Here is a 72,089-nt window from a genome sequence, read left to right on the forward strand (position 1 = left end):
CTCCGTTGGATATCTTATATCCGAACCTCTACTCATCGCAATGCCTATCATATGTGTGTAACCCTCTAGGCCCAATATCGAGCTGGCCGTGAGTCATACCTGTCAGAACTCCTTCTAACTCAGTAAATTATTATCTATGTAATAATTCACTTGACTCATCGACTACGGACGTACTAGGCCACTATGCCGTAGTCCTCAAACGATACAGGGGAATCCAATCCATTGGACATGTCTGTCCTCAGTTACCGTGTACCTATAGTCTCTGATCCATCTAATATCCTAGAGACCGTATATCAAGCATGGTGCTGTCAGACCCATACAGTTTCTACTCGAGTCTCGCTCTAATCGGATTCTCCCGGAGAACTCTTTTTCTCTCAACCCGAATGACCCTGGCTAGGGATTTGTCTGAGCAAGAACACATGGGATATTTCTCTCATGACGCCGAGAGTGGATGATCCTCTATCGATACTCAATAGCCCTCGTAAGGTCGACTATCACTCCCAATGACCAGCTGTACTAGATCTGGGACAGCCAAACCTATAAGTCTGGTATCAAAGAGTGGAGCACTTATACAGGACATCCTTGGTGTCTCAAGTCTAAGGACCAGATATACCACTAGGACTACAGAATCGCTGTCTGACAATAAGGCATCATCAACCATCCAGCATTCCGTAAGCGGATCAATTAGTGAACTCATTCTCCAATGAGCACCTATACTGTATCCCTAGTGTCCCTACACGAGCAGCTATGAGACTAGCTGCATCCATTATATGGACGAGTACACAGCACACCAGTCTATCCGGTTATCACAATGTCCCTCTTGAGTAACCTATGACCGAGATTATTTAGAATATGTGTTTAAAGGTGAATTGATCTCATTATCGTGATCTCATCACGATCTGATTCTCATTGCACAAATCCAAGGACATCATAATATATATATATATATATGCATATATGCAATAGTTATAAAGTGATATACGCCAAAATATAATAAGCAAAAAGATTCTGTATCAAGTCACACATGCCATCACTCATGTGATTAGCTTGTTGGGCACCTATGACTAGGAATCTCCCACTTGACCTAAAGCCAATCACCTATGTGTCTGATCCCCATCAGACCCCTGTGATGCTCAAAGATAATCTGATACAATAGCTTTGTCAGGGGACCTGCAATGTTATCTTCGGATGGAACACTTTTCACTACTACATCTCCTCGGGTTACGATCTCTTTGATAAGCTGGAACCTCCTCAGAACAGTTCTGATGAGACCTAGGTTTCCTTATTTGAGTAATCGCCCCATAGTTGTCGCAATATAAGGAGATCGACTCCTCGCTACCCGGCACGACTCCCAAATCTGTGATGAACTTCTTCACCCAGACTCCCTCCTTTGCTGCATCTGATGCAGCAATGTACTCCGCCTCTGTGGTCTAGTCAGCAGTAGTATCTTGCTTGGAACTCTTCTAGCACATTGCTCCTCCATTCAAGGTATACATACACGCTGAATTTGCCTTGCTATCATCGACATCAAACTGAAAACTTGAGTCTGTGTAGCCTTCAACCTTAAGACTACTACCTCCATATACTAGTAAAAGATCCTTAGTCCTTCTCAAGTACTTAAGGATACACTTTACTACTTTCCAGTGCTCCAAGCTTGGATCCGCCTGATACCTGCTCGTGACACTCAGAGCATGTGCTATATCAGGCCTAGTACATAGCATGGTATACATGATAGACCCTATTGCTGAGGCATAAGGTATCATATCAATGTTCGCCCTTTCTTCTGGAGTCTTTGGGGACATATTCGTAGAAAACGATATCCCATGTCTCATCGGTATGAGACATCTCTTGGAATTTTCCATGCCAAACCTTTTGACAATGGTTTCTATGTACTTAGACTGGGACAAGCCAAGCATCCTCTTAGATCTATCTCTATAGATTTGAATCCCCAAAATATAGGATGCTTCCCCTAAGTCCTTCATGGAGAAGTGTCTAGATAACCAAGCCTTTACTGTGGATAGCATTCCTACGTCATTCCAATGATCAGGATGTCATCCACATATAATACCAAAAAGGTGATAGCGCTCCCACTTACCTTCCTGTACACACAAGGCTCATCTTCGTTCTTAACGAAGTCATAAGATCTGATTGCCTCATCAAATCTTATGTTCCAACTTCGGGAAGCTTGCTTTAGTCCATAAATGGATCTAAACATCCTACACACCTTATCTGGGCAGTTCTTGGACATGAATCCCTCAGGTTACATCATATACACCTCCTCCTCGAGGTTCCCATTAAGGAATGCGATTTTCACATCCATCTGCCAGATCTCATAATCATAGTGTGCTGCAATAGCCAATAGAATTCTAATGGAATTTAGCTACAGGTGAGAAGGTTTCATCGTAGTCAACACCTTGCCTTTGACGATACCCCTTAGCCACTAGTCTTGCTTTATAGGTCTCTACCTTTCCATCTACTCTGATATTTTTCTTAAAGATCCACTTGCAACCGATGGGTACAATACCTTCGGGCGTATCAACTAAGTTCCAAACCTTGTTGGAGTATATAGAATCCATCTCAGAATTCATGGCTTCTTGTCACTTCCCGGAGTCTATACTCATAATAGTCTCCTCGTAGGTCTGAGGATCAATATCATCAACATCCTCTCCTCTAATATGTGTCACATATCTCTCAGGAGAATGGGATACTCTATCAGACCTACGTAAAGTTGAAACTTGTGTATTAGGTACCTGAACAGACTCGGGCTATAGAGTGGTGCTTGAGATTGGTTCTTCAACCTCGCTCAACTCTATCATTCTCCCACTATCTCCGCCAAGAATGTGTTCCTTCTCAAGGAACACTACTCTCTTAGCAATAAAGACATTTTGGTCCTCGAGATGATAGAAATAATACCCACAAATTTTCTTGGGGTATCCCACAAATTTGCATCGCTCTGTCCTTGATTCTAACTTATCGGGGTTGTGTCTTTTAACGTGGGTAGGGCAGCCCCAAATCTTAACAACCTTAATATCATGCTTCTTCCCTTTCCATATCTCATATGGTGTAGACACTACCGACTTAGTTGGAACTCTGTTCAGAAGGTAAGCTGCGGTCTCTAGGGCATATCCCTAGAATAAGATGGGTAGGTCAGCGAAACTCATCATGGACCGTATCATATCTATTAGCGTACGATTCCTCCTTCCAAAGACACCATTGAGCTAATGTGTATAAGGAGGTATCTATTGGGATAATATCCCATGGTCCTTGAGGAACTGAGTAAACTCTGTACTTAAGTACTCACCTCCTTGATTTGATCGAAGAGTTTTAATACTCTTTCCAGTCTGGTTCTCTACCTCATTCTTATACTCTTTGAATTTCTCAAAAACCTCGGACTTGTACTTCATTAAGTATACATATCCATACCTTGAGAAATCATCAGCAAAGGTAATGAAGTAGGAGTAACCACCAATGGCATGAGTTGGCATGGGTCCATATACATCACTATGTATGAGTTCCAACAGCTCAGTGGTTCTCTCTCCAGTTCCACTAAATGGAGAGTTGGTCAGTTTTCCACGAAGGCAAGGCTCGCAAGTTGCATATGACACATAGTCGAATGGATCTAGATATCCATCATTTAGCAACTTTTGAATCCTTCTTTCATGGATGTGACGTAGCCTACAATGCCATAGGTATGCACCGTTCACCTAATCTCGTTTCCTCTTAGACACACTTACATTCATGATATGTGAAGTAGTGTCTAGCACAAACAAACCTTTATGCAATATTCCTCTCACCAATCTCCCATCAACTTTGCTAGAATTTACAATAAATTATAGATGTGATAAGCAATACTGGTATCCAATACCAATGCACTATCACAAAAATCTGACAATTGGAAATTGATCATGAATGTACGTGAAGCTTTTCCAAGCTTCTATTTCGCCCTTTCTGTAAGGTACTCTTTGCAGTTCCTCTTCCAGTGCCCATCTTTACCATAGTGGAAGCAATGACCTTTGTCCCTTGCTTTACCTGGTCTGCCCTTGCCCTTTCCCTTCTTAAGAGACCTTTTTGCTTTCCTTTTCTTTCTGGTCTCACCAATGTAGAGAACTGGCTTCTCTTTCTTAATAGTACTCTCTACCTCCCTCAACATATTGAGGAGCTTTGGGAGAGTCACCTCAAGCTTGTTCATATTAAAATTCATTATGAACTGTGAAATGAAATCTGGTAGGGATTGGAGCATAATGTCCACACACAAGTTATCCTCTAGGACCATTCCTAGACCTGTGAGTTTCTCTATCCACTCAATCATCTTTAGGACATGGTTCTGAACTGGTGTCCCCTCAATCATCCTAACGCGGAAGAGGCTCTTGGATATCTCATATCGTTGAGTCCTTCCCTGTTCCTCAAATAATTTGCGGACATGTAGGAGAATGGATCTGACATCCATCTTTTCATGTTGTCTCTATAACTCAGGAGTCATAGAGCCCAACATATAGCATTGAGCAAGAGTGGAGTCATCAATGTACTTCACGTAGCGAGTTATCTCATCCTTGCTTGCCCCTTCTTCGTGGGTAGGCATCACTATATCAAGGACGTACACGATTTTCTCCGCCGTGAGAACAATTCTTAAGTTACGGAGCTAATCCGTATAATTTGGACTAGTGAGGCGGTTGACATCAAATATGCCACGTAAGGGATTTAAAAGCGATATTTTTCAAAAAATAAAGATGTAGCAGAAATGAATAACATGCAGATTTTGTAAAAAATAAACTATCAAGATATGGACTTCTATCTTAATATGCTCCCACTATTTTACTAACGAGTCACATGACACCCTCAGCACATGAAACGGAAGTCTCCGGCAGACTTCTAGTGGGGATCAGGATCCAATCAGCGTCTTAGTGTAACCTCGAGGGACTCGACCAATCACACTAAGCCTAAAAGGTAGGCAACTCTTGCCGATCACAACTCCTTGTGATTCCCATCCTATTCGGCCTCCTAATCACCATGGCCTCAAGAGACTCGACCAACCATGATGCTCGGTTAAGTCAATACCTTTGTTACAAGATGAGTTTGATTTGATGATATACCCTCGAGGGACTCGACCAAGCATACCATGCCCTCAGGTCATCGGTGACATCTCTATGTCGTAAGCAAGATAGCGAATCGCGATATAGGTGAGTCTCGAGGGACTCGACCAACTCAACCTACACCGGGAATCGGTTCCTACTTATAACGATGGAAGGCCACGTGGGTCAATCTAATTGCCTCACGTTTACCGACTTAATATTATCGAGAGAGATGTTTCTATGATTTAGTCTCCTAATATGACATGTCACACATATACATATTTAATATATATCTACATCGCATGCAAATATATATACATATCTAGTATGTGTATAAGCAATCACACCAGATGATCATGGACCACAACCTAATGTGATTAGGCCCGAGCCAGTAGGCATAATCACTCACATCAAGATCTATATATGCAACGGTGCATCTCCATGCCCTGTGATCGTCCATCTCGTCCTCGTTGGTTTCGTCGACATCTTGATGCATCTTCATGCATCGCGATTATCCATCTCGTGGGTCTCGCTATCGCATCCACGCTCCCGCTGTGCCTCCTCATGTGATTACAACTTAATCATAGGCACACAGGCCCGACAATAAACGAGAAATATAACGGAGACTCGTAGACTTCAATAATAATAATAATCACAAGTACACACATCACACGGTCCATGATCATTCGTCCACACATCATACATCACATGTATAAATAATCATCATCATGTAGGACTACTAGATAATGATAAAAAATAATAATCAACTAAACCAATTAATTAATTAGTATTTTATGAAATCAGGGACATATAGGGAATTTTTGAATTCATAGGGGTATTTTCATAATTTGAACAAAAGACAAAAATTAGAATTTCTTAAATTCCAAGGGGCAAAATTATCTTTTGCCCAAAAATCCCTAATGCCCTACTCCCCTTTGCTGCTATTGCTGCCGTCGCCGCCACCCTATTGGCGGCGGCCTGTGCGGTGGGACGAGGGCGCTACCCTCGCTTGCAGGCGGCACGCTCGCTAGCGGCGCTGCCGCTGCAGGTGTGCGCCCCCGCGGGCGGTTCTGCCGGCGGGGCAATGCCCGCAAGCGGTGCTGCCCCTGCAGGTTGGTGCCTTTACGGGCGCCGCTACCTCCGCGGGTGGTTCTGCCCGCGGTGCTGTCCCGCCGGGCGGCCGCCCCTGTGGGGGGTTTCGCCCGTAGGAGCCGCGGGAGAAGCGGTCGCATACGCCTCTGCTCTCGGGCTGCCAGCCCCGACGGACGCAAGCCTGCTTCAAACAGGCCGCCGGTCGGCTGCTATAGACGCAGCCCCTTTGCTGCCTGTTTGCGGCTGCGTTGCACGCACGCATATCAAGGGCAGCAACTATTGCTGCCCTTTCTCACTTTTGCGTCAACAATTTTAACGTTAAAAGCTTTTCCTAAACACAACACATGCAATTCAAAACCAATCATTCGCACGAACAACCTGGCTCTGATACCACTGTTGGGAAATCTTGGGGGCGACATCACATGCGCAGCGGAAGAACAAGAAAACAAAATCCCCGATTCCCAAAGAGATGTTCGTCGTCTTGCGAAGATTGGTGTGCAAAATCCGCGAAACTTAAAACTGCATATAGAGTAGATTGTGTTAACTAGGGAGATCGTATATCCATGTTTCCTCGCAGATCTTTAGGAGAGGGTGAAGGAGGTCAAGTGTCCTCCTCTCTAGCGGTGATCCACACAGCAGGGATGCGACGACGCTCCTCAAAACTAGAGAATAGGAGAGGCAAGCAAAGGCTCTAGCCTAAGGCTCTGAACCCCTCCTATTTATAGAGGTCCCCTGTCAAACCCTAATGGATCCTCACCTAGTAGGTATTGGATCTACATCCAATAACCCAAGCCTTTTAGATTAGTGGATCTCTATCCAATAATCTCTCATGGGCTCTTATTGGATCTCGTCCATGGGATCCAATAATTCAGGGGCTTATTGGATATCCAATAAGACAAGGGCTCCGTTGGATATCTCATATCCAAACCTCTACTCATCGCAATGCCTATCATATGTGTGTGACCCTCTAGGCCCAATATCGAGCTGGCCGTGAGTCATACCTGTCAGAACTCCTTCTAACTCAGTAAATTATTATCTTTATAATAATTCACTTGACTCATCGACTACGGACGTATTATGCCACTACGCCGTAGTCCCCAGACGATACATGGGAATCCAATCCATTGGACTTGTCTGTCCTTAGTTACCGTGTACCTATAGTCTCTCATCCATCTAATATCCTAGAGACCGTATATCGAGCATGGTGTTGTTAGACCCATACAGTTTCTACTCGAGTTTCGCTCTAATCGGATTCTCCCAAAGAACTCTTTTTCTCTCAACCCGAATAACCTTGGCCAGGGATTTGTCTGAGCAAGAGCACATGTGATATTCCTCTCATGACGCCGAGAGTGGATGATCCTCTATCGACACTCAATAGCCCTCGTAAGGTCGACTACCACTCTCAATGACTAGTTGTACTAGATCTGGGACAGCCAAACCTATAAGTCTTGTATCAAAGAGTAGAGCACTCATACAGGACATCCTTGGTGTCTCAAGTCTAAAGACCAGATATACCACTAGGACTACGGAATCGCTGTCTAACAATAAGGCATCATCAACCATCCAGCATTCCGTAAGCGGATCAATCAGTGAACTCATTCTCCAATTAGCACATGTACTGTATCCCTAGTGTCCCTACATGAGCAGCTATGAGACCAGCTGCATCCATCATATGGACGGGTATACAGCACACCAGTTTGTCCGGTTATCACGATGTCCCTCTCGAGTAACCTATGACCGAGATTATTTAGGATATGTGTTTAAATGTGAATCGATCTCATTATCATGATATCATCACGATCTGATTCTCATTGCACAAATCCAAGGACATCACAATATATATATGCATATATGCAATAGTTATAAAGTGATATACGCCAAAATATAATAAACAAAAAGATTCTATATCAAGTTACACGTGTCATCACTCACGTGATTAGCTTGTTGAGCACCTATGACTAACACCTCTTGCACTAGAGATGAGGCAGTCAGTTGGAGAAAGAAGGGGCGAGGAGATGAGGAGGTTAGCGGCAATAGAGGTCTAGCCTATGATCCTTTGAGCCCCACTCTTATTTATAGAGAACCCTTCTTGCTAATCCTAATAGATCCTTCTAAGTGGTTATTAGATCCCCATCCAATAATCATTGGCTTAATGGATATTGGATCTTCATCCAATAACTACTATAAGCTTTATTAGGTTTTACTCAATAGATCCATTAATATAGGGGCTTATTGGATATCTCATATCCAATCATCTATTTATTGCATCATCCACTATATGTGTGTGACCTCTAGGCTCAATATCGAGCTGGTCGTGAGTTGAACCTATCAGAATCTCGTTTGACTCGAATCCCTTCTAACTCAGTGAATTATTATTCTCATAATAATTTACTCAATTCATCGGCTATGAACGTACTAGGCCATTATGTCATAGTCCCTAGATGGTACGGGGGGGATCTAACCCATTGGACTTATTTGCCCTCAATTATCGTGTATCTATAGTTCCTCATCCATCTAATATTCCAAAGATTGTATATTATGTATGGTGCTGTTAGGCCCATGCGGAATCCATCCGAGTCTCACACTTATTAGATTCTCTCAGAGAACTCATTCTCTTTTAATCCAAGTGACCCTCGCCAAGGATTTGCCTAAGTGAGAACACACGAGATATTCCTCTCATGACATCGAGAGTGAATGATCCTTTATTCACACATAATTATCTTCGTAAGGTTGGTTGTTATTCCCAATGATCCCTTATACTATATTTAAAACTTTGAGACCTATAAGTCTAGTATCAAAGAACGGAGTACTCAAACAATGCATCCTTGGTGTCTCAAGTCTAAGAATTAAATACATAATTGAGATCACGGAATTGTTGCCTAATGATGAGGTATTATTAACCATCTAGCGTTCTGTAAGCGGATTATTTAGTGAACTCATCCTCCAATGAGCACCTGCACTATATCCTAGTGTCCCTACATAAGCAATTATATGACCAACTACCGCTATCATATAGACGGGTATATAGTATACCGGTCTATCTAATTATCTCGATATCCTTCTTGAGTAACATATGACCAAAAATATTTAGGATATGTGTTTAAAGACAAATTGGTTTTATTATTATGATCTCATCGTGATCTAATTCCCATTGCACAAATTCAAGAACATTACAATATATTCATCATATAATATAAAATGAGAAATATCATTATTAATAATAACCAAAAGAGATTGTGTAGTGTCTCACACATATCATCACTCACGTGATTGGCTTGTAGAGCACCTGTAACTAGTAAATTTTACCCTGGTTTTAAGCAAGTCTTCAATAGTTGTGGTCGCATTTAGGATTATACAATATTCCCCATCATTTTTATCGCTTATTGCTAATAATAGGTGCCCTGCAAACCAATCACATGAGCGATGACATGTATGACTTGACACATAATCTTTTTATTTATTATTATATTTTAGTATTTTATCAATTTATATTGACTATTGGTTGAATATATTGTGATGTTCATGGGTTTGTGCAATTAGAATCAGATCATGATGAGATCATGATAATGAGATTGATTTGTCTTTAAATACATATTTTAAATAATCTCAATCATAGATTACTCGAGAGGGACATCGAGATAACCAGATAAATTGGTGTGCTATATACCCATTCATATGATGGATGTAGTTGGTCTTATAGCTGCTCGTGTGGGGACACTAGGGATACAATACAGGTGCTCATTGGAGAATAAGTTCATTGATTGATTCGCTTACGGAATATTGGATGGTTGATGATGCCATATTATCAGACAACAATTTCGTAGTCCCAATGGTGTATCTGATCCTTAGACTTGAGACACCAAGAATGTCATATATGAGTACTCCACTCTTTGATATCAGACTTAGAGGTCTGGAGGTTCCAAATCTAGCATAGCCGGTCATCGAGAGTGGTAGCCAATCTTACGAGGACTATTGAGTGTCGATAGAGGATCATCTACTCTCGGTGTCATGAGAGGAATATCATATATATTCTTGCTCAAATAAATCCCTGGTCAAGGTCATTCGGATTGAGAGATAAAGAGTTCTCCAAGAGAATTTGTTTAGAGCGAGACTCGATTAAAAACTGTATGGGTCTGACAGCACCATGCTCGGTATACAGTTTATGGGATATTAGATGGATAAAGGATTATAGGTACACGATAACTGAGGACAAACAGGTCCAATAGATTGGATTCTCTTATATCGTCTAGGGACTGCGGCGTAGTGGCCTAGTACGTTCGCAGTTGATGAGTCGAGTGAATTATTATGAAGATAATAATTCACTGAGCCAGAAGGAGTTCTAACAAGTATAAATCATAGCCAGTTCGATATTGGGCCTAGAAGGTCATACACATATAGTAGACATTGCGATGAATAGAGGTTCAGATATGAGATATCCGTTGGAACTCATATCTTATTGAATATCCAATAAACCCCTAAATTATTGGATCCTATGGATGAGATCCAATAAAAACTAATGAGAGATTATTGAATAGAGATTCACTAATCTAAGAGGGCATGATCCATTAAGGTTAAGTTGATAAGAGACCTCTATAAATATGAGGGAACTAGTGGTTCATAGGCTAGAGCCTTTTTGGTTTGTCTCTCCTATTCTCCTCCCCTTCTCCACCTCAGATAGCAGACCTGGAGATTTGAGGAGTATCATCGTAGGCCTACTGTGTGGATCATCACTAGAGAGGAGGGCGTTTGACCTCCTTCACTCTTTCCTAGAGATCTATAGGGATTCAGGGATATACAATCTCCCTACGTAACATAATCTATTTTATATACGTAGTTTTAAGTTTCACGGATTTTTCACACCAATCTTCGAACGATGATGAATATATCTTTGGAAAATTAGGGATTTTATTTTCTATTCTTCCATTATGCATGTGATGTCGTCTCTAAGATTTCCCAACACTTACTCCTCTAAGTATAAAGGGTATAACATCGTATATTTTCTATTTTGTTCTATGATCTAACACTCTTGTATTAACCTAAAATCTTTCACTTTCGACTATCTTATTGAGAAGCCCATCGACACCGATCTTATAAAATTCCTAGCCTCTGTCCTTCGACCTTATCTCTATACTTGGAGTTTGCCTTTGTATTCTTTACCTCCTCAGCCCTTTTCCTAACTATGTGCTCTCCCTCCATGAGAGCAAATGATCGATAATTCTATGGAAGTCCTGCCTCTATAGTACCATGGTGTTGTCATGCTCAACCTTATTATTTGTTGCTTCGCTTCTACATTCATTTCTTTACGATCGATAGGTCCACATCTACGATATTATGGCACTCATTTGAGTCCACCTTCATCATAATCGATGCTTAGTTTTGGGTAGCTAAGTCTCTTTGGACTCATCGTCGCTTCCTTACCCCTTTTGACCACATGTTTTAACGCTTTTGTGTTCTCCAAGTAATTTTCCTTGGTCGATGGAAAGACATACTACAACTCTCACGATGGCTTTCGCCATCATGTTATGGGGCTCATGTTAATTCTATCCTCCTTTATATTCTTAGTAGTAACGATCACTTGATCTTATCTTTTGGCTTGTCGAGCTCTCTTAAGCGAATATGAGTTATAGAGCAGTCTAACACTCCAATTACTTCGATCATACCTCTATATGATCAAGTCCTCCTACGAGACTCAATGGTACTTGTACTCAAAATTCTCTTTCGATGGTACACAACCCTTATATGCTGATAACCAAGGCTTTCATCCGATGCAAAATTCGATGTACGTACAGAAGACCTACCTTTGTGGTGTGATGACATTTACTTCTTGAATTCATATCTTTTGTCATTACGTTGTTCACCAAAGTGAAGCTCCCAATATCTTGAACTATTCCACTATGATTCATTGCACCATGTCGCCTCCCGGTGATATCTTCATTGTATTCTAATCTTTGTGGGATGAACTTGGACTATGATCTCTCCACATGTGACTTTTGCTAGCATGTAGCAAGGCTTTCGCCACTTTCGATTATATTCACTCATTTGATAATCGACCTTTGTTTACGCGATCTCGGGTCACATTTGGATGAAGCACATCTCTAGTATAGTCTGTCACCTAACAACTCTTAAAGTCCACCGACTTTGCTGAAATTGATGTACCATTATCGGGATCCTAGGCCCTACCTCCCGCATAATCTCTATTACGTATTGCTTCATTTGTGGTAACTCGAATGGTAGCACTATGATATATTCTTGAAAAGTACCTACCCTCGCGTAGTCTTGCCATGTGCTAAGGTCTTGATCTCGTAATGCATTCACCAACACATCACCTCGTGTAAGATTATGTGACAACTCATCATCGCTTTCTTAGTTCGCTGAGCTTTATAGAGCTATTATCTTGAGGTATCCCTCTCAATATATGTAGTTTGTTGCACATGATTCTCTCTTTATAGAACTAGGACTTATCCCTCCTAGATATTTGTTTTGTTAGAACAATCTTTTTCTTTGTATTATTCCCTCTAGAAGTTTTGGATAACACTATCCTTTTGGACTACTTTACCTATTTGAACAACCTGTGCATCATTCCACCACCATGAATGTACTTGCTAGATTGTGTCTCTTTACTAATACAAGCCTCGTTACGCTCCTTTCTCATGTCGAAGAGAAAGTTTCAATACTCTATAACTCCAAGTTTCGGTAGCCTTTGGATGGCCATAAACAATCCATCGTCTGCATACAAGCCCTTACATGAATATAAAATTCTTTAAATTAGTAACTCCCTCATCTCTATGAGCTTTGTATGACTTTTTCAATCATCAAATAATTCACCATTCTTTATATGGTCTCATCTTTTTACCAAACACCTCGTTTATTTTGAGCATCATCAAATTTAATTACCAATATCAAGCTATGACTCGAATTCAGTCATCTCAATCTTTATATGTTATATATTCTTCTCCATTGATTATCCTCTTGTCATGCTAAATGTTACTTTTCTGACGCCTAATCGGACTTACCGAAAAATTTGAATGTTGGACCAAAAATGACACTAAATTCTAGACGTAACAAAAATAGCATCGTAATTGATATTGCATGCATATTAAAAGACTTATTTGCAGGGGTGATCGGTTAGTGACGTGGAGGAATCACCCGGTCATCGCCCCCTAAGATGCATGTGGTATTCCCTCCGACTCCCATGTCGACCAACTACTACCCCTAAGTCAGCAACACGTAGATGCGGATGAACTACGACTCCATCCCTGCTTACCTCTTCTATGAATAAATAATGACCATGTCATCGGCTAAACCACTTAGTTTACGTGTGGGCGCTGGCAACACAAGTATCCGTAAATCCCGGAGAGAAGGTCAATCCCATGCTTCCATTAGCTATGAAATCTGAGAACGACATGACGAGGCAAACATGATGCCCGCCTGCTGGTCTCCAATGAAATCTGACGACGATATGACGAGGCAAACATGATGCCTGCTTCCATTTATCACCACCCTGTAACGACAGCCAGCGTCCTCATCATCCTCCAGATCAACTAATTATATTTATTATCCGATTAGCTATCATGATCGCCATGAATTAATTCATTCATCTTGACTCGTTCTATGCATTTTGAGCCTGTCGGTGCCTCGTCACCGCCAATATGCCTATTAGGCCGCGACGTCGTCAATAAATTACGTGTGTCCTCGACGACTTCTTGGCGGGCGCACGTGCCCGAGCCGAGCCCTCCTTATGGACTACGAAAGAAGTGACGAGATAAGTAAGCAACTTGGGAAAGAAAAAGCCTGTCACTTTCCAGGATTTATGAATATCCATACACGATTTGGTACGCGAACCGGCTCCAGTCTGTCACGGGGTTCTTGTCCACGAGGAGACCACGAGCCTTCCCGTCCGATCCATCACCCACCGTCAACTGCCTCTTCAACGGTAGTAGTATCGAGTTGTCTGCCTCCTTCTTGGGGCACGCTCCGTGACCTCTAAAAGGACGGCCACCTCCCCTCTGTATTCCACCTCTTCTTCGGGCTTCTTCATCTGCATCCAGGTGAACGATCTGTCTTCTTTATGCTCGGTCGACTAAGCTTAGCACAAGCAAAGTGATGCCATCTCTCTCTCTCTCTTGATCTCCGTTTCGTTTTCGTATCAAGGCAGGCCTAAAGAGCAAGTAGCACAGCGATGGAGGGGGGGAAGGCAGAGTTCAGCTTCGCCAATGGGGGTGTGCCGGCGGTGGTGTCGCCGCGCGGAAGGCTGCCACCGATCCAGACAAGCCGCAGCATCAGCTTCAAGAAGACCAAGGACGGGGAGGATCGGGACGGCAACGACGGCATCTGCCACGACGACAGCACCCCGCCGGTGAAGGCGCAGACCATCGACGAGCTCCACTCCCTCCAGAAGAAGCGCTCCGCCCCCACCACCCCCGTCAAGGATGGCCAGGGCGCCCCCTTTGCCACCATCTCCGACGAGGAGCGCCAGAGGCTGCAGCTCCAGTCCATCAGGTGAACCCCCGTCTGCCCGCCTTCCACCAGTTTGCTGGCTCTAACCCCAAATCCTGGCTCGCTGATGACGACGCGTGCAGTGCGTCGCTGGCATCGCTGACTCGAGAGACAGGACCCAAGTTGGTGAAGGGCGATCCGGCGAGGAAGGCGGACACCCCCAAGATCAGCACTGTTCACCACCATTACTTCACCCCGACCATCAGCGTCAGCGACAGCGCCCTCAAGTTCACCCATGTCCTCTACAACCTCTCACCTGCAGGTTACATGCTCTTCCCCTCTCTGCCCATGGATGTTTGTTTGGGTTAGAAGCCTGGAAGCATTTCACCGACTAAGCCAAGGTTGCTCAATCTCACTGTCAACATCATTCATCAGTGGTCAATATGCCCACACGATGTTTCCATATGCACCTAGTATGCAATGCACGATCTTTCTCTCATAACTCCTCTTTTCCCCCTTTCTTCTTTGTTTTTTATCCCATTCATTACTTCTTCATCCTGAAGAGTGAAGAGGTTCATGCATTTGTCAACCTCTCGCCTGCAGGTAAACATTCACTTCACCAACTTGCCAAGGTTGCCCAAGGTCACTGTCAAACATCAGCCGATCATTCATTAGTTGTAAATATGCCCAAGTGTCCATTGATGTTGCCATATGCAATGCATAATCTTGCTTCCATAACTCCTTTTCCCCCCCTTTCTTCTTTGTTCTTTATCCCACTCACTGGTAGTTCTCCTCTTCATCCTGAAGAGGTTCATGCATTTAGTTTATATCCTTGTGGAGATCATGCTCAGCTGTTTGACCTGTGTAATTCTCATGACTTGTACTCATCTGAAACTTTCATCTCTGAGCATGCATGAGTACAAATCCTCATACATGACACTCAACTTGTACATTGCTTTTATTGATCAAGTAACCTTTGTCGTTCCAGAACTGTATGAACAAGCCATAAAATATGAGAAGGGATCGTTTATCACATCGACTGGAGCTTTGGCCACCTTGTCTGGTGCAAAGACCGGCCGTGCTCCCCGGGACAAGCGAGTTGTCTTCGATGAAACCACTGCAGAAGAGCTGTGGTGGGGGAAGTGAGTTCCACAATTCCTCTGTCATTCTGTATTCTACTTGTTTTTGGCACATGTCACTACCTATTGATCTGCTCCCTTCATTAATCTTTTTTTGTCCATGTAGGGGATCGCCTAATATTGAAATGGATGAACACACATTCCTAGTGAACAGGGAGAGAGCTGTTGATTACCTGAATTCTCTGGACAAGGTATTGCAACTACTAAAATTTTTGCTAAAATTATTGCAACTACTAACATGTAAGAGCTATGATAAACCAAATCCTGAGATTTGCTGATGATAAGAAATTGAAAATTCTTTTTGCTAGTCTCTGATCTTCCTCATATATCAGCTATCACACTTTCCCTACACATCTGACAATTTATGCGAAGAAAAACCCTTCTGTCGAGTAGTTGACAGATTAACACATATTTCTTATCACTGAACCAAGAAGACAGAGAAGCATGCTAAGAAAGATTTTCAATCATTCTATTTATTAATGCTCATCCTCTCTTGACTAGAGAATACCCTGCACCGTCTGAAATTACCAGTTTTACCAAAGAAATGAATTCTTACTTATACACTGTTTTAAGCTTCAGCCCTTATTCTCATTGTTAACCTGTCAGGTGCTTCTATCTATCCTTTGCTGTGATTGGTCTTACTTATGTACTATGTAAATTTATTTGAATCGATTGATTCAGTATTTACATGCATGCTTCTTTGGAATCTAATTATGTTATCACCACAGGTGTTTGTGAATGATCAATTCCTGAACTGGGATCCTGTGCATCAGATCAAAGTGAGAATTGTTTCAGCAAGAGCCTACCATTCCCTATTCATGCATAATATGTGAGTACAAACATGGAAAACAACCAGTAGAGAAGTGTATTTTCGTAGAATAGGTCATGCATAAAAGATACCTTGGCTGCTGCAGGTGCATCCGTCCCACACCAGAAGAATTGGAAAATTTTGGTACTCCAGATTTCACGATCTACAATGCAGGGCAGTTCCCGTGCAACCGTTACACGCACTACATGACTTCCTCAACCAGTGTAGACCTGAATCTTGCTAGAAAGGAAATGGTTATCCTTGGTACTCAATATGCTGGAGAGATGAAGAAGGGTCTGTTCAGTTTGATGCACTATCTGATGCCTAAGAGACAAATTCTTTCTTTACATTCTGGGTGCAACATGGGCAAAGATGGGAATGTTGCCCTCTTCTTTGGATTATCAGGTAAGGTTAGGCGAAGTAGGATAAGGAGCCATCCTTCTATCTCTCATTTCATTAATCATGTGTCTTTTATCTACCTGAAACCACTCTACCTTTGTATGCATTTGTTTTTCAGGCACTGGGAAGACAACTTTGTCTACTGATCATAACAGGCTACTTATCGGTGACGATGAACATTGTTGGAGTGACAATGGTGTTTCAAATATTGAAGGTGGGTGCTACGCCAAGTGCATAGACCTATCAAAGGAGAAGGAACCTGATATCTGGAATGCCATCAAGTTTGGAACTGGTAAAATCCACAGTGTGCTTTTGTATTGTATATAAAATGGATTCGTTTCTTTAAAATGTAAAATGAAAGGTGTGAGAACCTTGCAGTGTTGGAAAATGTTGTATTAGAAGAGCACACTCGTGAAGTGGACTATTCGGATAAGTCGGTCACAGGTACTTCCCTTGTGCTCTTCTCTCACCAATGCAAAATCAGATTGATGTAGTTGTGATAACTGATAACATCACCATTGATGATTTTGCAGAGAACACTCGCGCTGCCTATCCGATCGAGTTCATCCCCAATGCGAAGATACCATGTGTCGGACCGCACCCGAGGAATGTTATCCTACTGGCCTGTGATGCCTTTGGCGTCCTCCCACCAGTGAGCAAGCTGAGCCTGAGCCAAACCATGTACCATTTCATATGTGGCTACACTGCTCTGGTACCATATTTTTCATCCTTGAACCGCAGATAACTATAAAATCATAGTGGTTTTCTGTATTCATGTGCCATTACTGGAGTACAGGTTGCCGGCACTGAGGAAGGTGTAAAAGAGCCACAGGCCACGTTCTCTGCTTGCTTCGGTGCGGCCTTCATAATGCTCCACCCCACTAGGTACGCTGCAATGCTGGCCGAGAAAATGCAGAGGTATGGGGCCACTGGGTGGCTAGTCAACACCGGTTGGTCTGGTGGAAGGTAGGTGAAACGTCATGGACCCATGCAAGACGTTAAGAGGAGAGCCCTCGTCCTTGTCTAGCTGCTTCACACATTTCTATCCCCTTCAGGTATGGCGTGGGCAGCCGCATCAAGCTGGCCTACACTCGGAAGATCATCGACGCCATACACTCTGGGAGCCTACTGACTGCCAATTACAAGAAGACGGAGGTGTTTGGGCTGGATATTCCAACTGAGATCGAGGGTGTGCCATCAGAGATTCTGGATCCGATGAACACTGTAAGTTTTTTCTTTCTCATTGTTCCTTCACTGTATCAAGCAATTGGAGATTAGAATGAACGTGATGCTGATCGCACTGTGTAATGGGGACAGTGGCAGGACAAGGCAGCCTACAGGGAAACACTGCTGAAGCTGGCTGGCCTGTTCAGGAAGAACTTTGAGGTGTTTGCAAATTACAAGATCGGCAAGGAAGGGAATCTGACGGAGGAGATTCTCGCTGCTGGCCCCAACTTCTGAGACTTCCGTGTCCTAGCAAGCTTGATAATAATAATAATGAAGTTATTCGAAAGAGACTGGTTCTGAGCAGAAATAGTGAAAGCCGGATGCTGTTTTATGTCTCATATTATATTAATACATGTGGAGTTGTAATGTAAGTATGCACCACAATAAACACATCATTTCCGGGCTTTCTGGGTGTCCTGTGACAAAACTCTGATGTGAAAGGTGTTTATAGCTCTTTCATGTCCCCAAACGCCTACATTCCTTGGATCTATCTATGGGTAGCTGGAGTCCACTATTAACAGTTAAGGATCTGTAATCAAAGAAGAAAAAAAAATGCATGTTTCTCTTTCTTCTTGTTGCAGGCATCGTGCTTGTGCTTTGTTTCGCACCTTCTTGTCTCTGCCGTCTGACTCTTTCCTGATGGGTTCATCGGAGCAAGGGAGGATTGACATGCCTCTCACCTTCTTGTCACGGGTCCTAATGTCAGTATCCAACAGGCAATGTTGTTCGACATGATCATTAGATAGTTGATCATCGACATCACTTGGTGCACTTGTACAGGATAATCTTATGAATAAGACCGCTAGATTTCAGACAACAATGACTGTGCGTCATTTATTGTCCTTTAGGTATCCACACCAATAAAGCTGTCCAACCACTTGACAAGGTATACACGTCATCCTCCATGGTGTTGCCCATCGAGTGAATCAGCAAGAAAACAATCGGCAACAAGTCCACGTCAAATTAGTAGCATGTCCAACAAGAAAGCAGCAGACCCTACTTAAGGAGCCACAATGAACACAACATGCAGTGACCATCTCTCTCCTTTCATCATCAAATAATGTCAAAATTACGAATTATAATCCTCCAATGTCGATGATCCCCAAGCAATCAATTGTAGAGGGAAATAAGAAGATGCACAAAGTACAAACCAAAAAAAAGGAAGAGAGAACGATGGACATTAAAGTTTCCAACACGAGAGGATGACAGGTTTGAGATCGCATGCAAAAAGGCAGGAAGTGTGTCTAACAAACCCACAAACCCGAATGATGGCAGAAACAGGACGAACCAGAAAGAAAATAAGAGGGCACCAAGATTTAAAGATCGATGAGAACGAATCGATGCAACAACAGGAATACGAGGTGGATGCTTGAATGTTTACTTTCAACAACAGGAACGAATCGATGCAACAACGACATCTCCAAATGAGGTTGTCTTTTCACAACCTCACACATACTTTTCTGCTTGAACAAAAACAATATTGACCAAATGAGAAAAGACAAATAGCTCAAGAACTCATTTGGAGATGTCGCAGATGATCAAAATTTCAGTATGGCCTCGCAGTCGAAAACCTGCTTCCATCAATGCTTTGTGGTACATTAACATGGCATCTCAATCTGCTAGTTAGTTTGAGATATTGCTTTTACGATCCATCCACAGCCAACCAGCCTGGTCCGCATCACAAACCTCAACTTCAATCGGTTAAAAATGGCGATCCTAACTTGTCCTAGTGGATCCTCACCTTGGTTCCGAGCTAAACACACCCCTCATCGTGAACGCTCTCCATTGATGATGGCTCAAGTAAGTCAACCCTGATCATGTTAGCAAATTTATGTCAAAGCCAACTTTCTCCGCTTGTCCATACACTATGAAGATGAATTTTAATTGAAACACATGAAAACGAATACTGAAAAGATGTGTTCGAGGAACAAGAAATTAAAAGATGTTAAAGAAGAATCACCACCAGCAGCAGAGAAAAGGACGAGGGAGAAGAAATTTAGGGTCACCCACCATGGCAGTGTGGCTAGGCCCGAAGGTCCCATAGATAGAGCCAACCGAAGACGAAGGTCTGTTCAGATCAAGTCAATGGAGGACCTAATCAACTAGCTTTAATTTAAGCCTGTACCTAGCACAACTGAAGACTAGTTCAAGAAAACTTTTACGTGAGAATAGAGTCACGAAGAATGAATCCGATCAACTGTGATGACTACAGATTCATCTACAAGATTCGAAGTCCATTCAAGTCATCTCCGGCTTCCTAAAGCATGTTACACGTGAGGAACGATCCAGTGGCGCTCCACTCCACAGCGTGCACTTGAAACTCAAATCTCGTTCACTGGTTTTTCTTTTTTTTTTTCCTCCTATTCTAACCAAAACTAAAAGTCAGCTCTAGTGCCATTTGTCACGACCCCGACTTGATGGCATAACTGATCCATTGACTTGTGGAGTTTGAACCACTGATTTAAGATGCCTAGACCCAAGACTCTAGCACTATAAGTTCAAGTCTTCTTCCACTTCAAATGCAGGTTTAAACAGGGTATTATAGAATCCATCTGGTCCAGTTTTGTTGAATTTTGTAATAATGTCTCTAAATATTTACTGAAAGATACTTCCAGTGATTACAATATATCTCTGGTTGGGCTATCAAGGTTTAATTCTACACATGGTGATTACAATATATGGCTTTCATGTGGACTTTCTCATTTCATCTCTAAATCCCTCTATATTTCTCGAAAGTAAAGTTAAAGAAAAAAAGGAGTGACTGTTTGGCTCATTAGGCAACGATGTTCACAGTTCACCCAAAAAAAAAAATTTCGATGGTCCACAACTAGATCGACATCGAAGTTCTTTTGCGAGGTGTGAAACATTACGAGCGTGATGAATACTTTGGTAGTAACAGTGGTAGAATATTACCTTTCATCAATATTACTTATGCATCAGACATGATTAATGTATAAACAACATGTGACCCGTTCTACAGGATCTTCCCCAAATAGACCGAAACAAGTTTATATCGCTAAAATTCATCGGAGACTTCACCAAAACGATAGCAAAAATTGGTCAGAATAATATGTTTAAGAAGCTCTAAGTTGCTATATGGTACGATTGATTACCATGAGAGGCCTCGTCATCTTTGTGCTTGAGAACGCCCCAAATCCCCAAGAATCGGCGGCACCTCGGCGGCGAGCCACGGTGCAAGGCCCAGGCAAAAGGGCGTGCGCGATTCCAAACCTAGGGCTGTCGATAAACAAATGGACAGACAATTAACGAAGAAGAAGTACCAGTTGTTGAAGTGGACGGTGAGGCAGATCTCGTCGAGTTGGGGGGAGCTCGATCTGGAGGGCGGTGGCGGGGAATGTCGAACTGGAGTTGGAACCGTTTCTATTCGCCTCATCTCTACGACTCTCCATCTGTCGATCTCGATCCTTCCCCGCTCTCGCGCCCACGGCCGGCCGGAGCCAACGGCATGCACTAATTATTGGCGCGACAGCAGATTCAAAATCTGACCCGGTTAGAACAGGCTCGGATATGTCGCGAGGTAGCGGAGGAGGACGGAGCCAACGAACTCGAGATCCGACCCGGTTAGAACAGCAAATTATATGAATGGCTGTTGTTGTTGAACTTGGCAATCCACTAATAGCTTATTTAATTTTAATCTGTCATCTTATGATGTGATTCATTCATTCGTAGCCTTCATCTTGGAATAATGAGAAATCAGTCTTAATAATGTATTGCCATAACGGCCTGCGCAAGCATGCTGGAATGTGTAACGTGCCAGTGAGCCGCACTGGGTGCTGTGCCCATACCCCCATAGGGAATGACATCATTATGCAACCACACACATGACCAGCATGGCACGACATGTTGGCACATGCCGTGCCATGTGCCATCCTGGTGGATACTAGATCACCCAGGCCATGGCTAGTGTAAAAAATCATTGGCTACCGATATCAAATTGTTTGTTTCTACTACAAGAAAAGAAAGGATACATAGAGAAGACTTTTTTTTTTAATTTGCCTACCGGATAAGTCGTTGCAAAAAAAAAAAAAAAAGATTCTCAAGTGAAAACAAATTCACAACCCCTGAAAAAGGCAAAACAAAGATTTATGTTACTTTCATCAATTCACCCCGGCATGAGCCATATGCTTATTTGCATAACAACAGAAGATCCATCAGCTACAAGCAAAAATAGAGGTATAATTAACATTTAAAAAAGCATAGAACTAAGACGACCAACATGATAACTACCAACGACAATGAAAAATAGGTACCCAGAAGATACATTGAGAGATCAAAAGAATATAACAAAACTTCCAAAATGGTCACAATTAATGAAAAAGATCTTCAATTTTTATTCTACAAGTTAGCAAGGACCGTAGCTAATAGTAGTCAGCATATGAGTCGGCTCCTCTTAGAAAGTCATCCTTGATCGAACATGTTCCTAACAAAATTTTTTAACAAATCAATGAAAGATAATTGAATGAAATCTCAAACCCAATTAATTGCAATTCCAGCTGTAGACCACAGTCGTTCAAAATTAATGGTTACTATTCTCATGAAACCTTCTATCGATACATTGACCAATCCTCTAGCTCGACGTACAATCTTCTGACATGTTTCATTTCGGCTCAACATGATTATTCTTGTCTTAATTGTCTCTCCCTGATCGAAGCTTCCTGCGTCACTCAAAACGCAGATCAAATCATAAACACTATCAACTGATTTCATCATCAAAATTTGAGATTCAACAACCTCGAGTATGTATTCACACACCTGGATAAGCATTCAAACTCCATATGTGTCCACATCTATTGGACCCTATTTTTAGAAGATTTTTAAGACCATTATCTAGTGCTAGGGAACCAAATCATTCTTAAAAAAGCTATTTGATGCTAGTTAAGCGGCATTCATGAGAACGATACTTCAAACTCGATCAAGTACATTATTATTGCAATTTTAAGACAAACCAGCACGTAAAAGAAACATAACCTGCAGGCAAATTTAAAATTAAGAAGAAATGAACACCTGAAATCAGTTGATGGATTTGGCCCTTGCCATCCCATGTCCTTCCATTGCTTTGATTTGAGTCCTGTAAGTTTTACTTCAGGAAAGGATGCGTGCCGAAGAGCTCTGAGGGCTTCCTGGTGGCAAAAGTGTAGGAGTGCACAAAATGTAAGATAGGACATCAAGTTCAAACATTTTTTTTTCAAACTGTTCCTAACAAATTGTGATTGCAGCAAACCAATTTCAGGAGCCAGATCTGTGAAATGGACGATTGGTGAAATATATGCTTATAGCCCAACAGAGATGTATGTAGATTTTCTGCTTTTTCAAGTTATTCTTGCAAGTTTCATCTATTTTTCTCAGTATCCAAAAGGAGAGCCAGCAACACATTTTGTAAATAGCTTAATTCTGCACAAATCTTAAAGAAGATGAATGACTCTTGATAAATAAGTAACCCGCTTTCACAATGTGTAAGAACAATTCATTTTTATTTTACAAGTGGAAAATAAAGTCAAAGAATATGATACCTGATGATCTGCGTGACACTCATCAAATGGTACATTCAAGCATTCCTTAAGCTTTTGTAATCTTGTTTCCTGCAAAAAAAATATATGAACAAGCAGACATTAAGAACTGTGGACTACATCGACAGACTTAGAAAACAAGTAAAACCAAATTGATCTTCAAGGGGTAATAATTCACTGAAATGATTTGCTACCTCCACTCATGCATCAAGAATGACAGAATAGGAAAGCCTCACCCACAAGTCTGTCATTCTATTAACGTATCAATAAAAAGAGAACCTAAGCCATATCAGAAAAGGCTGGTGATTGATATAAATTATATTTTATATCAGTGAAATTATAAATGCATGAAGGTAGCTGGTCTTTTTTTTAATGATGATTTATTTCACAAAATCATATTCTGAAAAATAGTTTTTTAACATAAAATGCACCATTAAATAGATATGCTCGATGATCCTGTTCTTCTTATTCAGATGCCAGGACTCCATCATTGGAACGATATGTCAGACCTAGCTGGTGAAATAGTTCAGTTCTAGTGGCTCCATGTCTAGTGGTTTGCTGAAATATTGACTTCAGGTCTAGTAGTTTGGTGAAATAGTTAGACATAGCTGCTGCCTGGTGATAAAAGATACAGCAAAATCTTCTAGCATAGTATATTTTCATGGAAAAATCCTATGTCTGCTCTCTAATCAAAATATATCTTACATTAAGCTAATGGCAATCATGCCTATGACAGTTAAAAGAGTACATCATTAGAAGTGTGACTTGTGCTTGTGCTAGTGCTTATGGTAGCCATAACTTGAGCTTATAAAAACCCAAAATCCCATAGCCAAGATGTGAATCATCCTGTAATGAACTTATTGTAAAGAAAGATTGGTCACTTCTCACTTTGGGTGATCAAGAAACTCCATAATTTCTCCTATATGCTGTCAACAGTAGTCAATTAAAAGTATGAAGTGATTTAATATGTTGAGAAATCAGAACTTTACATCAAGAGAACATGGTAGTAGTATCAGCCGATGCCTGCTGTTCAACATGAAATGTTCTATTTTCTTCAGCTGAAAATTGACAACATGTCCTCTTGTCATTTGTCAAGTTATACATGTTGACAAGAAGTAAATTCCATCTTTGAGGACACCAATCCTACAAATACTTCAGCAACCATTACTTCATTAATCCACTAAGCATTCCTATACTTCTTGATACAGAATATTTTTAAGAATCACATCATGAAACTTGATTTGGTAACACAAATTACCAATTCAAGCAATACATCATGATCATGTATAATCTATGGCAGATGGGGAAAATCATGTCAACAATAAATCAACTATTTGATTGTGAAAACAAATTACTTGACGAGGGGTCAAAGTATAATCAAGCGTCTTTTCATCACTACCTTGCCGTTTATTACCAATGCAGTAAAGAAATCCTCCAAACCATGATCGAGTTCCAACCAAAACATCACCTGTAACCACAAAGATATTAGTGTGGATGAAAGATTGCTGTATCCGAAAAGCTACAATTTGGATAAATATTCTTTTGGTATCATGAAATATCATGTTATTATGGACTTCTTGAATTCTGTTGAAGGACTTCAAAGAAACATAATCTATTAGGTACTCAAATTGAAAGAAACTAAACAACAAAGAGATAGATTCAGGGTATTAGTAAATGTATTATATGAAACTTTTTTTGCATTCAACTTAGGACTCGGGAGAGTTCTCATTCTCAAGAGAGTTAATTTTAACTCCATTGGACAAGAAGCAAAAACCTTTGACTTAATGTGAACGTAATGAAATATATTTAGAAAATCAAATGTAATCTAGCATGCATCACCATAGTTCATCAGATAGCATTTTCTTGTGACTCGAGTGCTGGTTCATTTCAGTTTCCTATGATGTGTTAAATGTGAAGGCCAGTTCAAAGAAGGATCTCTTTTTCTGGTGCCTATCTTTCCTTCCTAACTTATTTGTACGACATCACAGTACTCAGAAAATTATTAATTGCAATGTAGGTAACCATAGTGGAAGGTGATATCCATAAAACGTAGAAGATCATCCCAAATCAATAATCATCTCAACAACCAGATCTCTAAATATTCAAGTTATAGCCAAATTGATAAATGAAAACTGGGCTAAGTAAGAGTGTCACCTATAGGTAATGACTTCAACAGCTTAAATATTCGAAGTTAGTCACTTTGGAGAGCATCGATCGGAAGACTCGACAAAAGCATAACGAAGGATACAGAGAAAAAGAATGACAATCAAATATGGAGTGGAGTCAGTAAATCAACCATTTAATGCGACACAATCTCAAATTGTTTTCTCCTCAAAGGCAATAAATCCTGTTCCCAAAGAGTATTTCAATAAATACTGTTCATAGAGGTTAAAAGTGGATTCTTTCTTCGGTGCGCACAAGAGAACGTCGTTGATGTCGAACCTGCAGCACACCAAGTGGACGCTGGCTGCCTCTGCTTCGACTTCAACAAAACAAGGGGAATTGCAGATCCCGACGTTCGCATAAGTTTCAACCGTCCGATTCCCCAGGCCAAGCTTTCATCGGTGTTCTCTTCTTAACAAACGGAAAAGGAGCCCGTGCGGGCACCTTCCCATCAGGGTGAGAGAGTTGGATATCACCTCCTTTTATTCCCCTTTCGATGGATAATGCAATTCGACGAGGCGCCAGAAGGAGGAAGAGGAGGGTGAACCGATCGTGCTATCGCGCTAGAACAACGAGGCCTTCCGCCCTTCAAAAAGGGTCCCCAGTCACAGTCTCCTCCCGGCGATCGCTGTGACGGTGCCTGGTTCCGGGAAACGTCGCAGGAATTTGCTTTTCATCTCTCATCTCTTTTTCCCCCTCCTCTTCCGCCTAAACACAATCTGCTCCCCGCTGCCTAATCGCGAAAAGCATCGCAAGAAGCCTATTTTTTGTTTACTTTCAAGAAACGCATTCGAATCTCCGCCTAATCTCCTCTCCTCCTCTCCCTACCTTAGAGCCGCGCATTGCCCCCGCCAAAAAAGAGTCCGCTCATTGACCGGCAGGTTGCCAATCTTACCATAGTTCTCCTCCGCCATGGTGTTCGACGTATCAAAAGGGAAATGTCGGCACTTGTCACAAGTTGCAAGAAGAGGTTTCGTTGTCGGTTGGGATATATTTCAACAAGCAAACTACTAAGTTAGGTATGACATCTCGAATTAACATTTGTAAACCTAGGCATCATCGGTTGTCATGCTAATGACGTTTGCTCACTCTGTAATTTTTGCTTAAAATTAAATCTACAACTTAATTAAAAAGTGTTCTTAGGATGAACGACGATTGAAAAATACAAGTTTCGATCACTCTAAAAATAAATAAATAAAAGTAAATAAATGCTTCCTTTTTATTACGGAAGACCGTATTTGCTTGTAAGTGAGTACATACGGATACGGCGTATATTTCATTCATTATATACAAATTAATTAATTCCTTGGTACGTGCAGGTGTAGCTTCCGAGCACACGTGAGAAGACGGCCATCTCGTTCAAGCGTGCCAGTGCGGCCTCCACGACGGGGTCCGACACGCTGCCTTCGACGTCCAACACGAAGACGTAGTCCAGGTACGTCACGTTCCTCATCCCGTCGTCGCCCCGGTCAACCACCCGGAGCGGCTTCGCACGGTTGGGCCGGTGGTCGACGCGCGTCACCCTCAGGTCTCGACTCTCGAAGATCCACATCGCCCGGAACAGGTCTGACGCCCCTCCGTCCAGAGTGAAGACCACGGTGGTCTTGTGCGCTGCCCCTCCTCCGATGGAAGAAGAGGCCTGGGCGTGCCCTGAAGATAGGCCGAGCTGGAGGAAGCGGGTGAGGTTGCCACCGAGGTGGTGGTCCTGGAAGTTGGGCTTCAGGACCCGCAGGCCGAACTCCCGGGCGGCCATCCGGCTTCCGATGACCGCGGTGTCCGCCACCCGATTCTCCGCCACGAACCGGGCGGCATCGGTGGCACTAGAGACCTCGTCGACCTCGAGGCCGAGGGCCTCCAGGCTCCGGCGGCAGTGGGACAGGGCCTGCGGGTGACTGATGACCCGGCGGAGGCCGGACCTGAGCACGCCCGGGAGGGAGAGCAGGCAGTGGTTGACCGGGAGGACGAGCTCGCCCAGGATGCGGATTCCCGGGTGGCGGAGGAGGAGGTCGAGGTTGCGGTCGATGGGCCCGTCGAGGGAGTTCTCCGCGGGCACCACGGCGCGGTCGGCGGAGTGGTCCTCGAGGACGTCGAAGGCTTCTTCCATGTGGGCGCAGGGGAAGGCCTCGCAGGCCGAGGAGGGGAAGGCCGTGGCGGCGGCCTCCTGGCAGTAGGAGCCGCGGGAACCCTGGTAGGCCACGCGGACGGGGCGACCGAAGGGTTCCCCAGACGCAGGCGGGCGGACTCCCGTGGCGGCCTGCTGCCAGAATAGGCGCTCGAGGTTGGCAACGGCGATCTCGTAGCCCAAGCGCGAGGCCACCTCGTCGGAGGCTCCCAAAGGAGAGGAGGGGCGAGAGGTGCGGGTATCTTTCCTCCGGCCCTGCTCGACTTGTCGTTCTTGCCGCTGCTGCTTATTTTGTTCGAAGTTGGCAGCAGCTCTGACACCGATACTGAGAGAAACCGATCCGCTCTTCCTGCTGATAACGTTAGCAGGAGGAAGAGGAGGAGGATGTACTGTGATCGCCATACGATAAACCTCGGCAGATAGAGGAAGAGGCCAAAGGAGAAGATGTGGAAGGGAGGTTTCGTTCTGCTACCTCTGCCTCTTCCTCTCGACTACTCCTCCACCTATCCGGTGGGTCGGCTTCAGGTAGGAATCAAACGGGAATCACGACGCAACCAAAGAGGAAGGAGGAGGATTTGCTGCGACCCGTCGAGGCGCAGAGATCGTATTCGATCCCTGGCTAGCGCTCCGGCCGGCTAGCTCACCATTTATAAACTCTCTCTCTCTCTCTCTCGCCTCGTTCGGGTGGTAGGTCGAGAGAGAGAGAGAGAGAGATGGCGAGGGGTAGGTGGAGAGCGCGTGACGTTCTCTTGACGCACGCGACGGACGACTCTTTCCCCCGCTCGCCCTTCTTCGTTCTCCACAGCTTTTCTTTGTTTGCTTGCTTGCTTCTCTCTTTAATTTCTCGGTCGAGTTGGGTAAAACTTCACCATCTTCATCTTCAGCTTCAACAAATAGCTGCTTTCGGGCGCTGCCATCTACCGGCGACTTTCGCACCTCACGCCTCCTTCACAGCACCTAGCAGTCACCAGACGAGACGACGTCTCCTTGCATCTGCATGCACCAATAAACTATCACACGTTACCACCTCCCCACACCTTAAAAGATATATAAAACTTATAAAATATAATAAGAATTTTATAAAATAATTCAGAGGATATCAAAACAAAACATTTTTTAATTAAAATCATATATATATATATATATATATATATATATATATATATCAATAAGCTTTAAAAGATTTAGAAATATATACATGTAGTGGTTGGGTTTTGGTCCCGTGGTTGGTGCCCATTTTTAATTACTTGCTGAATCATAGATTCGCATCCATAATAGGATCGACATGCTTAGATTATGTCTGTTTCAATGATTATTCAACTTGTATATTTTTCCATAAGTAGTCTCGTGCGCATTTCGATTCAGTATGATATAATTGTCATCGATTTAAACTGTAAAAATTAATATAATGGGTCAATAATCCATGCGATGTGATTATTATGACAAGTACAAATTCGTACTTAGGTTTAAAGTCGTCGTCAAATCAAAAAATTACATGTTCATTAGCAGGATACATGATTTATTATTTATTGACGAGGATATCACGTCTTAGATTTGAGTTGATAGAGAAACGTCATGTCCGGCAATGAATGAAACGTCCCACAGCTCAATTGCATGAATTGGATTTGGAAGTCGATGTCAAGTCGTTGATATCGATGTTTAACTAATCACAGGAAAGATATTACATTCAGCACATGTCAGCTACATGACATGTAGGTTAGGTGTTGTATGTATAAGATATCAAATTAATATTGATAAAGACAGTTGAAGATTATCTCATCAAAAAATATTTTATATAATATATTTTTATTATTTTATTATTAGATATAAAAATTTATTTTTAACACAATCAAAAAATTATTTTTTACCCACGACTATATTGATTGTCGGAAGGATGAGAAATCACTTTCAATTTAAATCTTCATAATAGATGACACTTCGGAAGATCTCGTCGGGAGATTGATGTTTTCACATCAAAGTCACATCAAAATAATCATCTTAGTAGTTCGATATTTTTATCTTGAAAATACCTCAAATAATCTTATATACATGAATATGAAATACGTGACTCAAATGTCAATAATATCTTTCTCTAACAATTAAACTAATGATGGAGTCTTTTTAATCATTTATTTTGGATTCGATGTTAATTTAATATTGATGCCAAGATCCCTTTTGGAGTGAGGCGTGAAGTTCTTTCATAGTCGTGAAAACATTATGGCATCATACTCTTTTGTACGAAACAAAATTAATCACCCTTTAATATTTTTGATAAATGAGAATGATTTATCTAAAAAATATATTTTTATTGATTAATAGATTAAAATTGATGATGATGTTTCAATCCCTTGCATCATCAACAAAGCGATCGAGCAAAGGAAGAGGACGGGTCCGTTTGACAAAGTACGAAACACTCATTCAAACAAGCCTAATTAATTTGCAACCTTGATCTTGTTTTCTTCTCTATAAATAAATACGTGTGATTTTATGGTCATCGAGAAAAGTCAAACACAACGAAATACATATTTAAATTCGACAAAAAAAGACTATTTGGACATGTTGAAATTGGACGAAGGCGGTCCGATGGTATCGGTGACGACCTCAGCTAAAAGCTTGATGTCTGTTCAAATTGGCCATGAAGACGACGTCAAAGGAATGCTCACTTAGGCTTGACTTCATGTGGAATTAGTAGAGACGATAGTTTATAAGATGATGATGCCGTGTGATTCGCGTGTTATGACGACAAGTGCTGATCCTGTAACACTATGCCTAGTAGAAGACGAAGAAACATCGACTCCTTCCTTTTTCTCTAATCAACTTTGTTCTCCCCAACAAATCCCTCCTTTGAAACCTAATCCCATAGCGTGATCCATGTTTAGGGGGTTGATTAGGCATTTATCATATTACTTAATATATTTCTTTAATAATTCAGTAGTCAAAGAAAAAGAAAAGATTTTGAATAAGATGAAATTTGAAAGAGGTTTAAAAAAAAAAAATCAATATATGTGCCCCTTTACATGATCAATCGAGGGTTATATTACCTTATGTAATTAGTTAATTTGAGCACATCGATCTTTATATTTTTAAAAGTTATAAAAATAAAATATTTAATCTTATTTTTTCTTATACCATTGATTTTACTGATGGAAATATTATAGGGCTTATCACCGAGTGCTTATTATTTTTGTCTCACTTTGATTTACCACTACGCACGTATGATATTTTAATTAACATAATCGATGACATAAGGAGAAACGAGATTAAATGTTTCACTTTCATAAATACAGATATCTTAATATAACTATTAAAAATATAAAAATTAAGATACTAAAAATAATTAATTATAGAAATAATATGTAATTACGCTCCTAATCACTCAAATCTTATACAATCATATCTTAAATTCTAAGAGTTAGTCGGTCATTAATAGCTCGAACTAATAACACATTAACGTAAAACACTAAAGTAGTGGAGTCTAACATAAATAAGATGGAGAGTTGACTCTTTGACTTTTTCTCCAGTTAATTACTAATAATATTTCAGCTTATTATAAGCAACCAAATACATTAATTTTTTTTTCCAACTTATTAAAATATGTCAAGAATAACGGTGTCTAAATTTTCATCCAAGAAATACAAAACATAAAGCGATGTTTCATTTAAATGCTAAAAATAGATTATGCAAAAAAAAAAAACAATTTACTAAATGATCAACTAATCAAGTCAAAGAGCTTCGTAGAGGTGCCTTCAAATTGGGCCCATTTACATTCGGTCTGTTATCTTAGCATCAGGCCGACACGGCCCAGTTTACAACTGAGCCGCGTGAGTTTGAGTCGGGTCGTGTTTCGGGCTCGTTCGCTGCCCGCCCCCCTCTCCGATGGGGAGAAGCGAGAAGCTTATTTGAACCGTCGGATCTGGAATTAGCGACTCGGATCATCGGGGAGACTCGACGCGGATGCCCTACGAAGCGCCCTCTCCGCCACCTCTTTCTCGTTCTTTTTATCTTCCGCAGCAGCTCCGCCTCGGCGTCCGTTATCGCCGTCCCCTCCGCCTCTCTTGCTCTCCTCGGCTCCGATACCCTCGCGATCTTTCAAGATCTTAGGGTTTCTGCTCGACCGTGCGCTGATCCTTTCGCCGATCCAGCTTTCAAGGTATCTTTCTCTTGTTCAGGGTAAATGTATTCTTGTTGCCCGTGCTTCTTTTAGATGTATTACGGCCGGATGGGCGTGTTCTTGATTGTTTCCAAATTTTGATCATGTTTTCGTGCTTTTGTTGTTGGTTCGTTTTGCCCGTTCGACGACTCATACTATCTTCATATTCTTTCTTTCTTTCTGAGGATCCCACTCTTAAACTCCCGAAAGGCCGACGTCGGGGAATTTGTCGTGCTCATACGACTGTGATATCTTTATCGAAAGATAGTGGCGTAGTAAAACCCTGGAGATTCTTGATTGAGGGAGTGCTGCCTCTTTATCTCCGTGCGGCTCGGACGCTTCCGCTCACCAGCGGCCGCCGCCGTTGGGGTGCCATCGTCTTATCAATCTACTTTCTTGGCACATCTGGTGTGGGAATCACGTCTGGCAGATGGGCTTTGGGCAAGAGGACTCTGATTTTGTTAAAAGATTAATGCAGTCGAACAAGAAAAAGAAGGGCGAGTATTAAGGTTATATTTGGCCAGCTAGTTAGGCTCGAGGAATGGCGTACGCCACAGAAAGGTGCCTCCTCGAATTGTTAAACCGTAGGGCAGACCTTTGCATAAGCTGTAAAATTGTTATCAGTTTGGTATAAACAAATATATGTTAAAGGAGTTCGATGTATCCAAACTATCGTACTGGTCCAGTGACTTACATTTAACTGGTTTCACCATGTGGTCCTCATTTCTTGAACCTTATATATTACTTGTTCACAAAGTGCACACCTTCTTCATGTCCCTATAAGGACCATCAGCCTCTTGCATTGTCACTTGTTGCTACACAGCGTCCGATTACATATTTTGTTTCTGGAAAATTCATAAACATCCATGAAATTTTTGTACCTGATTGCCCCCCGAATCTCCCCTCCTTATAGGCTATTTCTATCAAGCAGAAGGAGACTAAGGTTGCACTTTATGTATATCCTGGATCAGGACATCTATGTGATGCAGAAAGATATTGGAGTACCAGTTTTGAAGATTTCAATCGTTTTATTAGCTTCACCTCAGTAGAATATGTATCTTTGCTTCCTTTCAGGACTCAACTGAGGTATATCGTCTACATAAAAAATGTCTCGTAAAGGATTAATGGAGCAAGACTTGAGTAAACTTGATGTGACAAAACTTCACCCACTGTCGCCAGAAGTTATCTCACGTCAGGCTACCATTAACATTGGTAAGAACTATTGCTTGCACAGGAATTCATTAAGACTAGATGCACCAGATTTGCTTGTTGGCAGAACTTATTCTTTGCAAAATTTTCTGTCCCTTATTTAACTGTATTTTCTTTTGTTTTAAGTTCACTGGAAAGTCAACTATATTTTTATTTCTTAAAAATAGCTTGTTTCTGTTAGCATTATTGTGAAACTTCCAAAGTACTCTAATCCTGTTCTAACCAATATTCCTTCGAGTGGATGCTGGATTGTAGACATTGTCATACTTAGTTAAATTAGTGGTACTTGTTAACTAACAATGAGTTCAATAATATAATGCATTCCATGGATTGTGGAACCGCCAAAATTGTTAATTATTTGAGATAAAGGTTATAGGTTTGTGCAAACATCATTCAGTTCCAAGATTATTTCCCAACTGAAAAACATAATAAGAAGAAATTAATTAATGTTGTCATGGGTAATTCAATTTTTATTTAGTTTTATAAAAATTATTCTATAAATGTTTTTCTTATGATTTGCCCTTTAGATAATAAGGAGAAACATATCATTGATGGATTTTTCAAACCTCAAAGCCTCAAACCAGGAACTGAGAGTTGTTTGCTTTTCAACTTCTCAAACTGGACCAATCAATAATAAAACGTGAACAAATTTTAAACAGACACACCCATTTTGTTTGGTTTTGTTTCTCGGTTTGAACTCTTCATTTCCACACCCCTGCTAACCATGTGTGCATCATGGAATAAGTTTCTTCTGTTCATCTTAGTGGGTCAAGGTGTTCCTGTGGTTTGGAGAGTTCACAAGCTTCTTCATCGTATTGAAGTGTGGTAACTTTTTTTACCAGTTCTTTTCTTGTATTCTTACTCTTGGTCTTTGATTTTCCTTGTAAATTTATTCCTCTTCTTCGTTAAGAGTATGCTACATATTCATATCTCATTTTACCCTCGTCCATTTGCATCCTTTTATCTGTTTTATTTTTTGTGTTAAGTATAATGATCTATATTTAATTTTAGGTACCATTGGTCATGTGGCTCATGGAAAGTCAACTGTTGTAAAAGCAATATCCGGTGTACAGGTACTACTGTTAGTCTTTTTAATTCGAACCAATTGATGTCTTTCCAAGATATTTACTTAAACGTCTACAGTTTTAGATCAGTTGTTGTTGCCCCAAGATATTTATGTGAAGGTCTATGGTTTTTAATAATGTTGTGTGCATTTGCTTTAAACACTAGAGAGGTTCATCAAGTGATCACTTGGAAAATTTAACAATGACTATATGGTCTACCAAGTTCTTTTTTGGTAATTAGATGATTTTATCATGTCTTATAAAATAATCATTGGTTTTGCGTGCTCTTAAGATTTTGAGAAGTTTGCTGCCTTTGATGATATCTCACATGATCCTATAAGGACAGGTTTTGGCTCTCTTGCTCCATTTCCACCGACCAAGATTGGTTGGGCATGGGCAACTAGAATCTGAGTGTAGAAGCCTTTATAACTTAAGGTGCATATATATCATATTTAGGAATAGGAAGGCAGTTTTGATCCAATTTGAAGGGGATAGAAGTTGAAAACAAGCAAAAACTCATGAACACAGCGAAAATTATTGGTTAATAAAAAGCACTCTTACGACCACTCCTGTAGCTCATAATGTTTGTTGCTAGTTGGTTCGTCAGTATGGGTTTGCATTTAGTGTTTATTATTTTAAATGATAGTTGCATTAGATACATGCTGTCGTTAGAAGATGTGAAGCAATAGAAGTTGCATTAGATGGTACAGTAATTGGTATAGTATCTGGCAAGCTTTTCTCCATCCAAAATCTGTACAATGATTGACTTGCTTTGTATTGGCAGACTGTTCGCTTCAAGAATGAGTTGGAGCGCAATATCACCATCAAGCTGGGATATGCCAATGCAAAAATATATAAATGTGAAGATGATAGATGCCCACGACCTATGTGTTACAAGTATGGTTCCTTGATAAAAAAATCCCTTGTTTGCTTTGATATATCTTCAGCTGTTGATCTTTTATGCTTAAGCAGGGCTTATGGAAGTGGAAAAGAAGACAGTCCTCCATGTGATGTTCCAGGGTTTGAGAACACTAGGATGAAACTTCTAAGACATGTTTCTTTTGTGGATTGCCCGGTAAGGTGACTTACCTTGGAACTGTATATTTCTTTAATAGACTTCTAATTGGACTAGGATAAAATAATCTTTTATCTGACTATACATTTCAGTGGTGCTTTTGTATTGCATAGGCATGGTGATGGCCCAACATAGGAAAAGAAGAATAAAAGAAAGAAAACAATACTTATCTCCGTTACAGGATTTGGCTAATCCCATCAGGGTTTCCTCCAATTTGAGCAATATAAAAGACCTCAAGAGAAAGAGAGAAGAACGAGGATTACTACGAAACTACTGCTAAATTAATTTCAAAAATGAAATAATGTTGGGCTTAGAGGCCTCTACAGCCACTTATAGATGACCTACCAAGGGGTTTGGGATACAAGTCCCTATAGTTTTGGTAATCTTACCATCTTTATAATCCTATCTAAAGGATCTTCTAGAACTCTAAACTTTAATTTAAACAACTTTCATAATTTGCCATACCCTTATGAGGACTCTGAGACATCAAATAGACTCAATAAGATTTAGAGATTCCCTATAACATTGAGTAAAAAATACATCCGAAAAAAAATAAATATAAAATAAAATTTGTTATTAGGACTTAGTAAGGAATATCGGTTGGCCTCTCTTCTTCTAACTCCTTGGTTGCTCCACAATACTCCATTCAAGTTTGTCTGTTTGAACTCTCTGATCTTAACTGCCTGAGATAATACAGGACATACATAACAGGTATTTTTTTCATTTGTTAATGGAGAGCATAATGTTGTTTACATCTTAAAACATAGGGACCAGTAAAGTCAAGATTACAGAAATGCAAGGCCTCACTAGGCATGTCAAAAATCTGAGTCTAAAAGGTGTAGGGGCTGTCAAAATCTTTCTTATGCTATTCAAATATTGCATGTACACCATGGTCCATCTGCTTGACTGTTGACAATTCTCACAAGGGGCAGGGTGTTAATTTCATTTTGCACTCTAGGAATATCTTGACCTTTATTCTGCACTCAAGCAGAGTACACATACCATCACAAAGCACCTTCATGTCAATGGAATATTCACACCAATCCTTAAAAAAAGAACCAATCTGAGAAAGGAATATGCATACATACCATATATCTGAGTTTAGTTGGCACGTTAAGCTCAAAATGTTGTGGAAATCAGTGGTTTGTTTGTGTACATGGACTGCAAGGGAGGGCTGGGCAATTATGTAAAGTAGTTAAGTTCTGTCAAAAACCATATATTGTTTTATTTAGAGCCAATGCTGAATGAATGGGACATTTTTTGTTTTGAATAATTGAAGGAGAGTTGCAAGTACCACTCCCCTTTTCTACACCTCATCTTGAATATACTTGAGTTATCTGTGCATTTAGAGGCTTTTGTGGAACATTAAAATAATTATGTGGTCTTTTTGTCTTCCTTTATTTTTAATTTTTTAGCAACTTATGCCAATGCAATCATATTTGTCCAGGGTTCTGAGAGACTCGTACATTAATTGTGGAAAATTTGGAAGTTTTCCTTGGACTATATGATATTTCATCATCCTTTTCTTTTTTGACCATCATCTTGCTTGAACTTTGTTTTTAAGTTTCTTCAATTTACCTTCTCATTTACTATCCCAAAACTTTTATTTTTCATAGGTCTTTCCAAGCATTTAATGCATGTTGTGTTAAATTTCTACAAGTGTTTTAGTTGTCCTGGTTTAGAATTTGAAATTGGTGTCCCCCAAAGCATCAGACTGATGTTGTATGGTTCAGACTAGAAGCCTATTTCCAGAGCATCAGATTGATGTTGTATGGTTCAGACTAGAAACCCATCAAAACCATCTTTTGTTTAGAATATATATTAATTTCGGTAGAGCTTCTACTGGAGCTTCTTCTAAAACCGATGAAAGATATCAACACTTATTGATTTAAAAAAAAGAGGGAAACATTAATGTTGCTCCGTAGAAGTGAAATAACTATTGTGAAACCAGTCTGGCAGAGTTCTCATTTCTCACCCTCTCAATCTAGTTATATTGGATTGAGTCCTAATGAAATCCAATCTTCATGCGCTAGTGCAAATATATTTCCATAATCCTAAAGCAATATGAGGTCACTGCAGTTGTGATTTTTAGAACTTCCAATTGATGTGACAGAGTTATTATATAGTGAAATAATCTTTAGAACTGTTCAGCTCTCATGGTCAGCATCCTGGTTAATGTTAGCGCCAATCTTCTGTGTGCTTCACACTCTGGTACAGAACTTGATTGGAAGTATTGCATATCTTGAAATACCTTTATATTAATATGCAAATTGATGCAATAGTTATGTTTAAGTTTATTTAAAGGATTTGTTTTGTACCTCTACACTAATCACGTTCAACATGCAACAATAATAAAAAAAGGATTATACTTATTTTATGCAGAAACTAAATTAACTCTTTTTTATGTTATTGCTCTGTTTTGTTTTTTAGGGCCATGATATTCTTATGGCTACTATGCTTAACGGTGCTGCAATTATGGATGGAGCCTTACTTCTTATAGCTGGAAATGAGAGTTGCCCACAGCCTCAAACGTCTGAACATCTGGCTGCTGTTGAAATCATGCGTCTGCAACATATTATTATTTTACAAAATAAGATTGATCTAATCCAGGAAAGTGCTGCAATTAATCAACATGAAGCAATCCAGAAGTTTATTCAGGTCAATCTTCAGAAAAAAACCAGGAATTCTTTATCCTCTCTGTTTGATACCTAGATAAACCATGACATTGTTAGAACATGAATAAAATTGTCAGGGTACTATTGCTGATGGAGCTCCTGTGGTGCCAATATCTGCTCAATTGAAATATAATATTGACGTTGTCTGCGAGTATCTTGTTAAGAAAATCCCTATTCCAGAGAGAAACTTTATTTCACCTCCAAACATGATTGTCATCCGTTCTTTTGATGTGAACAAGCCCGGCTCTGAGGTTGATGAGATAAAAGGTGGTGTTGCAGGTGGAAGCATCCTTAGGGTATGTAACTTGTCACCTATTGTCTTTGCAGAACTTAAGATATGCTTGTATCTCTTCCACAATCTCCTATGTCTCAGTATGCTGTACAATTGTATGATGGGTATTGTAACATTGCTTTATTATTGAGCTTCTTCAGCAAGTTATAAGCATGTTGCATATCTTGGGATTTACTATAATTTTACTGCAAGCCTTTTGTAAAACACTTTTTCTTTGCCTTTTTTGCTGTCATATATTGCTTTATTTTTTTTTTCTTGGACTGAATGGGCTTAATACTCATTAACATGATGCACTTCGGTCACTTGTATTAAAAAGAAACTTGAAATTGATAATGTTTTATACAGGGTGTTTTAAAGGTGAACCAGTTTATTGAAGTTCGTCCTGGTATCGTTGTTAAAGATGAGAGTGGGAATATAAAGTGCACCCCTATATACTCGAGGATTGTTTCACTATATGCTGAACAAAATGAGCTTCAATTTGCCGTGCCCGGGGGGCTCATTGGTGTAGGCACTACAATGGATCCCACATTAACTCGTGCTGATAGGCTGGTAGGTCAGGTTCTTGGTGAAGTTGGTTCGCTGCCTGATGTCTTTGTTGAGCTGGAGGTACGTTACATTTTGTTTCCATGTTCTGGTTCGTTATTATCTTTATACATTAATCATCCAAAAAAAAATGTTAACAACTTAATAAAGGCATTTATCCAGTGATCGTTTCTGCCCAGTTCTACTTCCATACTTGATTTAGCGACACACTTAAAAGATGAATATAACTTATTCTGATATGCAGTTTTGCATGAGCTCTGTAAGTTCATAAATTTCACATATACCACACACACACACATAGCACATTCTCACCTCTCCCTCACCCATCTTGAAGTATGATTTTGCACATCTTTGCTGTAACCCTTCTCTTTCCCTTTCTCTACTTTTACAACTTGATATTTCCTTGCCTTTTATGATTTTCATGGTTTATCTTTCTTCCGCTCTCCTATGGAGTTCTTATGTGTGTATATTGCAAGACTCAAAGAAGAAACAATTGGATTTTTTGACATCAGACCAATTTCACACCAACAAGAAGTTTGCCTTTGGTTAATTGGTGTGAGATCTTTAGCAAGGGGCTTGTTCCAAAATTAGATTTGCAAGATAACAAGGGTTTTCACCTTGTTGCTTTGAATTTTTAAAGTCTAATTTTGAAGATACTACAGAGAAGGGTCTAAATATACTGGAAATTATTACAACAATGGTGTAAATAGTGGATAAATAGATGGGCATGTTGGAGAAAATGATGAAGACTTGAGAGAGTCTATGATGTTTATGAATATTGAGAAAAAAATGGAAATAGGTGAGTTTTTATTTGTGTTCTTATGAATGCAAAATATTTTGATAAACAGTTGTATAGTCGTTCATATCTAAGAGTGGATCATATTGTAGTTATTTGTTTCTCACTAGATATATGGATAGTATGGCATAATAGATCATACATTTGGAACAAGTTTGACAATTTGTCATAGAGGGCCTTTCACAATTTGATGATGTTTCCCTTGGTAGAGCTACATGTCATAACAAGATGCATGTAACTGAAACAGAGGATGAAGCATATGATCTACACTGGAAGAGAGATGTATTTGTATCTGCAATATGCTTTGTGCTGCATGCCTGAATTGCTGCCTTTTTAACTTGGTTCCTACAGGTGAACTTTTTTCTCCTCCGGAGGCTTTTGGGTGTCAGGACAAAAGGGACAGAGAAACAAGGGAAGGTGTCTAAGCTGACGAAGGGCGAAATCCTGATGCTCAACATAGGATCTATGTCCACGGGGGCTCGAGTCGTTGCTGTGAAGAATGATCTGGCGAAGCTGCAGCTTACTGCACCAGTGTGCACAAGCAAAGGGGAGAAGATTGCCCTGAGCCGGCGTGTTGAGAAGCACTGGCGTCTTATCGGCTGGGGCCAGATTCAGGCTGGCGGAACCCTGGAAGTCCCACCCTGCCCCATCTGAGACAACGCAGTGTGTGGAGAGGCCATGTGGGAAGGCAGGGAACTTCTGGGGACTATTTATCTGAGATGGAGGAGAAAACGTGTATCTTCTAGTGATGTTAAAACTCGAGACTTTCTTTTTTCAGTTCATCTGCTTGGGGCTTTTTGAGGTGAAGGTATGATGTTGGAAAATATGTGACATTTATTCTAATAAGAATATTAGTTTTACATCTAAAACATTACTTGAGGGATGTTGAAGATTCTCGTCTTATAGAATTTGACACATCAGATTCATTTATCTTCCATATTTAGTAAGTATAGTTATTAGGATCAGAATTTATATGCACTGCTGACGGTTTGTATAAGGAAAAAATAGAATTTGGAAATATATATACATGATTTGCTTCAAAATATAATAATCGTGGTTGTTTCCTCAATGTTGTCGATCGGGAGTCAGCACAGCTCGGTCTTGATCCGAAAACGTGAAGTCGTCCGAGTAGCTCTCGTGGTGGTTTGACAAGGGTTTTGTTGCGATGAGGTGACTTTGAGGTGGTGTTGAATTATCTAATCAATGTTTGCATGATGTAGGACTAACTTCGATCGTGGAAAGACAAATCAATTGAAATAGAAAAAAATCAGATGTTGGGTCGGATTGAAACATGTCAGAAGATTGGATATCGGGCCGAAGAACTGGTCGACGTGTCGGAAGGACTTCGTGTTATGAGTTCGAGCATCGGGTTAGAAAGATTGGACATTGCGTTAAGAAGATCGGATGTTGCGGGAGGTCAACATGCCGATGGTTGGGCAATACGCCGAAGGAAAGGACGATGCGTCGAAGGATTGGACAAAGCGCTAAATAAACCAATGATATATCGGACAACATAGGATTCATGTTTGTAATTGATTGTGTCTAGATCAAAGTAGTTTAAGTCTAATTGAGTTAGTTTCAGGTGTAACTATACTAACTCAGTTATGGGCCCATTAGGTATGATATGGGACTAATTTGGGCTCATTAGGAGGTCCATTCAGTGACCCAAAAGTTGGGTCAAGCGGTAGCATCGCTAGGTGGTGGAACCGCTTGTGAGCTAGAAAAGTACGAAATGTACTTTTTTTGAAGGACCCAACGGTGGTACTGCCTAAACACAGTCTCCCAAACTGTGTCAGGCGGTGGTACCGCCCAGTGTCAATGCTGCAGGCGATAGTACTACCCAACACAAGCGATGGTACCGTTGATACCCTGAAAACATGGGGATTTGAGTTTTGGTTCTAATTTTTAAAGCCATTTGGGGTTTATAAATACCCCACTAATTCCTTCTTGGGTAACCAAGAATAAGAGTAAAAAGGAGAAAGAATCTTTATGAAAAAAGAATTATAATCTTTTTTAGTGTAGAGTCTCCTCTTCTAGTGTTTAGAGGTGTTTCTAAGGGAGGAGTGAGCTCTAAGTGCAAAAGAGAGAGGTGTAAAGGTTCTCATGAGCCTGTGAAAAAAAGAAAGAGTTGTAAGAGGGTAGTTGATCTTTACTCATTGAAAGAAGATCAGTAGTGAAAACGGCTTTGAGTGAAGAGGAATTAGAAGTGGACGTATAGATCGGGACGACCGAACCACTATAAATCTGGTTTGTATTTACTTTATGCTTTTCATTCATCTTGCAAACTAATTTATTTGCTCACTACTCTTACGAATGTTTTCAAGTTAAATATCTTTTCGATACAGGCTTTATCGAATGAGTTTTCTAAATCGACATAATTTTACAAAAGCATTAATTCACCTCTCTTTTTAGTGTCGATACAGTCCTAACAGTTGGTATCAGAGCTAAGTTTTTCTCGATTGGTTTAACACCCAAAAGAGATTAAATAGCTTTTGCTAGCAATCTAGAGGGATACTCTATCACTCATCCTTCTATATTCAATGGGACGAACTACATGTATTGGAAAACAAGAATGTGAGTTTTCTTGCTTTCTATGGATTTCAATTTATGGAATGTCATTGAACTTGATTTTCAAATACTCTCTAAACGTATGAACGAATGAAATGATTTTAAGAAAAAAATTATTTTCGTTAAATACTAAAGCTTGAATGCTTTGTTTTGTGCTTTGGACAAAAATGAGTTTAATCGTATTTTGACTTGTGAAACTGCTCATGATATTTAACACACACTTGAAATTACTCATGAATGCACAAGTAGAGTAAAAGAATCTAAGATAAATATCTTGATGCACAGTTTTGAATTGTTTCGAATGAAACCATTTGTGACATGTACACTCATTTTACGAATGTCATCAATGGTTTGAAAAATCTTGGTAAATGTTTTATGAATCTTAAACTTGTTAATAAAATTTTATGATTTCTTCCTAAAAATTGAGACCAAAGAGTAACTGCTATTCAAAAAGCAAAGGACTTCAACTATTTTCCTCTTGAAGAACTTATAAGGTCATTAATGACCTATGAAATGACTTATATGACACATGACGAACATGAGAACAACCTTTCAAAGAATAAGAAGGATATGTCATTTATAATAAAAAAATATTACTCGAGCGAAAGCTCAAGTAATGATGATGACTTTGAACTCCTCACAAAAAAAATTAAAAAGTTCATAAGACAAGAATCTAAGAATAAAAATGAACTTAAAAAGGACACAATAACTTGCTATGAATGCAAAAGGTCGGGGCACCTCAAAAGCGAATGCCCTCAATTGAAAAAGAAGAAACTGCTAAAGAAGAAGAAAGCACTCAAGGTAACTTAGGATAAATCGAGTGCATCCGAAGATGAGGAGCAAACCAATGAAGGTGGGGTGACGAACTACGCTTTGGTGGCTTTTGACGACGAGGTATATGACTCACCCGAAACCCCTTTACCTTACAATGAATTACTTAATGCATTTCATGAGTTTTTATTATTATTTTAAATTAGTTACTAAGAAATATAAAATGCTAAAAAAGGATAATGCTTCTCTCTCTAGTAAATTTAAAAAATTAAAAAATGTGCATGATAATTGCATGTTAACCTCTTGTACTCAATGTGAAGAGTTAAACTTAGTCAAAAAGAAAATTTTGCTATTACAATAAATATTAGAAAAAAATAAAATTGATAACAAATCATTAGATATGATTCTTGCTAATAAATGTCATGTAGAAAAGAGGGAATCGGCTTTGTGAGTAGCAACACTCAATAAAAGCCAATTACTTTTGTTAAAGGACCAACTTTACATGTTCCGCCTAAGATTTAAGTGTAATTTTTGTGATAAACATTTTGCGTGTAAATGTTGATTTAAAAGATATGGCTCACATAAATTAGTTTGAGTTCCTAAAGGAACCATAAATGATTTTATGCCAAAAGACAAGATAGGTAGATCTAATCATGGGGAACTCAAAGTCAAATGGGTACCTAAAGCAAACCCACCTTTCTTATAGAAATATATATAATCGAAAGCTAGGAGCAAAAATGATATTTTGATAATATGATCGGAGATCCAACACACTTCATAAAGCTCATTAGCCGAAACAATAATAACATTGACATTGGAATTATTTGATTCAAGATGTTTTATTTTTTGTGATATACTATTGATCTTTGTCATGATGAAACTTGTTTTTCGATTTTAAACGATGATGCATGGATTTAGTATAGAAAATAAGGGCATGCTTATATGAAATCAATCACGTAAAAATAAAAAAAAGAAATGTATTTTTCTTGAAAATTTCTCTATCCTATTGAGTTTTCAATAAGAGATTAATGAATCTATTTATGTTATTTTTTATGAATCTCTTGAACTATGAAAGTGATTTTGATGATTTGAATTTGAATGAGTTTTATCAAAATCATGATCTTGATGACTTATTTGTTATGCATGAATCAAGATATTCTCGTATGATTCTTTCTTTTTACTAAAGATGAGACTTATCAAAATGAGTCATGATATTTGGATACTCACAACTTGATATTTGTTTATTTTTATATGACTCTTTTGTGTTTATAATATCTATACCCCATCATCAAATTGATCACTTTTGATATAAATTTATTTTGTTATTAATATTTATCATGATTTAAAAATTGATGTAAAGGGAAAAGAATTATAATGTTATATTATTCCTTTCTTTTTGACAATGACAAAGGGGGAGAAAGAATTGCTAGCTTTCACATTTTAAAGAAAAGAGAAACTTGCACATCTCAAGAGAAGCAAAATTACTAGCTTGCACATCTCAAAAGAGAAGCAAAAAGTACTAGCTTGCATATCTCAAGAAGCAATAATTTTGCTAACTTGCACATCTCAAAAGAGAAGCAAAAAGTGCTAGCTTGCACATATCAAGAAGCAAAAATTTTGCTAACTTGCATATATCAAAAACTTACTAGCTTGCATGTTCTAAGGTGAAATAAAACTTGCTAACTTACTAGCTTACATGTTTCAAAAATATGCTAGTTACACTTTTCTTTTTGTTGATGAAAAATGAGAAGTTATGATGATGATTTGAATCATGCATGGTATGATGTACTCTAATGTTTCGAAGTTATGATGGTTTAAAATTATGTATGCAATGATTCGATATTATGATGCATGCAATGATAAAATACTCATGAGTTTTTGTATTCAAAGTTTATTTCAATATGGCACATAGATAGAGAGAGTTTAGTTTAAACTCTACCATCAATTGATTGTCATTATCAAAAAGGGGAAGATTATTGAATCTTGGATTTTGATGATGAAGTTATGATCTAATTAGTGTTTGAGTGATGCAGGAATTGTTAGGATCGATTTGGCACTAAGGGAGGGGGGGTGGGGGGTGGCTAATTAGTGTTTACGATAAAAATTTCGTTAATTCAGAAAACTTCAATAATTTTAAAAAGTTTGATTCGATGAAACCCATATCAGAATTGATATCAAAAGTGTGTTTCACTTGAAATAAATATAATAAGTAATTAAAAACATAAAACAATAATAACGAAGAGCAAAAGAGAGTGCACAACAAAATTTATAGTGGTTCAGTCGTTGTGACCTACATCCACTCCCGATTCCTCCTCTGTTGAGGCCACCGGTGTCTACTAATGGTATTCCTTCAATGGGCGAAGACCAACCACCCTCTTATAACGCTTTCTCCTTTTCACGGGTTTAAGAGATAACCCTTACAAGCCTTACGCCTTTTCTTGAATGATTACAAAACTAGAAAGGGAGGAGGAGGACACTTAACAATTTTACAACCCAAAATTTCAAGATTTTTGTTCACACTTTCGTGCTCTTTCATGCAGAAAAAAGTGGGATATTTATAGGCCTAATAACTTAAAAAATGGAACTAAAATGTGTCTCATCCTAGGTTTTCGGGGTACTGACGGTACCACCGACATTATTGAGTGGTACCATCGCCTGTAGACTGATATTGGGCGGTACCACCGCTCAATTTGGGTGGTACTACCGCTTGACATAGCCTCGGAGATCGAGCTCTAGCGGTACCATTGCTTGATAGGGAGGAACCACTGCCTAGCAGCAATAATTGTCAGCGATACCACTGCCCAGTTTGGATAGTACCACCGTCCAGACCACCTGGGAGGCTGAACCTTAGGCGGTGCCACCGTCTAACGTGGCTCCAAGTGGCTGAATGAGCTATCCAACTAGCCCAATTTAGCATTGTTAAAGGTCCAATTAGCCCCTAATTGAGTTAGTAGGATTTCTCCCAAAATTAACTCAAATTAAAGTCCTAACTACAACAGTTAAGGCTAAAACAATTACTCTAATTGCAATCTAAGTTGTCCTACACGTCAATGGTTTAACCGAACTCTCGGTGATTTTTTGGCAAACTCTTGGCAATCTTCCGGCGAGCTTTCGGCGAACTCCCGATGAACCTCCGGCGAGATTTCGATAAATTTCCGACGAACCTCCGGCGAGCTTTCACTGCATCATCTGATCCTTTGGTATATCCCCCAATTCATCCAACCCGATCTCTGATCATTGACTCCGGCCTAATTTTGATTCTTCTTTAATCGTTTTTTCTTTCTTACGATCATAGTTAGTCCTACATCACTTATCTCATATTAGATCATTAATTCACCAATTGATGTCATCATAAAAATTTAAAATTCAACAATCTCTCTATTTTTTATGATGACAACCAATTGATGACAGAGTTAACCCTAACTCCCCCCTATATATATGTCATATTGAGATAAAGCAAACTTGAATTCAAAAGAAATCATGACCTTTGAATTCAAGTGAAATTATTTCAATCATAGTGATCAAACGTAATATATCAAAATTTCATACATTGTGCATCATCATGGATTAAAGTCATCAAAATATAACATGCATAATTTCATCATCTTATGCATGATAATAAATTACTTTGGGCATAACCTTCATGATACTAAAGCATTCATCATTTCTTGCATGATACAAAAATTAACATCATTTTGGGCATAACATTCATGATACAGAAGCACCATTTATCACTTTATGCATGATACCAAATTTAACATAACATATATGATATTAAAGTATTTTTTTAACCATTTATCATTTCATGCATAATACCACATTCAACATTGTTTTGGCATAATTTCAAAACACACTTCATTTCTCGCCCTTTGTCATCAACAAAAAGGACAATTATTCAACAATTTATGCAAGTATTTTACACTATTTAAGTAAGTTTTATACCAATTTATGCAAGCTAGCGAATTTATGAAATGAGAAGTTAAGTAATAACTTTGCAAGATGACTCAGTTTGCTTCTTGAAATGGGCAAACTAGCATTATTGCTTTAGATGTGCAAGTTTTTTTTCCTTTTGTCATAAAAATAAGAAGAAGCGGAAGAAGAAGAAGGGAGGAATTCATTCATAGGAAAAATCAAGTTATAAGAACCAAATCTATGAAAAGATTTGAACCAAATCAAATCCATGAAAAAAATAAGTTTCATTGAATCAAGCTTCTACTTTCACGTGGAGAAAGAATTCATCATAAAATATCAAAATGTGCATACTAGTAATTTATGAATCAAATCCTTATTCTTGTAAATAGAAGGAAGATTATCGTATAATAGAAATTGATTATCGCATGAACGATCAAGTATATCAAAAGTCTATAAAAATTCTTCTTTAGTGAATTGCAAGAAGAAGGAAGGAAGGAAACAATCTCGATTTAAAATGAAAACTCAAGTTACAAAAAACTAAGAAATCCGAAAAATGTGTAAAGGAATTCAGGCATTCAGAAGATTTAACATGCCTAATTATTTTCTAATAAAATTAAATTGTTCCTCATTTAAAGGTTTTATAAAAATATTAACTAATCAATATTTTATATCAATAAATTCTAAAGATATATTATTGTTATTAACATGATATTTAGTAAAATGATGCCTAATGTCAATATGTTTAGTTCTAGAGTGTCGAATGAGATTTTTTGTTAAATATATTGCACTAGTATTATCACATTTTATAGGTATATTTTTCAAGTGAATTCTATAATCTTCCAAAATATTTTTCATCCATATAACTTGTACACAATACACACCTACTGCTATATACTCAGATTCAATTATAGATAATGCAACCGAGGTTTGTTTCTTGAAAGACCAAGAGATAAGTGCATGACCTAAGAGTTGACATGTTTCGAATGTACTTTTTCTATATATTTGACAACCAACAAAATAATCATCAACATAAGTAAGTAACTCAAAGCTTTTGGATTTTGGATACCAATCCTAGATTAGGAGTTCCTTTTAGGTATCTAAAAATTCTTTTAACAGCTTTTAAGTTAGATTGCTTGGGATTAGATTGAAATCTATCACATAGTCTAACACTAAATATAATATTAGGTCTAGTTGTTGTGAGATATAATAAATTACCTATTATACTCCTATAAGTTTTTTGATCAAAACATTCTTCATTAATGTCTATATCTAATTTTGTAGAAGTGCTCATTGGTGTTTTAATAGTTTTGGCACTATCTATATTAAATCGTTTCAATAGATCTAAAGCATACTTAGTCTAACTAATAAAAATTACATCACTTAATTGTTTAATTTGCAATCCTATGAAAACAGTTAATTCGCCCTTAAGCTTATTTCAAACTCTTGACTCATACTTTTGGTAAACAATTTATACAAAGATTCATTTGAAGAACCGAAAATGATATCATCAACATAAATTTGGACAATGAGAAAATTATTTTCAAAATATTTAATAAACAATGTAGTATCGACCTTACTTTTCATAAAATTATTTTGAATTAGGAAAGAACTAAGCCTCTCATACTAAGCTCAAAGGCTTGTTTTAATCTGTAGAGAGCCTTAGATAACTTAAACACATGATTCGGAAAAATTACTTTTTCAAATCGAGGTGGTTGTTCAATATAAACTTTTTCGGAAAGAAAGCTATTAAGAAAAGCATGTTTAACATCTATTTGAAATAAATTATTATAACTAGTATAGGCAAGGAGAATCCTTATGGTTTCAAGTCTAACTACATGAGCGAAGGTTTCTTCATAATCGATACATTCTTTTTGATTGAAATCTTTGACCATTAGTCTAGCCTTATTTCTAACCATGATACAAAATTTAACTTGCTTATTTCTAAAGACCTATTTAGTACTAATTACCAAATAGTCACTAGGTCTAAGAATAAGCTTTCATACTTTATTTCTCTTAAATTGATTTAATTCCTCATGCATTGCAAAGACCCATGAATAATCTTTTAGGGCTTCATCAATGCATTTTGTTTCAATTTGTGACAAAAATGTCGCATTCACATAAATTTTTTTAAAAGAAGAACAAGTTCTAACACATTTTGATGTATCTCCAATGATTAGTCCTTAGGATGAGCATCTACATACTTTCAATCATTAGGTAAAGATTTTTTGGAAGAAGATGCATCCAAGTTGCTTGGGGGAGGAGATTTTTCATTCAAATTTAAGCCATCAAAATCAAAATCATCATCAAAATTATTTTTCTTAAATTCGGGAAGCTCATTAAAAAAAACATGAATGGATTAATCTATAACCAAACTTCTTTTTATTAAAGACACAAAAGGCTTTAGAAATAGAGGAATAACCAAGAAAAATACATTTATCGGATTTAGCATCAAATTCCTTTAAGACATCTTTTTCATTTAAAATAAAACATTTACAACTAGAAACTTTAACATATGAAATATTGGGTCTTCTATTGTTCCACAATTCATAGAGAGTTTTGGAAAGTAATGATCTTACGAGAACTCTGTTCATGACATAGCATGTCATGTTAACGACTTTGGCCCAAAATATTTTGGTAGACTATGATCGTTTAACATGGTTCTTGTCATTTCTTTTCTTGTAAGCTTCTATTTTTTCTTTTAACTACTCCATTTTGTTATGAATTTCTTGGAGTAGAGAAATTATAGTTGTACCCATTTAACTCAAATTTTTTTAAAAACATGGTTTTAAAATTCACTACCATGATTACTATGAATAGATAAAATCATAAAATCATTTTCATTTTGAACATGTTTATAAAATTTTGAGAAACATTTAAAATAATTATTTTTGTTAGCCAAGAAGTACGTCCAAGTGTATCTACTAAAATCATCAACAATTACAAAGACACATTTACTACCTCTTAGACTTATTGTATCAATTGGGTCCAAATAAATTCATATAGATCAATTGTAGTAGTCTAGAAGTGCTTATTGGATTCTTTGATTTGAAACTACTTTTTATTTGATTTCCTAGTTGGCATGCATAATAAACTTTGCCTTTGACAAATTTCATTTTAGACATACCTCTTACAAGATCTTTAGTTATAATTTATGAAATTGGTTTCATACTTGCATGACCTAATTTTCTATGCCAAAGACACGTATCATCATTTAAAACAAAAAAGTAAGTTTTATTACAAAACTCATCAAGATCAATTTTATCGACATTGTTGGTCCTTAAGGCAATCAAAAATCTATTTATGTGTGGTATTTCTATAATGCAAGCATTAGATTCAAACTTGATGTTGTAACATTTATCACATAATTAACTAATGATTAGGAACTTATGCTTTAAACTATCTATTAATGAAATATTTTCAATCAAAAAGATTGATTTGTTATCTATATTTTCTTTTCCAATAAATTTTCCTTTGTTGTTGTCTCCGAAGGTGACAAATCCTTCGTCTTGGCTAGTGAGCTTAAAGAAGTGTATTGGATCGTCGATCATGTGTCTTAAGCATCCACTATCAAGGTACCATATCTTGCTCCTAGCTTGTGATTATAGATATGATATATCTACAAGAAATGAGGTTTTTTTTTAGGTATTCATTTAGCCTTGTGTTCCTCATAAATAGATCTACATATCATTGAGTGATTTAGGGTTCCTTTAGGAACCCAAACTAATTTGTGTAAACTAAATCTTTTAAATGAACATTTGTAGGTAAAATGATCATATTTTATACAAAAAAATATATTTTTCTCTAGATGAGACATGTAATGTAGATCCTTTCATGAAGATAGTTGGCTTTTGTTGAGTATTACTCATAAAGCCAATTCCTTCCTTTCTATGAATATAACCCTTATTAACAAGGATCATGTTTAGATTTTTATTTCTTATTTTAAAATTTTTAACATTTCTTGTAGTAAAGCATTTTCTTTCTTAAGTGAATCTATCTCATCACACTTAGTGCAAGAAGCTAGCATACTATCATTGTGCTCATTTTTTAATTTATCAAATGTTGAAAAATCTTGGGGGCAACATTACATGCGTAGCGGAATAACAGAAAACAAAATCCTCTATTTCCGAAAGATTTGTTCGTCGTTATGCGAAGATTAGTGTGCAAAGATCCGCGAAACTTAAAACTGCATATAGAGTATATTGTGTTACATAGGGAGATCGTATATCCTTGAATCATTGCAGATCTCTAGGAAAGGGTGAAGGAGGTCAAGTGCCCTCCTCTCTAGCGGTGATCCACACAGTAGGCTGTGATAGTGCTCTTCAAAACTCCAAGCCTGCTTTGAGGTGGAGAAGGGAGGAGGAGAATATGAGAGGTAAGCAAAAGCTCTAGCCTATGAACCACTGAATCCCTAATATTTGTAGAGATCCCTTGTTAATTAGACCCTAATGGATCCTTCCCTATTGGATATTAGATCTTTATCCAACTACCCAAGCCTATTAGATTAATGACAGGTATGACTCACGGCCAGCTCGATATTGGGCCTAGAGGGTCACACACATATGGTAGGCATTGCAATGAGTAGAGGTTCGGATATGAGATATCCGACGGAGCCCTTGTCTTATTGGATGCAGATCCAATACCCACTAGGGAAAGGACCAATTAGGGTTTTGACACGGGATCTCTATAAATAGGAGGGATTCACAGCCTCATAAGCTAGAGTCTTTGCTTGCCCTTCCTATTCTCCTCTCCCTCTCCCCCTCAGAGTAGGCCTGGAGTTTTGAGGAGCGTCGTCGCAACCCTGCTGTGTGGATCACCGCTAGAGAGGAGGACGCTTGACCTCCTTCACCCTCTCCTAAGGATCTGCAAGGAAACAGGGATATACGATCTCCCTAGGTAACACAATCTTTATACGCAGTTTTGTGTTTTTTGCGGATTTTGCGCACCAATCTTCGCACGACGATGAACATCTTTTTGGGAATCGGGGATTTTTGTTTTCTTGTTCTTCCGCTGCGCATATGATGTCGCCCCCTATGATTTCCCAACAGTGGTATCAGAGCCAGGTTGTTCGTGCGAATGATTGGTTTTGAACTGCGTGTGTTGTGTTTAGGAAGAATATTGACGTCAAAATCATTGACGCAAAAGCAAGGAAGGGCAGCAACAGTTGCTGCCCTCGATCTGCATGCCTGCAGCCAGCCGCAACCGCAGCCAGGCAGCACAGCGCCGGCGCATGCGCAAGCGCTGTGCCTGCAGCAGCCGGCCGGCGGTCTGCTTGCAGCAGGCTTGCGGCCGGCGGGGCTGGCAGCCCGCTCGGTAGAAGCGCCTGCGGCCACTGAGCCCACGGGCAGAGGCGCCGCGGGGCAGCAGCGCGGGCTGAGGCACCGCAGGGCAGCGGCGCCTGTGGCCGCTGCTCCCACGGGCAAAAACCCCGCAGGGGCGGCCGCCAGCGAGACAGCACCACCTGCGGGCGCTAACTCGCGGGCAGAACCGCCCGCGGGGGCGCCCACCTGCAGCGGCAGCGACCCCAGCGGGCGTGCCACCTGCAGGCGAGGGCAGTGCCCTCGCCCTCGCCGCACAGGCCGCCGCCAGCAGGGTGGCGGCGGCGGCGGCGCAGCAGCAAGGGGGAGAAGGGCATTAGGGTTTTCTGGGCAAAAAGACAGTTTTGCCCCCTCGGAATTTGAGAAATTCCAGTTTCTGTATTTTGTCCAAATTACGAAAATACCCTTAGGAATTGAGAAATTCCCTATATATCCCTGATTTCAGAAAATATTAATTAATTAAAAGGTTTAGTTGATTATTATTTTTATTATTATCTAGTAGTCCTACATGATGATGATTATTTATACATGTGATGTATGATGAGTGGACGGATGATCATGGACCGTGTGATGTGTGTACTTGTGATTATTATTATTGAGGTCTGCGAACCTCCATTATATTTCTCGTTTATTGTCGGGCCTGCGTGCCTATGATTAAGTTGTAATCACATGAGGAGGCGCAGCGGGAGCGTGGATGCCATAGCGGGACCCACGAGACGGACGATCGTGATGCATGGAGATGCATCAAGATGTCGACGGAACCGACGAGGACGAGATGGACGATCACAAGGCATGGAGATGCACCGTTGCACACATAGATCTTGATGTGAGTGATTAGGCCTACTGGCTCGGGCCTAATCATATTAGGTTGTGGTCCATGATCATCTGGTGTGATTGCTTATACACATACTAGATATGTATATATATTTGCATGCGATGTAGATATATATTAAATATGTATATGTGTGACATGTCATATTAGGAGACCAAATCATAGAAACATCTCTCGATAAAATTAAGTCGGTAAACGTGAGGCAATTAGATTGACCCACGTGGCCTTCCATCGTTATGAGTAGGAACCGAATCCCGATGTAGGTTGAGTTGGTCGAGTCCCTCGAGACTCACCTATATCGCGATTCGCTATCTTGCTTACGACATAGAGATGTCACCGGTGACCTGAGGGCATGATATGCTTGGTCGAGTCCCTCGAGGGTATATCATCAAATCAGACTCATCTTGTAACGAAGGTGTTGACTTAACCGAGCATCATGGTTGGTCGAGTCCCTCGAGGCCATGGTGATTCGGAGGCCGAACAGGACGGGAATCACAAGGAGTTGTGATCGGCAAGAGTTGTCTACCTTTTAGGCTTAGTGTGATTGGTCGAGTCCCTCGAGGTTACACTAAGACGCTGATTGGATCCTGATCCCCACTAGAAGTCTGCCGGAGACTTCCGTTTCACGTGCTGAGGGTGTCGCGTGACTCATTAGTAAAATAGTGGGAGCATATTAAGATAGAAGTCCATATCTTGATAGTTTATTTCTTGCAAAATCTGCATGTTATTCATTTTTGTTGAATCTCGGATTTTGATGATGAAGTCAATTGTCATTTGTTATCTAATCTATGTGTTGAGATAAGTGTGCAGGATTAACTACGATGAGAGTAAGACAAGCAGCAGGAGTTGCGCCGGAGTCAAGATCATGATCACGTTGGGAGTTCGAGAGTTCGACGGAAGTTCGGACGGTCGTCGGAGGTTCAGAGAGAACAGATCCGAGAAGTCCAGAAGCTTGCCAAGCGAAGCTCGTCGGAACTCGCCAAGTGGATCGTCGCAAAGTCCAGGAGTATGCCGGATGTCCGCAGAAGGATCACCGAGGGTTATCGGTTGATCGACGGAAGTTGGCAGGAAACTCGCCGGAAGAAGCGATTGACGCATCGGAGCAAAGCTGCAGAAGTTGTCTTAGAATTAATCGTAGTTAGCATGATGATTAAGCATGAAAATGGGAGGTGATCCCATTAGCTTAATCTTGGGGCAATTGGGCCCCTGAAAAGATTCAAAGTGGGCCGAATGGAGTGAACCATTCGGACCCTGATTGCACCAGGAGGTGCAACCGCCCCAGCCAGGAGGTGCAACCGCCTGGGCTGTGGGGTTGGGAGGTGCAACCGCCCCAGCCAGGAGGTGCAACCGCCAGGGCTGCAAGGCTGGGAGGTGCAACCGCCCCAGCCAAGAGGTTGCACCGCTAGAGCTCAAGTTCCGAGCTCTGCCAGGCGATGCAACCACCGAGCTCAGTCTTCGAGCTCTGGCAGAGAGGTGCATCAGCCTGAGCCCAGTCTCGAGCTCTGCCAGGTGATGCATTCACCAAGCTCAGTCTTCGAGCTCTGGCAGAGAGGTGGATCAGCCTGAGCTCAGCTTGGAGCTCTGCCAAGTGATGCAACCACCGAGCTCTGTTTCGAGCTCTGCCAGGTGATGCAATCACCAAGCTCAGTCTTCGAGCTCTGCCAGGCGGTGCCACCTCTCCAGTCGAGAGGTGCAACCGCCTGATCCCAGAATTCTGGGATTTGATCGATTTGATCGTTTTGAGCTCGAATTTTGAATTGGGTTGAGGCCTATAAATACCCCACCCATTCAGCACTGAAAAGATACAGACCTATACCGAAATCGTGATCTTTTCTGTGAATCTAAAGAGCTCAAAAGTGTTGTAAAGCCTTTAAGTCTCCTCCTTCTGTTCTTCAAGTTTTCAATTGTAAAGTGAGGAGAGAAAGGTCTGTAAAGGTTGTCTCCTAAGCCTGCCAAAAGGAGAGAAATTGTAAGAGGGAAGTTTGGCCTTCGCCCATTGAAGGAAGGCACCTAGTTGACGTCGGCAACCTCATCGGTGGAGGAAGCCAAAAGTGGAGTAGGTCAAGGCTGACCGAACCACTCTAAATCTCTGGTTTGCATTTACTTTCGAGCACTTTATCATTACTGCAAACCTCCCTCATCACTACTGCTCTCTGCGCTTTCACGAACAAGTTCTAAGTGCTGTTCTTCCAAATCTGCATTCAGACGTAAACTCATATTTTCATACATTACAGTTTACGTTTACGTTTGATTCTGCAGAACTGTTTTCCGTGCTTTTACGAACGAGCTTCCTTGCAGTTTACGCTTACATTTTAATCCTATTAATAACTGCAATCTGTCCTCTACGATTTTACGAACGAGTTTCAACATTTAGACGTAAAACTGCATTCAGACGTAAATCGGCTTTCTTCGCTCAATCATCAGATTTCAGTTTACGTTTACGTCTTGGTTTCAACTGCATACTGCCTTCTGCGAGTATACAAACGAGTTTCAAAGTTTAGACGTAAATCTGCGTCTAACTGCGTTTAGACGTAAATCTGCGTTTAGACGTAAAACTGCGTTTAGACGTAAAACTACGTTTAGACGTAAAACTGCGTTTAGACGTAAATCTGCGTTTAGACGTAAAACTACGTTTAGACGTAAAACTGCGTTTAGACGTAAATCTGCGTTTAGACGTAAATCTGCATTTAGACGTAAAACTACGTTTAGACGTAAAACTGCGTTTAGACGTAAATCTGCGTTTAGACGTAAATCTGCATTTAGACGTAAATCTGAGTTTAGACGCAAAACTGCGCTTAGACGCAAAACTGCGCTTAGACGCAATCTGCGCTTAGACGCAAAACTGCGCTTAGACGCAATCTGCGCTTAGACGCAAACTGCACTTAGATACAAACTGAGAATTTGCTTTTGCATCATAATAGTTTTTGAACAAACGCAGCTTTTGGTTTTTAATCGCTGTAAGATTTCCGCTGCACTAATTCACCCCCCCCTCTTAGTGCTCTCGATCCTAACAATTTTTGCTACATCTTTATTTTCAGAAAATGTCGCTTTCAAATCCCTTACGTGGCATACTTGATGTCAACCGCCTCACTGGTCCAAATTATACGGATTGGCTCCGTAACTTGAGAATTGTTCTCACAGCGGAGAAAATCGTGTACGTCCTTGATACAGTGATGCCTACGCCCGAAGAAGGGGCAAGCGAGGATGAGATCGCTCGCTACGTGAAGTACATTGATGACTCCACTCTTGCTCAGTGCTATATGTTGGGCTCTATGACTCCAGAGTTACAGAGACAACATGAAAAGATGGATGTCAGATCCATTCTCCTACATGTCCGTAAATTGTTTGAGGAACAGGGAAGGACTCAACGATATGAGATATCCAAGAGCCTTTTCCGCGCTAGGATGACTGAGGGGACACCGGTTCAGAACCATGTCCTAAAGATGATTGAGTGGATAGAGAAACTCACAGGTCTAGGAATGGTCCTAGAGGATAACTTGTGTGTGGACATTGTGCTTCAGTCCCTACCAGATTCCTTTTCACAGTTCATAATGAACTTTAATATGAACAAGCTTGAGGTGACTCTCCCAGAGCTCCTCAATATGTTGAGGAAGGCAGAGAGTACTATTAAGAAAGAGAAGCCAGTTCTCTACACTGGTGAGACCAGAAAGAAAAGGAAAGCAGAAAGGTCCCTTAAGAAGGGAAAGGGCAAGGGCAAACAAGGTAAAGCAAAGGTTGCTAAGAAAGACCCAACAAAGGACAAAGGCCAGTGCTTCCACTGTGGTAAAGATGGGCACTGGAAGAGAAACTGCAAAGAGTACCTTGCAGAAAGGGCGAAACAAAAGCTTGATGAAGCTTCAGGTACATTCATGATCAGTCTCCATTTGTCAGACTCTTATGATAACACATGGGTATTAGATACCGGTAGTGCTTATCATATATGTAATTCGTTGCAGGTTCTGGCAAGGCCTAGGAGACTAGAGAGAGGCGAGATGGACCTCAAGATGGGTAATGGAGCAAAAGTTGCTGTATTAGCTGTTGGCGAGGTCGCCCTACATCTGCCTAGTGGAGCTTTTATTGCATTAGATGCATGTTATTTTGTTCCTTCTATTATCAAAAACATTATCTCCATTTCATGTTTAACAGTTAGTGGATATAAATTTGTTTTTGAGAACAATGGTTGTTCGATATTATTAGATGATAAGATCATCACGAAAGGAACATTGCATAATGGTTTATTTATGTTAGACACCACTCCACATATCATGAATATAAATGTGTCCAAAAGGAAACGAGATGAGTTGAACAGTGCATACCTGTGGCATTGTAGGCTAGGTCACATCCATGAAAGAAGGATTCAAAAGTTGCTAAATGATGGATATCTAGATCCATTCGACTATGTGTCATATGCAACTTGTGAGCCTTGCATTCGTGGAAAACTGACCAACTCTCCATTTAGTGGAACTGGAGAGAGAGCCACTGAGTTGTTGGAACTCATACATAGTGATGTATGTGGACCCATGTCAACTCATGCCATTGGAGGTTACTCCTACTTCATTACATTTACTGATGATTTCTCAAGGTATGGATATGTGTACTTAATGAAGTACAAGTCCGAGGCCTTTGAGAAATTCAGAGAGTATAAGAATGAGGTGGAGAACCAGATTGGAAAGAGTATCAAAACTCTTCGATCAGATCGAGGAGGTGAGTACTTAAGTACAGAGTTTACTCACTTCCTCAAGGACCATGGGATATTATCCCAATGGACACCTCCTTATACACCTCAGCTCAATGGTGTCTCTGAAAGGAGAAATCGTACATTATTAGATATGGTACGGTCCATGATGAGTTTCGCTGACCTACCCATCTCATTCTGGGGATATGCCCTAGAAACCGCAGCTTACCTTCTGAACAGAGTTCCAACTAAGTCGGTGGTGTCTACACCATATGAGATATGGAAAGGGAAGAAGCCTGATCTTAAAGTAGTTAAGATTTGGGGCTGCTCTGCCCATGTTAAAAGACACAACCCCGATAAGTTAGAATCAAGGACAGGGCGATGTAAATTTGTGGGATACCCCAAGGAAACTTGTGGGTATTATTTCTATCATCTCGAGGACCAAAAGGTCTTTGTAGCTAAGAGAGCAGTGTTCCTTGAGAAGGAACACATTCTTGACGGAGACAGTGGGAGAATGATAGAATTGAGCGAGGTTGGAGAACCAAGCTCAAGCACCACTCTACAGCCCGAGTCTGTTCAGGTATCTAATACACAAGTTTCAACTTTACGCAGGTCTGATAGAGTATCCCATCCTCCTGAGAGATATGTGGGACATATTAGAGCAGAGGATGTAGAGGATATTGATCCTCAGACCTACGAGGAGGCTATTATGAGTATAGACTCTGGGAAGTGGAAAGAAGCCATGAATTCTGAGATGGATTCTATGTACTCCAATAAGGTTTGGAACCTAGTTGATGCACCCGAAGGTATTGTACCCATCGGTTGCAAGTGGATCTTTAAGAAAAAGATCGGAGTAGATGGAAAGGTAGAGACCTATAAAGCAAGGCTAGTGGCTAAGGGGTATCGTCAAAGGCAAGGTGTTGACTACGACGAAACTTTCTCACCCGTAGCAATGCTAAAATCCATCAGAATTCTATTGGCTATTGCAGCACACTATGATTATGAGATCTGGCAGATGGATGTGAAAACCGCATTCCTCAACGGGAACCTGGAGGAGGAGGTGTATATGATGCAACCTGAGGGATTCGTGTCCAAGAACTGCCCAGATAAGGTGTGTAGGTTGCTTAGATCCATTTATGGACTAAAGCAAGCTTCCCGAAGTTGGAACATAAGATTTGATGAGGCAATCAGATCTTATGACTTCGTTAAGAACGAAGATGAGCCTTGTGTATACAGAAAGGTAAGTGGGAGCGCTATCACCTTTTTGGTGTTATATGTGGATGACATTCTCATCATTGGGAATGACGTAGGAATGCTATCCACAGTAAAGACTTGGTTATCTAGACACTTCTCCATAAAGGACTTAGGGGAAGCATCCTAAATCTTGGGGATTAGAATCTATAGAGATAGATCCAAGAGGATGCTTGGCTTGTCCCAGTCCAGGTACATAGAAACCATTGTCAAAAGGTTTGGCATGGAAAATTCCAAAGGGCAAACATGAATATGATACCTTATGCCTCAGCAATAGGGTCTATCATGTATGTCATGCTATGTACTAGGCCTGATATAGCGCATGCTCTGAGTGTCACGAGCAGGTATCAGGCGGATCCAGGCTTGGAGCACTGGAAAGCAGTAAAGTGTATCCTTAAGTACTTGAGAAGGACTAAGGATCTTTTACTAGTATATGGAGGTAATAGCCTTAAGGTTGAAGGCTTCACTGACTCAAGTTTTCAGTCTGATGTCGATGATAGCAAGTCGAATTCAGGGTATGTGTACACCTTGAATGGAGGAGCAGTGTGCTGGAAGAGTTCCAAGCAAGATACTACTGCTGACTCAACCATAGAGGCGGAGTACATTGCTGCATTAGATGCAGCAAAGGAGGGAGTCTGGGTGAAGAAGTTCATCACAGATTTGGGAGTCGATACAGATAGCGACAAGTCGACTTCCTTATATTGCGACAACTATGGGGTGATTACTCAAATAAGGGAACCCGGGTCTTATCAGAAGTGTTCTGAGGAGGTTCCAGCTTATAAGAGAGATCGTAACCCGAGGAGATGTAGCAGTGGAAAGAGTTCCATCCGAAGATAACATTGCAGATCCACTGACAAAGCCGTTGTCTCATTTTGTCTTTGAGCGTCACAGGGGTCTGATGGGGATCAGACACATAGGTGATTGGCTTTAGGTCAAGTGGGAGATTGCTAGTCATAAGTGCCCAGCAAGCCAATCACGTGAGTGATGGCACGTGTGACTTGATACAGAATCTTTTTGCTTATTATATTTTGGCGTATATCACTTTATAACTATTGCATAAATGCATATATATTGTGATGTCCTTGGATTTGTGCAATGGGAATCGGATCGTGATGAGATCACGATAATGAGATCGATTCACCTTTAAACACATATCCTAAATAATCCCGGTCATAGGTTACTCGAGAGGGACATCGTGATAACCGGATAGACTGGTGTGCTGTATACCCGTCCATATGATGGATGCAGCTGGTCTCATAGCTGCTCGTGTAGGGACACTAGGGATGCAGTACAGGTGCTCATTGGAGAATGAGTTCACTGATTGATCCGCTTACGGAATGCTGGATGGTTGATGATGCCTTATTGTCAGACAACGATTCCGTAGTCCTAGTGGTGTATCTGGTTCTTAGACTTGAGACACCAAGGATGTCCTGTATGAGTGCTCCACTCTTTGATACCAGACTTATAGGTTTGGCTGTTCCCAGATCTAGTACAGCTGGTCATTGGGAGTGGTAGTCGACCTTACGAGGGCTATTGAGTGTCGATAGAGGATCATCCACTCTCGGTATCATGAGAGGAATATCCCATGAGTTCTTGCTCAGACAAATCCCTGGCCAGGGTCATTCGGGTTGAGAGAGAAAGAGTTCTCCGGGAGAATCCGATTAGAGCGAGACTCGAGTAGAAACCGTATGGGTCTGACAGCACCATGCTCGATATACGGTCTCTGGGATATTAGATGGATGAGGGACTATAGGTACATGGTAACTGAGGACAGACAGGTCCAATGGATTGGATTCCCCTGTATCGTCTGGGGACTACGGCGTAGTGGCCTAGTACTTCCGTAGTCGATGAGTCGAGTGAATTATTACAGAGATAATAATTCACTGAGTTAGAAGGAGTTCTGACAGGTATGACTCACGGCCAGCTCGATATTGAGCCTAGAGGGTCACACACATATGGTAGGCATTGCGATGAGTAGAGGTTCGGATATGAGATATCCGACGGAGCCCTTGTCTTATTGGATGCAGATCCAATACCCACTAGGGAAAGGACCCATTAGGGTTTTGACACGGGATCTCTATAAATAGGAGGGATTCACAGCCTCATAGGCTAGAGTCTTTGCTTGCCCTTCCTATTCTCCTCTCCCTCTCCCCCTCAGAGTAGGCCTGGAGTTTTGAGGAGCGTCGTCGCAACCCTGCTGTGTAGATCACTGCTAGAGAGGAGGACGCTTGACCTCCTTCACCCTCTCCTAAGGATCTGCAAGGAAACAGGGATATACGATCTCCCTAGGTAACATAATCTTTATACGCAGTTTTGTGTTTTTTGCGGATTTTGCGCACCAATCTTCGCACGACGATGAACATCTTTTTGGGAATCGGGGATTTTTGTTTTCTTGTTCTTCCGCTGCGCATATGATGTCGCCCCCTATGATTTCCCAACAAATTAGACCCTAATGGATCCTTCCCTATTGGATATTAGATCTTTATCCAACTACCCAAGCCTATTAGATTAATGGATCTCTATCCAATAATCTCTTATGAGCTTTTATTGGATCTCGTCCATGGGATCCAATAATTCAGAGGCTTATTGGATATCAAATAAGCTGGGGGGTCCGACGGATATCTCATATCTAAACCTCTACCCATCACAATGTCTACCATATGTATGTAACCCTCTAGGCCCAATATCGAGCTGGTCGTGAGTCATATATGTCAGAACTCCTTTTGGCTCAGTGAATTATTATGGAGATAATAATTCACTCGACTCATCGACTTGGGACATACTAGGCCAATATGCCATAGTCCCCAGATGATATAGGGAAATCCAATCCATTGAACTTATCTGTCCTTAGTTACCATGTACCTATAGTCCCACATCCATCTAATATCCCAGAGACCATATACCAGGCATGGTGTTGTCAAACCCATACGATTTCTTCTCGAGTCTTGCTCTAATTGTATTCTCTTAGCGAATTATTTCTCTCTCAATCCGAATGACCATGGCTAGGGATTTGTCTGAGCAAGAACATATGAGATATTCCTCTCATGACATCGAGAGTGGATGATCCTTAATCGACACTCAATAGCCTTGGTAAAGTTGACTACCACTCCCGATGACCGGTTGTACTAGATCTGGAACATCCAAACCTATAAGTCTGGTATCAAAGAATGAAGCACTCATATATGAAATCCTTGGTGTCTCAAGTCTAAGGACCAAATACACCACTGGGACTACGGAATCCCTGTCTGACAATAAGGTATCATCAACCATCCAACATTCCATAAGTGGATCAATCAGTGAACTCATTCTCCAATGAGTACCTGTACTGTATCCCTAGTGTCCCTACACGAGCAGCTATGAGACCAACTGCATCTATTATATGGACGAGTATATAGCACACTAGTCTGTCTGGTTATCTCGATGTCCCTCTCGAGTAACCTATGACCTGGATTATTTAGGATCTATGTTTAAAGGCGAATCGGTCTCATTATTGTAATCTTATCACGATCCGATTCTCATTGCACAGATCCAAGGACATCGTAATATATACATGTATATATGCAATAGTAAATATAAAATGATAAATGCTAAAATGTAATAAGCAAAACGACTGCGTGTCAAGTCACACATGCTATCACTCACGTGATTGGCTTGTTAGGCACCTATGACTAGCAATCTCCCATTTGACCTAAAGCAAATTACCTATGTGTTTAATCCATGTCAGACCCTTGTAACGCTCAAAGACAATTTGAGACAATGGCTTTGTTAGTGGATCTGCAATGTTTTATTCGGATGTAACTCTTTCCACTACTACATCTCCTCGGGTCACGATCTCTTTGATCAGGTGGAACCTCCTCAGAATATGCTTAGATTTCTGATAAGACCTGGGTTCCTTCGCTTGAGCAATCGCCCCGTTGTTATCGTAATATAAGGAAATCGGCTCCTCACTACCCGGCACGACTCCCAGATCTGTGATGAACTTCTTCATCCAAACTATCTCTTTTGCTGCCTCTACTACAGTAATGTACTCTGCCTCTGTGGTTTAGTCAGCAGTAGTATCTTGCTTAGAACTCTTCTAGTATACCGCTCCTCCATTTAAGGTGTACACATATCCTGAATTTGACTTGCTATCATTGACATTAGATTGAAAACTTGAGTCTGTGTAGCCTTCAACCCTGAGGCTACTACCTCCATATACTAGTAAAAGATCCTTAGTCCTTCTCAACTACTTAAGAATATACTTTATTACTTTCCAGTGCTCCAAGCTTGGATCCGCCTGATACTTGCTCGTGACACTCAGAGTATGCGTTATATCAGGCCTGGTATATAGCATGACATATATAATAGGGCCTATCATTGAGGCATAGGGTATCATATCCATGTTCGTCTTTTCTTTAGGAGTCTTTGGGGATATACTCTTAGAAAGTGATATCTCATGTCTCATCGGTATGATACATCTCTAGGAATTTTTCATGTCAAACCTTTTGACAATAGTGTCTATGTACCTAGATTGGGACAAGCTAAGCATCCTCTTGGATCTATCTCTATAGATCTGAATTCCTAACATATAGGATGCTTCCCCTAAGTCCTTCATGGAGAAGTATCTAGATAACCAAGTCTTTACTGTAGATAGCATTCCTACATCATTCCCAATGATCAAGATATCAGTCACATATAACACCAAAAAGGTGATAGCTCTCCCACTTACTTTCCTGTACACACAAGGCTCATCTTCGTTTTTAACGAAGTCATAAGATCTGATTACCTCATCAAATCTTATGTTCCAACTTCGGAAAGCTTGCTTTAGTTCATAAATGGATCTAAGCAACCTGCACACCTTATCTAGGCAGTCCTTGTACATGAATCCCTCGGGTTGTATCATATACACCTCCTCCTCGAGGTTCCCATTGAGGAATGCAGTTTTCACATCCATCTGCCAGATCTTATAATTATATTGTGCTGCAATAACCAATAGAATTTAGATAGATTTTAGCATTGCTATGGGTGAGAAGGTTTCGTCATAGTCAACACCTTGCCTTTGACGATACCCCTTAGCCACTAGCCTTGCTTTATTGGTCTCTACCTTTCTATCTACTCTGATTTTTTTCTTAAAGATCCACTTGCAACCGATAGATACAATACCCTCAAGCATATCAACTAGGTTCCAAACATTGTTGGAGTACATGAAATCCATCTCAGAATTCATGGCTTCTTGCCACTTCCCGGAGTCTATACTTATAATAGCCTCATCATAAGTCTGAGGATCAATATTCTCAACATCCTCTCCGCTAATATATCCCACATATCTCTCAGGAGGATGAGATACTCTACCGGACCTATGTAAAGTTACTTGTGTATTAGGTACCTGAACAGACTCGGGCTGTAGGGTGGTGCTTGAGCTAGGTTCTCCAACCTTGCTTAACTCTATCATGCTCCCACTGTCTCTACCAAGAATGTGTTCCTTCTCAAGGAATATCGCTCTCTTAGCTATAAAAACCTTTTAGTCCTCGAGATGATAGAAATAATACCCACAAGTTTCTTTGGAGTATCTCACAAACTTGCACCATTTCGTCCTTGATTCCAACTTATCGGGGTTGTGTCTTTTAACGTGGGCAGGGCAACCCCAAATCTTAACAACCTTAAGATCGGACTTCTTCCCTTTCTATATCTCATATGGTGTAGACACTATCTATTTTGTTGGAACTCTATTCAGAAGGTAAGCTGCGGTCTCTAAGACATATCCCTAGAATGAGATGGATAGGTTAGCGAAACTCATCATGGACCGTACCATACCTAACAGCATATGATTTCTCCTTTCAAACATATCATTGAATTGAGATGTACAAGGAGGTGTCCATTGGGATAAAATCTCATGGTCCTTGAGGAACTGGGTAAACTCTATACTTAAGTACTCACCTTCTCGATCTGATCGAATAGGCTTGATACTCTTTCCAGTCTGTTCTCCACTTCATTCTTATACTCTTTGAATTTATTAAAGGCCTCAGACTTGTACTTCATTAAGTACACATATCTATACATTGAGAAATCATCAGTGAAGGTAATGAAGTAGGAGTAACCATCAATGACATGAGTTGACATGGGTCCACATACATCACTATGTATGAGATCCAGTAACTCAATGGCTTTCTTTTTAGTTCCACTAAATGAAAAGTTAGTCATTTTTCCATGAAAGCAAGGCTCGCAAGTTGTATATGACTCATAGTCGTATGGATCATATATCCATCCTTTAGTAATTTTTGAATCATTCCCTCATAGATGTGACCTAGCTTACAATGCTACAAGTATGCACTGTTCACCTCATCTCGTCTTCTCTTAGACACACTTACATTCATAATATGTGGAGCAGTGTCTAGCATAAACAAACTATTATGCAATATTCCTCTCATGAATCTCCAAGGCTTTGCTAGAATCTACAACAAATTACAGATGTGATAAGCAACACCGATATCCAATACTAATGCACTATTACAAAAATCTGACAACTGGAGATTGATCATGAATGTACCTGAATCTTCTCTAAGCTTATGTTTCTCCTTCTTTGCAAGGTATTCTTTGCAGTTCCTCTTTCGGTGCCCATCTTTGCCATAGTGGAAGCACTAGCCTTTGTCCTTTACCGGACTTTCTTAGTAATCTTTGCTTTACCTAGTCGGCCCTTGCCCTTGACCTTCATAAGGGACTTTTATGCTTTCCTTTTCTTTTTGGTCTCACCAGTGTAGAGAACTAGTTTCTCATTTTTTATAGTGCTCTCTTCCTCCCTCAACATATCAAGGAGCTTCGGGAGAGTCACATTAAGCTTGTTCATATTAAAATTTATTATGAACTGTGAAAAGAAATCTAGTAGGGACTGAAGCACAATGTCTGCACATAAGTTATCCTCTAGGATCATTCCTAGACCTATGAGTTTTTCTATCCACTCAATCATTTTTAGGACATGGTTCTGAACCGGTGTCCCCTTGGTTATCGTAGCGTGGAAGAGGCTCTTGGATATCTCATATCGCTGAGTCCTTCCCTATTCCTCAAATAGTTTATGGACATGTAGGAGAATGGATCTGGCATCCATCTTTTCATGTTGTCTCTGTAACTTAGGAGTCATAGAGCCCAACATGTAACACTAAGTAAGAGTGGAGTCATCAATATACTTCATATAGCGAGCAATCTTATGCTTGCTTATCCCTTCCATAAGTGTAGGCATCACTATATCAATGACGTACTCTATTTTCTCCGTCGTGAGAATAATTCTTAAGTTGTGGAGCCAATTCGTATAATTTGGATCAGTGAAGCGGTTGACATCAAGTATGCAATGTAAGGGATTTGAAAGCGATAATTTTTTTTAAAAATAAAGATACAGTAGAAATAAATAACATGCAGATTTTATAAAAATAAACAATCAAGATTTTGACTTCTATCTTAATATGCTCCCACTATTTTACTAGAGAGTCATACGACGCCCTCAGCACGTGAAACGAAAGTCTCCAGCAGATTTCTAGTGGGGATCAGGATCTAATCAGCGTCTTAGTATAACCTCGAGGGACTCGACCAATCACACTAAGCTCAATAGGTAGGCAACTCTTGCCAATCACCTCCTTGTGATTCTCATCCTGTTTGGCCTCTGAATCACCATGGTCTCGAGGGACTCGACCAACCATGATATTCGGTTAAGTCAACACTATCGTTACAAGATGAGTCTGAATTGATGATATACCCTCGAGGGACTCGACTAAGCTTACTATGTCCTTAGGTCATTGGTGACATCTCTATGTCGTAGGCAAGATAGTGAATCGCGATGTATGTGAGCCTCGAGAGACTCGACCAACTCAACCTTCACCGGGAATCGGTCCCTACCTATAACAATGGAAGGCCACGTAGCTCAATCTAATTGCCTCATGTTTACCAACTTAATATTATCGAGAGAGGGGTTTCTATGATTTGGTCTCCTAATATGACATGTCACACATATACATATTTAATATATATCTACATCGTACGCAAATATATATATACATATCTAGTAGGTGTATAAGCAATCACACCATATAAACATGGACCACAGCCTAATGTGATCAGGCCTGAGCCAGTGGACCTAATCACTTACATCAAGATCTATGTGGGCAGCGGTGCATCTCCATGCCTTGTGATCATCCATCTCGCCCTCCTCTGAGGGGTATTTTTATAATTTAGATAAAAAGATAGAATCTAGAATTTTTGAAATTCTAAGGGGGTAAAACTATCTTTTGCCCAAGAATGCCCTAATTAATTTCTCCCTTGCTATTGTAGCTGCCGCCGCCACCCTACCGGCGGCGGGGGGCGGGGGTGCTGCCCTGGCCTACGGGTGACTCGCTTACGGGCGACACCGCCCTGGCAGGCGGGCGCCCCTGCTGGCACCGCCACCTCCACGGGCGGTTCTGCCCACGGGGCAATGCCCGCAAGCGGTACTGCCACGCCGAGTGACTGCCCCTAGGGGGATTTTGCCCGCGAGAGCAGCGGCCGTAAGCGTCGTTGCCCTATAGTGCCTCAGCCCGCAGGCGCAAGCGCCTCGCCTTGTAACGCCTCTGCCCGCGGGCGCAGGCGCCGCCCTTGCATGCGGGCATCGTGCCTGTGCGCAGGTGGCCACCGTGCCTACGGCCCTACCTACGGGCACGGCTGCAGGGGGCCTGCCTGCACGTAGATGGTAGCACTGCCATCTGCGACGGCAGCAAGGGCAGCAACAATTGCTGCCCTTTCTCGCTTTTGATGCCAAAAGTTTTTCCAAAGCACAACACACGTAGTTCAAAATCAATCTATCGCACGAACAACCTAGCTCTGATACCACTGTTGAAAAATCTTGAGGGCGACATTATATGCGCAGCAAAAGAATAAAAAATAAAATCTCTAATTTTCCAAAGATTTGTTCGTCATTGTGTGAAGATTAGTGCGCAAAGATCCACAAAACTTAAAACTGCGTATAGAGTAGATTGTGTTGCCTAAGGAGATCGTATATCTCTGAATCATTGCAGATCTCTAAGAGAGAGTGAAGGAAGTCAAGTGCCCTCCTCTCTAGCGGTGATCCACACAGCAGGGCTGTGACGACGCTCCTCAAAATATTAGGCCTGCTCTGAGGTAGAGAAGGGGGGAGGAGAATAGGAGAGGCAAGTAAAGGCTTTAGCCTATGAACCACTGAATCCCTCCTATTTATAGAGGTCCCCTATCAACTTAACCCTAATGGATCCTCCCTTATTGGGCATTGGATCTTCATCCAATTATCCAAGCCTCTTAGATTAATGGATCTCTATCCAATACATGAGCTTTTATTGGATCTCGTCCATGAGATCCAATAATTCATGGGCTTATTGGATATCTAATAAGATATGGGGTCTGACGGATATCTCATATCCAAACCTCTACTTATCTCAACACCTACAATATGTGAATGACCCTCTAGGCCTAATATTGAGCTAGTCATAAATCATACCTATCAGAACTCCTTCTGGCTCAGTAAATTATTATCTCCATAATAATTCACTCGACTCATCGACTACGGGCATACTAGGCCACTACGCCATAGTCCTTAGACGATATAGGGGAATCCAATCCATTATACCTGTCTATCCTCAGTTATCATGTACCTATTGTTGGGAAATCTTAGGGGCGACATCACATGCGCAGCGGAAGAACAAGAAAACAAAATCCCCGATTCCCAAAAAGATGTTCGTCGTCGTGCGAAGATTGGTGCGCAAAATCCGCGAAACTCAAAACTGCGTATAGAGTAGGTTGTGTTACCTAGGGAGATCGTATATCCCTGTTTCCTTGCAGATCCTTAGGAGAGGGTGAAGGAGGTCAAGCGTCCTCCTCTCTAGCGGTGATCCACACAGCATGGTTGCGACGACACTCCTCAAAACTCCAGGCCTGCTCTGAGGTGGAGAGGAAGAGGAGAATAGGAAAGGCAAGCAAAGGCTCTAGCCTATGAGGCTCTGAATCCCTCCTATTTATAGAGATCCCCTGTCAAACCCTAATGGGTCCTCCCCTAGTGGGTATTGGATCTGCATCCAATAAGACAAGGGCTCCGTCGGATATCTCATATCTGAACCTCTACTCATCGCAATGCCTATCATATGTGTGTGACCCTCTATGCCCAATATCGAGCTGGCCGTGAGTCATACCTGTCATAACTCCTTCTAACTCAGTGAATTATTATCTCTGTAGTAATTCACTTGACTCATCAACTACGGAAGTACTAGGCCACTACGCTTTAGTCCCTAGACGATACAGGGGAATCCAATCCATTGGACTTGTCTGTCCTCAGTTACCGTGTACCTATAGTCCCTCATCCATCTAATATCCCAGAGACCATATATCGAGCATGGTGATGTCAGACCCATACGGTTTCTACTCGAGTCTCGCTCTAATCGGATTCTCCCGGAGAACACTTTCTCTCTCAACCCGAATGACCCTGGCCAGGGATTTGTCTGAGCAAGAACACATAGGATATTCCTCTCATGACGCCGAGAGTGGATGATCCTCTATCGACACTCAATAGCCCTCGTAAGGTCGACTACCACTCCCAATGACCAGCTATACTAGATCTGGGATAGCTAAACCTATAAGTTTGGTATCAAAGAGCGGAGCACTCATACAGGACATCCTTGGTGTCTCAAGTCTAAGGACCATATATACCACTAGGACTACGGAATCGCTGTCTGACAATAAGACATCATCAACCATCCAGCATTCCGTAAGCGGATCAATCAGTGAACTCATTCTCCAATGAGCACCTGTACTGTATCCCTAGTGTCCCTACACGAGCAGCTATGAGACCAGCTGCATCCATCATATGGACGGGTATACAGCACACCAGTCTGTCCGGTTATCACGATGTCCCTCTCGAGTAACCTATGACCGGGATTATTTAGGATATGTGTTTAAAGGTGAATCGATCTCATTATCGTGATCTCATCACGATCCGATTCCCATTGCACAAATCCAAGGACATCATAATATATATATGCACATATGCAATAGTTATAAAGTGATATACGCCAAAATATAATAAGCAAAAAGATTATGTATCAAGTCACACGTGCCATCACTCACGCGATTGGCTTGCTGGACACTTATGACTAGCACCTATAGTCTCGCATCCATCTAATATCTCAGAGATCGTATACCGGGCATGGTACTATCAAACCCATATGGTTTCTTCTCGAGTCTTACTTTAATCGGATTCTCCTGGAGAACTCTTTCTCTCTCAATCCGAATAACCATGGCTAGGAATTTGTCTGAGCAAGAACATATGAGATATTCCTATAATGACACCGAGAGTGGATGATCCTCTATCGACACTCAATAGCCCTCATAAGGTTGACTACCACTCTCGATGATCGGTTGTCCTAAATTTGAGACATCCAAACTTATAAGTCCGGTATCAAAGAATGAAGCACTCATACAAGATATCCTTGGTGTCTCAAGTCTAAGAACCAAATACACCATTGGGACTACGGAATCACTGTCTGACAATAAGGTATCATAAGTCATCCAGCATTCCGTAAGCGGATCAATCAGTGAACTTATTCTCCAATGAGCACCTGTACTATATCCCTAGTGTCCCTACACGAGCAACTATGAGACTAGATGCATCCATTATATGGACAGGTATATAGCACACCAGTCTGTCTGGTTATCTCGATGTCCCTCTCGAGTAACCTATGACTGAGACTATTTAGGATTTGTGTTTAAAGGCGAATCAGTCTCATTATCGTGATCTCATCACGATCCAATTCTCATTGCACAGATCCAAGGACATCACAATATATACATGCATATATGCAATAGTCAATATAAAGTGATAAATGTTAGGAACGAGTCGGCACTAGGAGGGGGGGTGAATTAGTGCAGCGGTAAAAATCACGTTGGTTCTGAAAATCTCTTCGCTTCGTATGATACAAATTAATTTCGGAAACTTGAAAGCGTATACGAGAATAGGCATAGTAAAAGCACAGTAAGAAGGTAAGGAGGTTTGTAGTAAGATAAATTGCACAAAAGAAAAGGTAAATCAGATTTTTATAGTGGTTTGGTCATCGTGACCTACATCCCATCCGTCGATTCCTCTTTCGTCGAGACCACCAGTGTCCACTATCGATCTTCCTTTAATAGGCAAAGATTAACCTCCTTCTTACACTCCTCTTCTCCTTTTCACAGGTTTAGGAGACAATCTTTATAAGCACACACTCCTCACTAAATAGAATTCTAAGTTTAAGCTAGAGGAGGGGATTTCTAAAGAGATTTCTACAGCATTTTATCACTTTTAAACTCTCTGTGTTTGTGTTGTTTAACCAGAGATAAGAGAGGTATTTAGGCTTCAAGTTGATTCAAACTTAGAGCATCAAAACATCTCATCTCGGGTTTCTTGGGTACGGGCGGTACCACCACCTGACAGAGACAGTACCACCGCCTGGCACCCTGCCACTGGGCAGTACCACCTCCTGCAGCCTCTCGGAGGCTGTGTCTAGGCGATACGGAGACTGTGCCATGACAATGTCACCTCTTGGGGCACTGTTTGGGCCTTTTCATTGGGCCCAACACAGTTCTTATATGGGCCCAACTAGCCCCTAATTGAGTTGGCCCAATTCCAATCCCAATTATATACTAACTATGAATTCTAAGACATTTCCTAAGCTAAATAAGTCCGTAAGTCTAGTTTCTTCCGGCGATCTTTCGGCGAACCTCCGAGAATCTCTCGGTAATGTTTCAGTGAACTCCCGACAAGCTCCTGGACTTCACGACGATCTTCTTGGCAAGTTCCGACAAGCTTCTTTAGCAAGCTCCTAGACTTGGTTGGTTCTGGCAGAACTTCCGACGAACGTCCGGACTCCCAACGAAATCGCGTTCTTGACTCCAAGACTTCATTTTGCTTTATGCCTTGCTTTCGTAGTTAATCCTGCACATATAAAGATACACTTCGATCTAGACAATTATTACTAAGTA

The 72,089-nt window shown here is 40.5% G+C and overlaps 4 protein-coding genes across 11 annotated transcripts; 2 read left to right on the forward strand and 2 right to left on the reverse strand.

The window, feature by feature from the left end:
• The first annotated feature begins 14,051 nt into the window (after window positions 1-14,051).
• LOC135619240 (phosphoenolpyruvate carboxykinase (ATP) 1-like) lies at window positions 14,052-18,743 on the forward strand. The gene is made up of 13 exons (XM_065121065.1): window positions 14,052-14,209; window positions 14,317-14,660; window positions 14,741-14,919; window positions 15,586-15,739; window positions 15,843-15,927; window positions 16,465-16,565; window positions 16,651-16,949; window positions 17,062-17,235; window positions 17,322-17,387; window positions 17,477-17,655; window positions 17,740-17,909; window positions 17,999-18,167; window positions 18,261-18,743. The coding sequence occupies exons 2-13, from the start codon at window positions 14,341-14,343 to the stop codon at window positions 18,402-18,404; spliced, it is 2,040 nt and encodes a 679-aa protein (XP_064977137.1). The 5' UTR covers window positions 14,052-14,209; window positions 14,317-14,340; the 3' UTR covers window positions 18,405-18,743.
• An 844-nt stretch (window positions 18,744-19,587) lies between these two features.
• On the reverse strand, window positions 19,588-26,830 carry LOC103994960 (uncharacterized). Of its 7 annotated transcripts, XM_065121069.1 has the most exons (8): window positions 26,141-26,830; window positions 25,098-25,166; window positions 24,688-24,756; window positions 23,702-23,770; window positions 23,196-23,311; window positions 21,284-22,346; window positions 19,912-19,981; window positions 19,588-19,838 (listed from the first exon to the last, which is right to left on the reverse strand). In XM_065121069.1, exons 2-6 carry the CDS (start codon window positions 25,161-25,163, stop codon window positions 22,343-22,345), a joined length of 324 nt encoding a protein of 107 aa, XP_064977141.1. In that variant the 5' UTR covers window positions 25,164-25,166; window positions 26,141-26,830; the 3' UTR covers window positions 19,588-19,838; window positions 19,912-19,981; window positions 21,284-22,342. The 7 variants fall into 7 exon arrangements, with proteins under 7 accessions (XP_064977141.1, XP_064977138.1, XP_064977140.1 ...); XM_065121066.1 differs by lacking the exon at window positions 21,284-22,346; XM_065121068.1 differs by having other exon boundaries at window positions 19,588-19,981.
• A 325-nt stretch (window positions 26,831-27,155) lies between these two features.
• On the reverse strand, window positions 27,156-28,385 carry LOC103995022 (arogenate dehydratase/prephenate dehydratase 2, chloroplastic). Its single transcript, XM_009415506.3, has one exon. The coding sequence runs from the start codon at window positions 28,383-28,385 to the stop codon at window positions 27,156-27,158; it is 1,230 nt and encodes a 409-aa protein (XP_009413781.2).
• Window positions 28,386-31,973: 3,588 nt separating this feature from the next.
• On the forward strand, window positions 31,974-40,656 carry LOC135619242 (eukaryotic translation initiation factor 2 subunit gamma-like). Of its 2 annotated transcripts, XM_065121072.1 has the most exons (9): window positions 31,974-32,133; window positions 33,208-33,345; window positions 34,354-34,415; window positions 35,191-35,303; window positions 35,379-35,481; window positions 37,912-38,139; window positions 38,234-38,452; window positions 38,794-39,054; window positions 40,139-40,656. In XM_065121072.1, exons 2-9 carry the CDS (start codon window positions 33,240-33,242, stop codon window positions 40,439-40,441), a joined length of 1,395 nt encoding a protein of 464 aa, XP_064977144.1. In that variant the 5' UTR covers window positions 31,974-32,133; window positions 33,208-33,239; the 3' UTR covers window positions 40,442-40,656. The 2 variants fall into 2 exon arrangements, with proteins under 2 accessions (XP_064977144.1, XP_064977145.1); XM_065121073.1 differs by lacking the exon at window positions 33,208-33,345 and having other exon boundaries at window positions 31,976-32,133.
• Window positions 40,657-72,089: the final 31,433 nt, after the last annotated feature.

The sequence above is a fragment of the Musa acuminata genome, chromosome BXJ2-8, assembly GCF_036884655.1.
Source record: "Musa acuminata AAA Group cultivar baxijiao chromosome BXJ2-8, Cavendish_Baxijiao_AAA, whole genome shotgun sequence".
Classification (NCBI taxonomy): domain Eukaryota; kingdom Viridiplantae; phylum Streptophyta; class Magnoliopsida; order Zingiberales; family Musaceae; genus Musa; species Musa acuminata.

What these genes read in the sequence shown, in the direction of transcription:
- LOC135619240 (XM_065121065.1), top strand. Translation starts at nt 14,341, where the DNA reads ATGGAGGGGGGGAAGGCAGAGTTCAGCTTCGCCAATGGGGGTGTGCCG. An exon ending in ACCTGAATTCTCTGGACAAG is followed by an intron (nt 15,928 to 16,464) that starts GTATTGCAACTA and finishes TTATCACCACAG; the next exon opens with GTGTTTGTGAATGATCAATT. An exon ending in TCCCTATTCATGCATAATAT is followed by an intron (nt 16,566 to 16,650) that starts GTGAGTACAAAC and finishes TGGCTGCTGCAG; the next exon opens with GTGCATCCGTCCCACACCAG.
- LOC103994960 (XM_065121066.1), bottom strand. Translation starts at nt 25,163, where the DNA reads ATGTTTTGGTTGGAACTCGATCATGGTTTGGAGGATTTCTTTACTGCA. An exon ending in TACTACCATGTTCTCTTGAT is followed by an intron (nt 23,771 to 24,687) that starts GTAAAGTTCTGA and finishes TTTTTTTTGCAG; the next exon opens with GAAACAAGATTACAAAAGCT. An exon ending in AATCCATCAACTGATTTCAG is followed by an intron (nt 19,982 to 23,195) that starts GTGTTCATTTCT and finishes TAACATGATCAG; the next exon opens with GGTTGACTTACTTGAGCCAT.
- LOC103995022 (XM_009415506.3), bottom strand. Translation starts at nt 28,385, where the DNA reads ATGGCGATCACAGTACATCCTCCTCCTCTTCCTCCTGCTAACGTTATC.
- LOC135619242 (XM_065121072.1), top strand. Translation starts at nt 33,240, where the DNA reads ATGTCTCGTAAAGGATTAATGGAGCAAGACTTGAGTAAACTTGATGTG. An exon ending in TCAGGCTACCATTAACATTG is followed by an intron (nt 33,346 to 34,353) that starts GTAAGAACTATT and finishes ATTTAATTTTAG; the next exon opens with GTACCATTGGTCATGTGGCT. An exon ending in CAATCCAGAAGTTTATTCAG is followed by an intron (nt 38,140 to 38,233) that starts GTCAATCTTCAG and finishes TAAAATTGTCAG; the next exon opens with GGTACTATTGCTGATGGAGC.